Raw genomic sequence first — 72,089 nt, 5'->3', positions numbered from 1 at the left:
AGTACTCCTGAAACAGGAGTTGTGGGAGTACGTGATAGAATGTAAGAAAGTAAATTCCCGATTAATATGGGTAAAACTGAAAGTTGATGGAGAGAGATGGGTGATTATTGGTGCATATGCACCTAGGCATGAGAAGAAAGATCATGAGAGGCAAGTGTTTTGGGAGCAGCTGAATGAGTGTGTTAGTGGTTTTGATGCGCGAGACCGGGTTATAGTGATGGGTGATTTGAATGCAAAGGTGAGTAATGTGGCAGTTGAGGGAATAATTGGTGTACATGGGGTGTTCAGTGTTGTAAATGGAAATGGTGAAGAGCTTGTAGATTTATGTGCTGAAAAAGGACTGATGATTGGGAATACCTGGTTTAAAAAGCGAGATATACATAAGTATACTTATGTAAGTAGGAGAGATGGCCAGAGAGCGTTATTGGATTACGTGTTAATTGACAGGCGCGCGAAAGAGAGACTTTTGGATGTTAATGTGGTGAGAGGTGCAACTGGAGGGATGTCTGATCATTATCTTGTGGAGGCTAAGGTGAAGATTTGTATGGGTTTTCAGAAAAGAAGAGTGAATGTTGGGGTGAAGAGGGTGGTGAGAGTAAGTGAGCTTGGGAAGGAGACTTGTGTGAGGAAGTACCAGGAGAGACTGAGTACAGAATGGAAAAAGGTGAGAACAATGGAAGTAAGGGGAGTGGGGGAGGAATGGGATGTATTTAGGGAATCAGTGATGGATTGCGCAAAAGATGCTTGTGGCATGAGAAGAGTGGGAGGTGGGTTGATTAGAAAGGGTAGTGAGTGGTGGGATGAAGAAGTAAGAGTATTAGTGAAAGAGAAGAGAGAGGCATTTGGACGATTTTTGCAGGGAAAAAATGCAGTTGAGTGGGAGACGTATAAAAGAAAGAGACAGGAGGTCAAGAGAAAGGTGCAAGAGGTGAAAAAAAGGGCAAATGAGAGTTGGGGTGAGAGAGTATCATTAAATTTTAGGGAGAATAAAAAGATGTTCTGGAAGGAGGTAAATAAAGTGCGTAAGACAAGGGAGCAAATGGGAACTTCAGTGAAGGGCGCAAATGGGGAGGTGATAACAAGTAGTGGTGATGTGAGAAGGAGATGGAGTGAGTATTTTGAAGGTCTGTTGAATGTGTTTGATGATAGAGTGGCAGATATAGGGTGTTTTGGTCGAGGTGGTGTGCAAAGTGAGAGGGTTAGGGAAAATGATTTGGTAAACAGAGAAGAGGTAGTAAAAGCTTTGCGGAAGATGAAAGCCGGCAAGGCAGCAGGTTTGGATGGTATTGCAGTGGAATTTATTAAAAAAGGGGGTGACTGTATTATTGACTGGTTGGTAAGGTTATTTAATGTATGTATGGCTCATGGTGAGGTGCCTGAAGATTGGCGGAATGCGTGCATAGTGCCTTTGTACAAAGGCAAAGGGGATAAGAGTGAGTGCTCAAATTACAGAGGTATAAGTTTGTTGAGTATTCCTGGTAAATTATATGGGAGGGTATTGATTGAGAGGGTGAAGGCATGTACAGAGCATCAGATTGGGGAAGAGCAGTGTGGTTTCAGAAGTGGTAGAGGATGTGTGGATCAGGTGTTTGCTTTGAAGAATGTATGTGAGAAATACTTAGAAAAGCAAATGGATTTGTATGTAGCATTTATGGATCTGGAGAAGGCATATGATAGAGTTGATAGAGATGCTCTGTGGAAGGTATTAAGAATATATGGTGTGGGAGGCAAGTTGTTAGAAGCAGTGAAAAGTTTTTATCGAGGATGTAAGGCATGTGTACGTGTAGGAAGAGAGGAAAGTGATTGGATCTCAGTGAATGTAGGTTTGCAGCAGGGGTGTGTGATGTCGCCATGGTTGTTTAATTTGTTTATGGATGGGGTTGTTAGGGAGGTGAATGCAAGAGTTTTGGAAAGAGGGGCAAGTATGAAGTCTGTTGGGGATGAGAGAGCTTGGGAAGTGAGTCAGTGGTTGTTCGCTGATGATACAGCGCTGGTGGCTGATTCATGTGAGAAACTGCAGAAGCTGGTGACTGAGTTTGGTAAAGTGTGTGAAAGAAGAAAGTTAAGAGTAAATGTGAATAAGAGCAAGGTAATTAGGTACAGTAGGGTTGAGGGTCAAGTCAATTGGGAGGTGAGTTTGAATGGAGAAAAACTGGAGGAAGTAAAGTGTTTTAGATATCTGGGAGTGGATCTGGCAGCGGATGGAACCATGGAAGCGGAAGTGGATCATAGGGTGGAGGAGGGGGCGAAAATCCTGGGAGCCTTGAAGAATGTGTGGAAGTCGAGAACATTATCTCGGAAAGCAAAAATGGGTATGTTTGAAGGAATAGTGGTTCCAACAATGTTGTATGGTTGCGAGGCGTGGGCTATGGATAGAGTTGTGCGCAGGAGGATGGATGTGCTGGAAATGAGATGTTTGAGGACAATGTGTGGTGTGAGGTGGTTTGATCGAGTAAGTAACGTAAGGGTAAGAGAGATGTGTGGAAATAAAAAGAGCGTGGTTGAGAGAGCAGAAGAGGGTGTTCTGAAATGGTTTGGGCACATGGAGAGAATGAGTGAGGAAAGATTGACCAAGAGGATATATGTGTCGGAGGTGGAGGGAACGAGAAGTGGGAGACCAAATTGGAGGTGGAAAGATGGAGTGAAAAAGATTTTGTGTGATCGAGGCCTGAACATGCAGGAGGGTGAAAGGAGGGCAAGGAATAGAGTGAATTGGATCGATGTGGAATACCGGGGTTGACGTGCTGTCAGTGGATTGAATCAGGGCATGTGTAGCATCTGGGGTAAACCATGGAAAGCTGTGTAGGTATGTATATTTGCGTGTGTGGATGTATGTACATACATGTGTATGGGGGTGGGTTGGGCCATTTCTTTCGTCTGTTTCCTTGCGCTACCTCGCAAACGCGGGAGACAGCGACAAAGCAAAAAAAAAAAAAAAAAAAAAAAAAATATATATATATATATATATATATATATATATATATATATATATATATATATATATATATATATATATATATATATATATATATATCCTTCCTTCTCTGTTCCTTCTCTTTTTGGAAAGTAAGAGGAACAGAGAAGGGGGCCAAGTGAGGATATTTTCTCTAAGGCTCAGTCCTCTGTTTGTATTAAGAACAGATAGCATTTTACCTGTTGGGAAGTGACCGGTGTAGACCCCGTTGCTCTCCAATGTGAAACGAAAGGTATTCAAGTACATAGTATTCGAATAGTTATTTCCTATTAGCCAGGCCCATAGCCTAGCGGTAGCATTCCCGCCAGTGGCACAGGGGTCCCGGGCTCGATCCTGGCTGTTGGAGGTTTGTATGTTCTATGAAGGTGCGCGTTCATATGCACTTTATTCATATATATATATATATATATATATATATATATATATATATATATATATATGAGGGAGCGGGGGGCTGGAAATCCTCCCCTCTCGTTTTTTTTTAATTTTCCAAAAGAAGGAACAGAGAATTGGGCCAGGTGAGGGTATTCCCTCAAAGGCCCAGTTCTTAACGCTACCTCGCTAATGCGGAAATGGCGAATAGTTTGAAAGAAAGAAAAATATATATTTATATATATATATATATATATATATATATATATATATATATATATATATATATATATATATATATATATATATATATAATATGGGATGAGAATGATTTCGTAGACAATTATTAGTGTTCACCTCACTAGCTTAGCTTCAATAACGAGTGTTACTTGAATAAAGATAATACAAAGTTGGTGAGGCAGTTGATAAGGCCCTGGAGAAAGTCTGGCCTTGGAAAAAGCGAGGAAACGCATCATGTGCATAGCGAAGCTAAAGAAGAACACTCACATTTCGACATGGGACTCGCAGTAGACCTTGCCTAGTGCTGCCAAACTCGTGCGTGCGGATCACACCTCAGTGGCTCGCCAGTCGTTGGCGTCATCGTCCATCGGCCATCGTCCGTGACCGTTGCAGTGGCAACAGGACGCATTTGATCACGTACCTTTAGGAATAATAAATTTGAAATATGGAAGGTTTAGTGACGTACATATATTCTTCCGAGTCCTACGCATCTATACAGGAAAGTTGAATTATTACTGGATAACAGTATTGGAAACATAGTAAGGCAGTTGTTTTTGTTTTCACACTGAACACAGCTTTTCCCACATCATATTGACGAATATACGACGTTTAGAAATTCTAACGGTACCTGGTCTTGGACATTTAAAAAGCTTCCCAGTCTGCGTCAGGCCAGCGTCCTGAGCTAAATTTGGTGTCATCATGAGCCGCGACTCGCTTCCCCGGGTGTACACCTGTTCTCGTGTGAGATGTACGCAACGGCTGGCCAGACCACGGCCTCTCTCCCTCCCCCACACCTGTTGGCCACTCTCCACACACCCGGTCACCTTCTACACACACACACACACACACACACACACACACACACACGTGTATATATGTTTTCACTTCGCTGTTTCCCGCTTAAGCGAAGTAGCGCCAAAGATAAACAAAGAAAGGCAGCATTCGCTCACATCCATTATCTAGCTGTCATATCTGATGCACCGAAACCACAGCTGCCTTTCCATTACCAGGCCTCACAGACTTTCTATGGTTTCCCCTGGACGCTTCAAATGCAATGGCTCAGTCCACTGATAGCACGTTGACCCCTGTATACCACGTCGTTCCAATTCGCTCTAATCCATGCACGCCTTTCACCCTCCTGCATGTTCAGGCCCCGATCACATCTCTCCTTTCTTCCATCCCCATTTTGGTCTCCCCCCTTCTTGTACCCTCCACTTCTGATGCATATATCCTGTTGAACAAATTCTCGTTACTCTATCTATCTGTCTGTCTATCTATATATCTATCTCTGATGCCCATTCCCTCCGGGAACTCCCATCTACGGGGTGGTTACGGCTAAAGTGTTAACTTAACCTTATCCTTACATGCCTCCCTCACATACACCATTCCACGCATTTTTCCATCATTCGTCTCCCTTCAGTACTCTTCCACTCTGTTTGCCCATGTCACACGTGGTCTTCCTCTCACACCAAACCTTTTGATTGTGCTATCATACACTCTCCTTGTAAACTCCCAGTCTTGCATTCTTTCCACATGCATTAACCTCCTCGTCACCCGTTCCACGATTAATTCTTTTCGCATTCCCAGCCATACCACATCTAACATACTCCCCTTCATTTCGTTCTTCATTCCACATGTTCCTCTCACATAGCCCTTTTCCACAGCCTGGATTCTTGGCTTCTGTGACTCATTCCATGTTTAGGCTTTGACTGCATAGGTCAGGTTCTGGAGAACTGAATCCTCTCTTAACTTCCATACTGACACCTCTACCCTTCACTATTCTTTTAAGAGACCCAATGACTCTTCTACCCCGTACTGCTCTCTCTCCCTTATCTCTCCTTCGATATCACCACACTTACCCAAGACAGCTCCTACATACTTAGATTCTGTGACCCTTTCAGTCGTTCTCCCTCACTCCCCATATCTATAACACAGTTTAGTTCACTTTCTTCTTTTGCTCAATAAGATATATCAAAATATTATGCTTTCACTCAGTTTCCTTTCAAACCCCATTCATTCACTTTTACACTCATTTACCTTCAGTCGGCTACGTTTTTACACATCATAAAACACACTTACAACCCTCTGCAACTCCACTTCACTCTCAGCAAACAACACAGTATCATCCGCAAGTAGGCTTGTCACCTAGCCACCATACCTCACCAACACACTCCATCTCCGTAACTCCCTTCCCTAGTTTTGCTTTCATCTCTCTTATCACTCCATCCATATATATATATATATATATATATATATATATATATATATATATACATATATATATATATATATATATATATATATATATATATATCCCCACGGTGGCATCACACAGCCCTGCCTTACACCCACATGTATGTCGAAACTTTCGCTCTGCTCTCCCTCCACCTTTACACATGCAATTGCTCCTCTGTAGAAGACTTTCACACCAGCCTGCAGTTGGGCCCTAACCCCATACATCCTTAACACACCCCATAAAGCGTCCCTCTTAACTTTTTCATACGCTTTCTCCGGAGCCATAAAAGCTGCATACAACTTCTTACCGTTCTCTAGATATATTTCCAGTCATATTCACCATAAGAATTTGATCCACAGATTTCTTACCCTTCTTAAAACCCCACTTGCTCCTTACTAAGTTTGCATTAAGTCACTTCCATCACTTTATCAATCAACTTTCTTGCATAATCTTTTCTTGGTATTCGTAACAGACTTATTCTCATGCATACATACATACATTCATACATCCTTGGTACCTTTCCATTGAATAATGGGACATTAATAGTTTTGACCCAATCCTCAGGCACAACCTTCTGTTTCCATGCTAAACTAGATGCATCCACTCTATCACACACTTTCTTCTCATACTTCAGAATTTCAACCGTATTTCCATCCCTACCAGGTGCCTTTCCAGCCTACAACCTCATTATTGCCCTTTTTACCTCCCTTATTTTCTCCATATGTCCAAACCATTTCAGCACACTCTCTTCTACCCTCTCAACCACACTTTTTTTTTTTTTTTATAACCACACATCTCTCTGGTGTTTATTACTTACTCGATCAAACCACCTCACACCACATGTTGTTCTCAAACATTTAATTTCCAACACATCCACCCTCCTCCGCGCTCTCATGCCTTGCAACCATACAACTTCGTTAGGACTACTGTACCTTCAAACATACCCATTTTCGACTCCCTAGATAATGACCTTTATTTCCACACCTTCCTCGATGCTCCCAGAGCCTTCGCCCTTTCACTGCCTTCCGATTCCATAGTTCCATTTGTTGCCATATCCACTCCCAGATAAAAACCACTTCGCTTTCTCCTGATTTTCTCCATTCAAACTCACACCCCAAACTAACCTGTCCCTCTTCCCTGATCAGGAAAGTCTTGACAAACCTAGACTAATCCCCCAGAAAGGGTTACCCACCCACCCCTCACTCCCAGTGATTTAAGTAAAGCAATTAAAATCTTAAATATTTAACTCTTCTGCAGCAGGCGTGACAACAACTTAAACTTTCAAACAGAACGCTTTGGCTCAGTTGCAATCCAAGCACTTACTGACATCTTCAACTACTACTGCTACACAACAAAATTCCTGCCATCTGAAACTTGCCTACATAATGCCACTCCTAAGACCCTCTAAACCGCCCAAATCCTCCTCTTCTTACTGCCCTAAACCACTACACTACACACTGACTGCACACAATATATAAAGGGCTTTAACAAACCACAATCCCCGTCCCGCGCAATGCTTGTCTTAATAGACACAAACAAAACAATTGAAACTCCCCCAAAACAAATACACACACAAAAAAAATGAGATGGACCAGTTTCATAGCTGGCTACCATGCCACAGTCATTTACATCGTCTTTACCGCTAAAACCTTTAAACTCTACAATCGAGTTTCCCAAGAACAGTTCTTTCCCCAGCTCTCTTTAGTCCCTTCTTACACAACCTCCCATTCTATTGATCAAACAACAACACGAAAGTCCTGTCACATGAAGACGACCTCACAATCGTATGACAACACCCTGGCACGACAGTAGCAACAATAAACTTTCAGCATTACATTACATAATTGGAACAGTGGCTCACCTGGAAGAGAATTACTTTGAACAGTCAGTCCCAGTGGACAACACGCCAACCATTTTCGTCATAAACACTGTACACACACGACACTCACTCGCCACACCAAAAACATCAAAAAAAAAAAGCAATACACAAACTAAATGCTCTAAGAACACTAACTGGCATCATATTGGGACGTGAAGAAGAATCTCTTACTATCTTCTATACAATCAAATCATTAGTTCCACCCTAAAGTACGCCTCACCTGCCAGATCTTCCACCCTCTCAAAAGCAAATCTAACAAAGCTACAAATCACCCAAAACAGAAAACAACAGTCGCTGGTTGCCTTACAACCACAAACATTCAAAGCCTGCAGGTATTAAGGATACACACTTTCATATAAGTAAATCAAATGGAAATATGCGCACGCAGGATCGAAAATACTTAAGCACAAACACACTGAGAAGCAGACATACTCATGGGAAAGCGCTTAGGAACTGACATTTAGTAAGATAAACCGAGGGATAAAGAATCAGGGTCAGACACTCAGGAACACACGTGTATATATTCCCATGATAAGATACCTGATTAGGTCGTATTCGGTGGCGAGATACCCAGGGACTGACATTCAGAAATGACAGACACTTTAGAGACGACACAATCTATGGTAATCGCTCAGACACAAATTAACACAAATCCAAACGCATTTACCCTCAGAAATCACTAACGACTACCTAGCAATGTCATGTTGATATTCCAAACTCGCATCAAACATACAGTGTGTGGCGGATGTAATCAGTCGGCATGGCGACTACTGCAGTCTGCTACGAATAACGCATTGTCTGTGTAAGTGTCTATTTGGTGAGAGCGTGTATGGTCTTTGAGCTATCCTAGACAACTGTAGGCGTTTTCGATTGATGTGAACAGCCTTACGTTGACGGTCTTGCCGACCCCGGTAAGTTGTAACTGGAAAGCACAAATAAGCAACCTAGGGAGGCGAGGGGCGCGGGTGAGAGCGGGAGACGGTTGGCCATACCTGCCCGCGCCACGGCCTTATCTCAGCCGCACGCCTCCACCTGGGGCATGGACTTACGTAAGGACCCGCGCTCATCCTCCTGTGAATAGAATTCAAGCACAACCTTCAGCAGTTGCCTTAGCATTCAAACAGCCATATCAGATACTTGTGGATGACAACCAGTCTTTCCAGAATACAGTTTTAGAATTGAAAAGAAAATAATAGAATTACAATATAGCCATTTGGTCACCAGCCCCGTCATGTGTTGAGGAAGGAGCCCGAACGCAGGCATGCCTTATGTAACCCCAGATCACGCGTTGCCTGTATGGGAGGGGAGAAGCAGCGGACGTTGCACCACTTCCCGAACCATTGTCTTCCCTTCCTCCTTTTCATTTATCGGTCTTTCGTTAGTATTTATGTTCGTATATATTTAGGGATTATTATGGTTCCGTATTGAGACGTTGTCTAAATGTTTGCCTGAAGTTTGAGACATCGGGGTCTGTGGTGAGTGGGTCATGAGATGCTCGACCCACACTTGTCAACAAAGACCCGGCCGGCTTGGCGGATCTGTTCGAGGGTTGTCTACTCTCTCTCTCTCTCTCTCTCTCTCTCTCTCTCTCTCTCTCTCTCTCTCTCTCTCTCTCTCTCTCTCTCTCCTATGGCATTCTCCCTTTCCATTCTGTTCCGCTTCCCTCCCTGCCATCGTCTGTGTCTCTCCCTACATACACGCCCATCCTATTATTTTTTGTGTGGTTAGAAAGGGGAAAAGGGAAAGGGGCCAGATAGAAATGAGGGTGGGTCGCGAAAAAGGAATATATAGTGTACAGGTTTTACTGCAGTGTGTGGATGCCTTGCTGGATGCGAACATTGGTGCATTATATATAGACACAGTAGAATGGTTGTGTGTGTGTATAGTGGTTATTTTTTCATTTAGTGACCGAGGTGGCTCGAGCAACCCATGTTCCAGTCAGGGTCATCTTGAGTGGCAAGAAAAATAGAGTGAGGGATAACTAATGATGTTAAGCAAGGCTGCGCAAGTTCATGTAGACCTTAAGGAGAGGGTGGGTATAGGAGGAGGGAAAGACTGAGGAAGGAAGAGAAATTCACAGTAGTACCAGCTACAACTGGCTTTACAAGTTCTATGTAAGAATACTACAGTGCACAATGGACAGATTTTATTTTGTTTATGTTGGAAGCTCCACTCATGGGCAAAAGTCTACATCAAGGCCAAGTCTTGATAGAAATATAAAGTGGATTATGAAAAGGGACAAAAAAAGGACAAGGGAAAGCATTTATGAATTTTGGAGTAAGCGAAAAACTTGTCTTTTCAAAGGTTCCAGGTCATAGTTATTGGGAAAGACAGCAGAAGATAGAAAGTTCCAAAGCTTCGACGTGTAAGGTAAGATGCAGTTATCAAAACGGCCCACCTGTAAGTTGCTAGTTGATATATTCTTGAATATAGCGTCCTCATAAGTTAACAGCAGATCTAGAATATAGAAAAAAGGGAAAGGATTACTGAAATTTTATATGTATTTTTTTTCATACGTATTCGTCATTTTTCGCGTTAGCGAAGTAGCGTTAAGAACAAAGGACCGAGCCTTAGAGGGAATATCCTCACTTGGCTATCTTCTCTGTTCCTTCTTTTGGAAAATTAAAAACTGGAGGGGAGGATTTCCAGCCCCCCCACTCCCTCCCCTTTTAGTCGCCTTCTACGACACGCATGGAATTCTTTCTCCCCTATATATATATATATATATATATATATATATATATATATATATATATATATATATATATATATATATTTATATATATATTTGTTGGAAAGGATCACAATTTTCGGGTGATCAAGATATTCCTATTGGTCCACGGGGAAAATGAAACACGAAAAGTTCCCAAGTGCACTTTCGGGTAATAATCACATCATCAGGGGAGACACAAGAGAGAAATATAACAGTCAGTTGATATACATCGAAGAGACGAAGCTAGGACGCCATTTGGTAAACATGTGATTGTCCAAAACATATTTCTCTCTTGTGTCTCCCCTGATGATGTGATTATTACACGAAAGTGCACTCGGGAACTTTTCGTGTTTCATTTTCCCCGTGGACTCATAGGAATATATATATATATATATATATATATATATATATATATATATATATATATATATATATATATATATATATATATATATATATATAAGATCAGATCGTCCAATGCACCCAGCTGGTTACAGCAGAGCCTTTCCGTATTTCGAGATCCCTCGTGTATTTCATGTCTTGGTAGATCGTGTTGGAGCTCACAAGCTACAACTCGCTCTTCCATGTGAGTCTCCCGCGTTAGCCGTCGGGTCACCTCACTGTCAAGAGGCACGTCACCTCACGTATCGATAACCAGAATTTCCTTGTGTGTGTGCAGCTCGCCACACCACCATCCTCCTGCGGCTTGCAGCTCACCACACCACCGTCCTTCTGTTGTTCTTGCGGCTTGCTGCTCACCACACCACTCTCCTGTTATGTCTGTGCCTGGCCAGAGGTGTTCCTGGGAAGAACAGAAAGTCTTTTTCATAAAGCGACTTCGTAACTTTATTGACCGTGTCGTCGGGTTCCTGGCGAGACTGCTGAGGTGGTCCACTCCATGACGCCCTCCAGTCCTTCTGGGACACCCGACAGCCACCGAGTATTGTGAGTCCCTCCACAGTTGAGACAGCTGGAGACAGGAGGAGGAGGAGGAGGAGGAACCTTCCCCTTGAACAATCTCCCGTTTGCATGGCGTCCACTGCAGACACCACACCTGGCGTCAGAGCTACCCTGCCAAGCTCTGTGGCCTCTACTTTGACGTTCCCCACAGAAGGCCAGGAACAGCCAGAATTGTAGAGCTTCTCCTGTAACTGCCCCTCACAGAGAGGTGTACTTTAATTCCTCTCCCAACCATCGACCACATTCCTCACTGCTCAAGTGAGCGGCGCGGTAACCTGAGCGAGGTGTAACCGAGAAATATACTGGAAGGTTCTTAATGATGACCCTCGTCTTCACCACATCCTCGAGTAACTGGAGTTCGACAAGCTCTCCCTGGTGGAGGTGTCTAGCCTGGGCGGCCATTGATACCATAGCCAGGTTCCTCGTGAGATCGATGCTCTAGATCCTTGTGTTCCATAGAGAAATCAGCGATCCAAGCCCACTGGTCACCTGGTGTCTGGGGATCAGTAACTTACACCAGCCAGAATGAGGTAGGTTTGGGTCACCTGCTTATGTCGTCAGTTCTCGGAAGGTTGAGAAGTGTAGCTAACCTCCAGCTACATGACTCGTTCTTCTTCATCCTATGTGACATGTGTGACGCCTCCAGTTCGTCAACAGGACCGCCTATTTCAGGAGTAGACCGTCCTTTGTCTGAAGAAGGGGACCCGAAACAGCTCATTGGAGCAGTTGATCACCTGTAGAACATGGTCATCACGGCAGAGAGAAAGGGATGGTTGGAGGGGAGTGATACCAGGGCTATTACTGAGACGGAGGGCTTTCGATTCCACCTTGGTCCATAGAGAAACGGAGGAAGAACCGCCATGTGTATGTGAGCAGTATTCCAAACTTGAGTGAATAGATCCCACATGAATATGAAATAGTTGCTTACAAGGAAAATTCTGACGGCACGTATGCACTACTCCCAGCTTTTGAGAAGCAGACTTTATGATGTTGATTATGTGGGGTTTCTAGAACAGAGAGGAGGATATGATCCCCTACATGTTTGTTTTATTACAGGGTTAACTTGAGGTGTTTTCAAATTGAACAGAGGGGAACATATGACCCTCAGATACAGAGAGAAACTGCGTCTTAGCACAATCGTGTTTAACAAGGCTGTTGTTTTCCCATTCTGAGATGCTGCTCAGGTCTGAACTGGGAGAGAAAATATGTTCAGTACCAGAAAGAGAACGAGTACTAGAAGGAAGGGAGAGGAAAGTGAGCTGAAGTGCAATCATCATCGTGAGTGAATAGGGTTAGAAGTAGACGAGAGATCATATATCGAGAGAAGAAAGACAGTAGGTGTTAGGATAGAACCCTGAGGAACACCACTGCTGATAGCAATAGGATGTGGAAGTTGCTTCATCGATGACTACTGGGATGGGACGGCCTGAGAGGAATGTTGACATTAGCTAACAGTGAAGAAGAAAAACCAAAGAAAGGGAGTTAAAAAAAAAAGCCAAACCTATTGCAAAATGCTTTGGAGATGTCGAAGGCTTCGACAATATTTTCTGGAAAATCTCTGAGAGAGGAGGACCAGAGGTGAGTCACATAGGAAAGATCAGCAGTAGACCTAGCACTGCAAAAGCCACATTGGTGATCAACAAGAAGGGAATGGGATTCTAAGTGCTTAAGAAAGTGGAAGATTCGAAGACACTGGAGGTAGCGGAAGTGATGGCAATGGAGAATCTTTAAAGAGTAAGAACTGTCACCCTTCACAATGATAGTTTGCGCCAAGGAGAGCCTCCAAGCTGAGGCAGATAGGAGTCTTTAGACAGAAATGAAATAGACGGGCAAGAATCGGAGCTAGCTTGGTGACACGTTCCTTTAGGACATGAGGAGGTGGGTCATCTAGCCTATACGCCGTGCCTACTAGAAGCTGGAAGAGACTTTGGAAGATCTCGCATAAGGAAAGTAAAAGCGAAGAAATAGTTTTACTACGAGGAAGTGGAGAGGAGGAGTAGATGTGGAATCATCCAAACTGGAGAGGAAAATGAAATGCCGAAAGGATCGGCTTTATCAGTTGGAGAGATAGCTGTAGACTGATCAGGAAGAAAGGTTGAATTGCAAAAGGTTTTGGAGATACTTTTGATAAGGAGCAGAAAGACTTATCAGTTGAAGAGGAAATCATGACTGTGCATTTCATTTTTATGAAAGCGCAGGTGTTTCTACGAGTGACAGCTTTGCAATTGTTCTAGAAGAAATGAAGGCGGAGTGAGATTCGGGAGATCAAAGTATAATGGCTGGGTATCTTCAGTCCCTGATGCAACAAACATCAGAACAAGAACCATCAAACTATGATAGAGGATATGACGATTTGGTTGAGGAATGGACATAGCACTCTCTGTTACACCGAAGATAACCTCTGATATGTGGTTAGCGCAGCTTAAGCCAACCTGGACGGCCATTCAATACTTGTCCAAAGGAAAGTCGGTGTAAGAGCTGAGCAAGGAAAACCAATGAGCACATCCGATGTACCAAAGCTGGTGTCTTGAAAACGGGATAGGGTAGGGACGTACCTAGCTGGAAATGAGTAGAAACAAGGTCGTGATCAGAGGACCATAAATAGGCTAAACCACCGCAATGATATATATTTTCATGTTGAAGGCTCCAGTCACGGACAAACGTCCACATAAAGGCCTGGCCTTAATTGAAATATGGAGAGAAAAATGAAAGGGAAAAGTAAAGACAAGGGAAAGTATTTACGAATTTTGGAGGACGTGAAAGACCCGTCTATAAAAATGTGCTAGGTCATAGTTACTGAGAAAGACATGACAAAGTAATGAGTTCCAAAGCTTAGACGTGTAGGGAAAGAAACATTTATCAAAACGGCCCACCCTTCCGTTGCCGATGGCCACACAATCATTATGTGGCAGCAGCAGCTTGCCGAGTATTGCGTGGTGATGGTGATGAGAAACTCGCGTTTGTGCGTTTGATTGGCGTAAAGGATGGGAAAAGGGAAAAATCCTTAGGACCAATTCTATCTCTCTAGTATTAAGATCCCCCTCACATAACATTTCAGTGCGTGGACGTGAAGAAAACGTGCGCTTTATGACAAGAAATCATATCGTCAGAGCGTTCAGCATGGGTGGAGGACTTGTGGGAAAGATAAACGAAACATCAAAACAAAATCTTGGGAAATAGAGATTTTGAACCAGATGGCATCGGAGCTTGGATATTCAAGATTCATAAGGCGCGCAGTATGTGTAACTAATGTTCTCTGAGTCTACGGGGATATGAGACATGATAAGTTCCCAAGTGCTCTTTCGTGTAATAATCACATCATCAGGGAGATACAAGAAAAAAATATGACAGTTGATATACAACGAAGAGACGTAACTAGGACGCCATTTGGTAAACAAGTGAATGTTCGAATGTTTACTAAATGCCATCCTAGCTACATCTCTTCGTTGTATATCAACTGACTGTTATATTCCTTTCTTGTATCTCCCCTGATGATGTGATTATTACACGAAAATGCACTTGGGAACTTATCGTGTTTTATTTCCCCGTGAACAAGTCAATTGTGATCCTTTCCAGTGTGTAACAGTAAGTATTGGAGCGGAGACCATGGTAGAGATTAAAGTTACTTAACTTTTATGCTGATGGTTGAAGTATCATTCTTGATGCGGATCACGAGAGACAAATAATATCCGTGGTGTCGTGGGTGCCGCTGCTTATTATGAGCCACGCACAGGCTCGCCCGGGTTTGACTCCTCAAAGGGGCAGTCGGTTCGCACCCAACCCAGGTATTCATCCTCTCGGGGTGGGTCGATAAATGGGTACCTGGCTTAGGCTATAAATCTAAACACACACACACACACACACACACACACACACATATATATATATATATATATATATATATATATATATATATATATATATATATATATATATATATATATACATATATATTCATTTATTATACTTTGTCGCTGTCTCCCGCGTTAGCGAGGTAGCGCAAGGAAATAGACTAGGGATGATTCAACCCACCCACATACACATGTATTTACATAAACGCCCATTCACGCACATATACATAGTTACATTTTAACGTATACATACATATACATACACAGACATATACATATATACACATGTACATATTCATACTTGCTGCCTTCATCCATTCTCGCCGCCTCCCTGCCACACATGAAATAGCATCCACCCTCCAGCGAGGTAGCGCCAGGAAAAGACAAAAAAGGCCACATTCGTTCACACTCAGTCTCTAGCTGTCATGTGTAATGCATCGAAACCACAGCTCCCTTTCTACATCCAGGCCCCACAGACCTGTCCATGGTTTACCCCAGACGCTTCACTTGCCCTGGTTCAATCCATCGACAGCACGTCGACCCCGGTATACCACATCATTCCAGTTCACTCTATTCCTTGCACGCCTTTCACCCTCCTGCATGTTCAGGCCCCGATTGCTCAAACTCTCTTTCACTCCATTCTTCCACCTCCAGTTTGGTCTCCCGTTTCTCCTTGTTCCCTCCACCTCTGACACATATATCCTCTTTGTCAATCTTTCCTCACTCACTCTTTCCATGTGTCCAAATCAAAGGATTGATCCGTCCTTGTATGGAGTACTGCTGCCACATCTAGGGCGATATTAGCTCTGAATCCTTACTTTACAAAGCTGAGTCAGAAGCGATCCAACTTATCACCTCCCCGGGCTAACTTAGAAAACTTGATCCCCTTGCCCTACGCCGCAGTGTTGGTTCACTTTCCCGCTTCTTCCTTTGGTTTTTGCTCCCGAGAGCTGGCTGCTTGTGTGCCCACACCACTAGCTATACCACGCAGTACTCGGCAAGCTGCTGCGTCACATGATTCCTGTGTGGCCGTTGGCAACTCAAGGACAGGCCGTTTTGATAACTGTTTCCCTACACCTCAAAGCTTTGGAACTCTCTGCTACCCCATGTCTTTCCCAATAACTATAACTCGACACTTTGTAAGAGACGGATTTTACACTTTTTCAAAAATTCGTAAATACTTTTCTTCGTCTCTTCTTTCTCCCGTTCGTTAATATCTTTATATTTCAATTAAGTGCCAAGTATGGAAAAGAATTATGCGTATATAAGATGGCTATCATAAGCGCATTATGTAGCCAGAAATGAGGTCAGCACTAGGTCCCCTCACAGTAGCTGGTGTAGGTCATAAACTATACAGACTGGGAGTCGTGGGTAGACATGTATATGGTGCCTTCCTTCACTGCTATTACATATCGTGCTACGCAAGATGCATTTTTTCTACTTCTATCGAATTGCATTTAAAAACAATTGTCATCCCACTGTATGACATCGTATATTAAAAGTTAAAAAAAACTCGCATTTTTTTTATTGTTTGTTATCCAAAACTACGGCTTAAGTAGACTCATTTGTTATGCAAGACAGGCTGGTCTCTCGGTGAAAATATTGGGCATTCGTTTTGTTGTTAGGCCGACCATGGTGCTAAAAATATCAGATCTTTATGGAATGATATTTATATGTACTCCAGGTGACTGTTTGATAGGTCACGTCCACCATGAAAAAGAATGAATGTGTGTTTAGCTTGATAATGTTGGCATTGCGAATGATGTATATGTTTTTTTATTTCTAGATATGATCATGTAGTGATTTAAGGCGCGAATATCCTAGGTGATTATAACATTATAATTCGGCTAAGGTCAAATGTTGACGAGTGATAATTCATCTAAGGTCTCTGGTTTTGTACACTGCGTTAGCAGTGTACAAGTTATAATTCATTTATGGTTTCTGATTTTGTACACTACGTTCAGCTGAACCTTTCTAGTACTGTTTGAAGGATTCATCGCTACATTTTTAGGGACAAAAGTACTTATATAATCTTCCACAGCTATGACGGCATAATGAGATCCCACAGGGCCGAGTGGAGAAATATTTGCGTCTGTTACTGGCCGTGACAAACAAAACCCGACGCTACATTTCGACGTTTCGTTACGTCATGCAGTGTGGGTTTAACCCCGACTGAAGGCAGCCCTGACGGTCATTGGCCTCTCGTATCACGCATGCACATTTCCCTATAGCTGTAATGACGTTACTTGTATATGAAAAGTGCTATATCTGTAACGTGGGCTTCATTGTCCTCAAGGACGACCCGGTCAAGGCTTCACCAGCGTAGCGAAGGCCTTCACCCAGTGATGCTGTTGCCATAACCTCATTATGAGATATTAAGGATAGTGTGTGTGTGTGTGTGTGTGTGTGTGTGTGTGTGTGTATGATTATTTTTTGTGACCACTATTGTGTCACAGGAGGAGTGTTTTACACGAGTGTTGCTCCCTTTGCATGTATGTATCATGTCTACTCCTGCTCATGTATGCACTAATCCGGTGTGTGTGTGTGTGTGTGTGTGTGTGTGTGTGTGTGTGTGTGTGTATTTGTTCTACACGGGGAGGGAGTTGTAAAATCGTGTATATACGTACATAGTGGTAAAGACATAGTACACACTAGTATATGCAAAGGTTAAAAGACGAGGCAACACCAGTAGAAAGGCTCTTTTTCAGTGTTGAGTAAAATGATATTGAACGAGGGTATTGTGCATCGGAACATAACAAATATTGTAGCTATATATACTTATGGACATTGAAAGTATTAGCCAAGGTTTTGTTATATAAAACAGTTCATCACAGTATACCACAAAAATTATTAATACTGACATTTTATCATTCACATGACAGAAATCTTTATAATCTACTGACATATTCGGTTCATTATACATGCTGTTCTTTATTCGAGTTGGTTTGATCTAGCTTAATCGCAGAGACATTACGGCCGTCATCAACTTATATTCTCGTCAGAAAATCTTGAACACCTCTTTCAGGTAGTAAGATTATTCCTAGACATCAATACTCGCTCCCAATGCATGTGACCCGTTTTCATTCATACAACACCTGGGGCTTTAAAGGTACAATGACTCGATATCGTAGTAGACTTATATATAAATGACAAGACGTATGTGTGCGTCATGTATCATTCGTATTTTCTTAGTTGAATAATGAATTTAATGAGAAACACTGCGCTGTATCACAAAATGGTGCGTCGTACTTTCGTTTAGCTTCATACCATTTGTTCTGGTTTGGTCAAAGTATTTTGATAACGTTTGGAATTATCTTGCGAATGGCGTTGTTTCTTGTTGTTACGTGTGTCGTACATTGTTAGAAAAGTGTCATGCAGAAAGGGGGGTGAATAAGACAATTCTCGTATTTTGTGTGTAAATCATTATCCTGTTATTCTTTTTGTAGTGTTTAAATCGTAAACATTTACTATGTTATTAATGGAATCTAGTCACTTAAAAAATGATTTAACAATTAGAAAACGTCCATTTAGTAATACTATTATTTTTTTCTGATCATTGGTCTTGAAAATATCCATTCCTACTATTTGGATCAACTGCTTTCATCACCCTCAAAGAAAAAAAAAACTTTTTCATGTATCGATAATCTTTTATAAGTTGGGCTTTAATTGTAGAAACCTGCCATTTCATAGTTTAAGGAAGGATTATCGTTTGCTTACGGACGTCATCGTAACTCTGAACCTCGCGGTTCTGTGTTTTGGTGGTACGTCATGGCCATGACGTCATATCGCGTGATGGTGAAGCTGGGCTGTGATTGGTGATGAGGGAGTGGGGTGTGCATCCTGATTGGATGCCTAAGTGAGGCAACATCGCGCGATGATCAGTCTTGACTCTATCGTGAAGCGTAAAGCATTGTGTAGGGGCGTTCTCTCGACCTGTTAATATTTCTCATCAACAAGGTCATTTCCTAGGGGTACCAGGCAGGATGGAGGAGGACGTCATGATCCCAGACGACTTTGTAGAGGAAGGTAGGGGCTCGCTATAACCATTGGTACTAACATTGCTTACTGGAGTGACAGGTAACAAACCTTTGTTGCATCATGGTTGCAAGTTATTACCTTGGTCATGAAAAAGGTGTGTTGCATGTATATTTGGTAGGTGATCGTTGCACTATAGTACTTTTGCAAATTACTTCGTTACTTCGATACTGGCTCAAGTACTGACCATGGTGCTCTACACGGGTCCAAAGTTCCTCATAGCCTTTTGGTTACTCATGTGGTGAGGGGTTGTACCCTGACAGGCCAGTAGTGTGTCATCTGATGTAGGCAACTTAAAATTGCTTATATATATATATATATATATATATATATATATATATATATATATATATATATATATATATATATATATATATATATATATATATATGATTGTGAAACCGCAGTTCAGTATAGTTCAGATAATTTTATTTAGCATATAATTTTTCTATATATGCAGCACATGTTCAATAGAATGATCTGAGCTGTTACGGAAATGTGATTTCCCCTTGGTCATCTTAGTTGCTATTGGAGTAACGGAGATGTTTTGTGGAACTATTATGTAAATGTATACTTTGGGACATTTAACCCCGTAAATGACAATAAACAGGAGATAGTAAAGTTGACGAAATCTTTGGGGATTATTGATCAGTGCCAACACTGATGAGATGGTTTATAAGTAGTTGCGATGAAGTTTCAAGAGTGGGACTCTATGCGTGTAGAGCTTAATAATCATTTTGAGCATAAATTTACAGCTGCTTATATTTTATTAATCATTTATGTGATAGCAGGGAGCAACACACACGATACATTTTGGAAGTGGTTAATGCAAAATTAGGTAAAACATTTGCAAAATATGAATAGATCCAATGAAAAACACACACAACCTCAGAGCCGTAGCTGAAATGAATAGTTGAATTAACTAACGTTTAATTGAACTGCTGCTTGGGATTGCATAGCTGCTTGATCTCTTGTTCTTCCTAAACAGTGAATACCTTCGAATTCCTCATAGTGTCATCATAACATTGTATACACACCTTCAGAAGTAATAGGTTATAGAGATATGAGACATCAGTAGCAGGTGCAGTTTGTGTCGACATATAAAGGACTAGGTTCTTCCTGGCAAACCTTGTCAAAAGAAGACAGTGTAGCACTAATAGTTATCTTAAATGTATGGTATTACTGGAAATTTGTTGCTTTGGGGTGGAATTACTTGGCAAGATACACGGTGTATGTATATGATATTGGTGAGGAGAGAATGCAACATAACGTAAAACATGTTTCCTTGTTTATGTTTCCTGTATGATATTTTATGCCATGGGAGAATGATTATATTTTGCTTGAAAGGTGCCCATTTTTCAGATTTTAGGAAGTATGGCATTACATCATACAGATGGAGTTCATGAAAGTCATTGTTCATTTCCTTGTTCTGCATGTATGCCTGGAGTCATTCTTATTATGTGTGCCTGGAGTCATTCTTAGTACTATTTAAAAGCTGTGTATGGTATGACCACACTTGGATTACACAGTTCATGCATAGTCTTTTAATTGGGGAAAGAAATTGATGCTTTAGAGAAAGTCCAGAGAAAACCTTTTTTTTCTTTTATGTTGAAGGCTCCAGTCATGGACAAAAGTCCACATCAAGGCTGGGCCTTAATTGAAATATAAAGATTTATGAAATGGAAAAAGAAAAGATACGGGAAAGTATTTATGAATTTTTGAGAAAGTGAAAACCTTCCTCTTGAAATGTGATTGGTCATAGTTATTGGGAAAAACATGTGAGGGTAGAGTTCCAGAGCTTCAACATATAGGGAAAGAAGCAGATATCAAAACGGCCTACCCTTAAGTTGCTGATGGCCACACAGTAATCGTGTGACACAGCAGCATGCTGAGTATTGGGCGATCTAGGTAGTGGTGTGAGCACACTAGCAGCCAGCTCTTGGGAGCAAAAACCAAAGTATACCTATAGAAGAGGGAAAGTGAACCAACTTTGCAGCATAGGGCAAGGGGGTCATGTTTGAAAATTAGCCTGGGACAGTTTATAAGGAGGATCGCTTTCGACTCTGTCAAGTAAGGATGCAGAGCTAGAACCCCCCCACAAGAGAGAGTAGTACTCCATACAAGGACGAATAAGTCCCATTTATAAACAGAGCAACTTTTCAGAAGAGAAGTTTCGACATCTAAACAGGACACCCAATTTCTTACAGGCAGACTTAGCTATTCCTGTAATGTTGGTTTTCCAAGAAAGTGCGATTGTTACAGTAATGCCAAGTATGTTCATTGAATCAAGAGGTGGAATTACAGAACTATCAGATGAGAAACGTGAGTTGTTAAATGAAATGCTCTGTTAGAATTATTTTAAAAAGAGACCAGTTTAGAGGTGATAATTAAAAGCACCTTTTATTGCATACTAGTCTTGCATATTTATACTGATAAGTTATAAATTTCGTATGTTGACTGTGTCTTCTGCAGCAGTATAGGTGTATTTCACTGACTCTGCTGCAAGAGTCTTGAATTTTGGTAGGTTAATGTCTTTTGGTTGTCTGTTTGTTGACGTTTGGGAACAGTTGAGACTGAGTAGAGATGCCATGCATCACAGGCAGCTGCAGGTAGCACCTTACAAGGTGATGTGGTTTGTGCTCCACATCAATAAGTAGCAAATTAATGATTGTCTTTGAATCTCTTAAGTAATGGTGGTGGTTGAGAAGAGATGAAGACGTATGATCATTTTGAATTTTTATAAACCTCATTGCTGGGGACCCTCATATTTCCAGGATTGGCTCTTTAATGATTGATCAGAGTCAAAATCTGTATTATGATCAGGAGTGCTGGTGACCATGGCATAGTCACTTCATGGTGTAAAAGTCATGAAGGCCATGGAGGCAGAGCATGCAGTAGCTCCAATGTATTCTTAATGGTTTTCCTGCAGGCAACTGGTGGACTGTTTTAAGGCAAAATAGAGATGAGTAATCCATAATTTAGAGACTTTAGTGTATGGTGGTGATGCAAGATTTATGGGCACTAGGATATAATAGTGATTGTAATGTCCATTTTCTAATCAATAGGTTTTGATAAAGGTGGTACCACTGGAATCCTTATGGTCTTTAAACTTGATAGAGAGAATGGGATTTTTGGGTGTAGCATCTCCTACTTTAAAAAGTTAATTGCTCAAAGCTTGCAGGGTTTTGAAGTAGAGGGTAATTCTGGGATAAAAGCACCTCAAATCAACAGTTGTGAGAGTAGAATCCATTGGTACCCCTTTTGTTAAGATCTATAAACTAGAACTTCTTGCTAGGCAGTAATTTTGTTTCACATCGCACATATTACCACCTCACCACAGGATTTCGAGAGGCATGTCAAGAGCGTTTGTTTGCACTTTTTCCCATGACTGAAGTCCTGGAACTTGTGCCTCATTAAAGAGTGCTTAGCCCCTTTTGCTCAATTGAGTACTCAAAGCCTAGATTCTGATATAGTCCCTCAAGAGTTTGAAACAGACTCTCAACACCTCCCCTCTTAAAGTTGGAACCAGAACAATCTCAAAAACTCTGAACTGATTGCACCAGCGCTGGAAATTATTTAGATCTCGAGGGAGTCCCAAGAGGGAAGCTGACTGAACTTATGGAACTGAGCTGTTCTTACCCCAGGATGAAATGGTTTTATGGCAAGATCTTTCCTTTCTCAGTTGCTTGACCAGTGTGATAAAATCGTTTAGGTTCTGAAGAATAGACAGAAACTGCAAGAGCATTTGAAAAATGTGACCATGGTATCATAGCACATGAAATGTATAAGGTGGGAAAAACCAGAAAGAATTGGGAGATGGGTAACTTTTTAACAGCTCCCAACATGTCCTAGAGAAGGCCAATTCCAGTGCTCCACGGTTAAAAGCTCAGTTCTCGCAAGAAACTGTAGTTTAACCCCTCTTGTTTCTCATTCTTGTATTTGACATTGATATGACATGAGAGAATTTCATATCCTTTGGAGATAATATGAGAATAAGTATGAAAATCACATTTAAGGTTGTCCAAAGATTACAAAGAGATACGGACAAAGTTTTCCAATGGGACACCAAGAACAGCATGCTTTTCAGTGGGAATAAATTTCAACTCGTTGAGTATGGGGAAATGAAGAAATCAAAAGTGATTGAGAATACTGGACTGATACAAACACTGTTATAGACAAATTGAATAGTATGAAAGACCTTGAATGACTTAACCTTCAACGAACACAATAAAACAACAGTGACATCCTTCTTAAGGATGGTAGGATATATCCTGTGGACTTTAAAGATAAGGAAAGAAAACCCATTGATGAGGCACTAATTCACTGACAAATAGAATACTGCTGTGTTCTAACATCAACCATCAAGGCAGGTTAAATTGCTGAATCAGAAAGTGTTTAGAGCTCTTGAATGTAGTTAAGGAAGTAATTTACTTGAAACTGCTGAAAGCACAAACGTTGTAGTCCCAGGAGTGCAGACAGGAGAGGTGCATCATCATTTACACCTGTAAAATACTAGAAGCCATGTGAATATAACATTCTACTATGCCGGCACGACAAGCATGGAACACTAGAATACTACATCAGAAATCACAAGGTGTAATATGCGCATTAAAAAGACTTCCCTTGTCTGCAATCATAGAAAGCACTATGGGAAGCAGTGTGGAGAAGTATAGGTCCCCTGGACAAGTACCTACAAAGAGTACCAGAATGGACAGTGCTGTGGAGGCTATGTTGACCTGTGGGCTGTGACTTCCAACAGCTTGGTTTACCATCGACCAAACCTAGCAACCTGGGCAGTGGAGGTAGAGGACTTCTGAAGACTACACTAGTTACTTAATAGGGAGAACACTAGATCCACTGGTTATCATTCCTGACATATCTAGGGTTTTTGTCTCATCTCTAAGCTCCCCTCCCTCACTTTGCTTCTCAATATCTAGCTTCCTTTCAGGCAGTTCTGTCTCTGTTGTTGTTTATGGATCAGCCTTCCCCCTTTTCTCCATCAGCATCGGTGTCCCTCAAGTTTCTGTCCTGCCCCCTACACCTTTTCTCCTTTTTCCAATGATTTCCTCTTCTCAACAAATAACCCCATGCACTCATATGCTGACGACTTAACACTGCATTCAACCACATCCTTCAATTCTGCTCCCTCTTTTCACACTCGATCTGCACCTGGTCTTGACACAGCTTCCTCAGTAAACTCATACTTGGACAGGATATCTCAGTGGGGTACACAAAATCTCGTTAGATTTAATGCCTCCAAGACCCAATTTCTACCCATCTCTATCAAAAACTCCTGAAACCCTTGTCTCTTCTTTGACGGTTCTGTAATTCCACCTTTTGACTCAATGAACATACTTGATATTACCATAACATCCACTTTTTCTTTGAAATCCCACATTATGGGAATATATAAGTTTGCCTCTAAGAAACTGGGTGTCCTGTTTAGATGTCGAAACTTCACCTCTGAACAATTGCCCCTTTTATACAAGGGATTGATTCATCTCACATTTGGGGTTGTTTTAACTCTGTATCTTTACTTGACAGAATTAATTCATCTCACATTTGGGGTGGTTTTAACTCTGTATCTTTACTTGACAGAATTAAGTCGAAAGCAGTCCAACTTATAAACAGTCTCAGGCTAATTTCCAAACTTTACCCCTTGCCTTACGCTGCATGTTTGTTCACTTTCCATCTTCTATAGGTATTACTTTGGTTTTTGCTTCCGAGAACTGGCTGTGTGTGTGCCCTAACCACTACTAGCTAGACCATGCAATACTTGGCAAGCTGCTTCATTACATGATTATTGTGTGGCCATCAGCAACTCAAAGGTGGTTGGTTTCGATACCTGCTTCTTTACCTACATGTCAAAGCTTTGGAACTCTCTACCTTCTAATGTCTTTCCCAATAACCATGACCTGGCACATTTCAAAAGACGAGTCTTTAACTTTCTCAAAAATTCATAAATACTTTCCCTAGTCTTTTCTTTTTCCATTTCATAATTCTCTATATTTCAATAAAGGCCTGGCTTTGATGTGGACTTTTTTCCATAACTGGAGTTTTCATCACAAAAAAAATTACTGGAGAGAAGTGTACAGTGTCCTGATGTCATTTTTGAACGTTGTCTTACTATATGTGAGGACATTTGAAAAATGGCTGTCCTGTGGACAGCTGACATCAGAGCTCCTGCAATTTGTTCAGATTTTAGAGCTTTTTCTGTTTGTAAAGTGATTTGTAAACCAGATTAAGAGGTAATGCAAGAAAACCTGCCTGTGATTTTAAGGGCTGCCATGCACGATAATGTTTGAATACAACTGAATCTTGTTATGCATATATTTTGCCCGAGTTCAGATGTCTATAAAGATACAGTGATCAAATATTGCATGTGATCTTTTCATCATAGGGTCAGATTTGAATATTGTAATAAACATCAGACTCACTGTTTACTTTTCATACTAAGAGATGCCAGATAATGTCAAGAACATACATGTCATCTGTAGTGCTAAAACAGGCAAGGTATCTTTGTGTTTTTAGTTATATTGTATTGGCATTTTATATTTTTTGTTTAATCTAACCCCCACATTTTCCCTCTCCCTCATAACCCTCCCACAAAAATTATTCAGGATTGAAAGATAAATTAGATAAGTTAAAAATCCTGTTTCTTAAGTTTTTCTTCAGAGTGGCAATAACGATTCCATAATGTTAGAGCAGATTATAAACCTAGAATATGTGCTTCCTTTTTCTGTACATATTACGAGACACTATATTGAAAGCAAGTTTCAATTTGAGATTGTTAATCCATTGATTTTGTGCAAAGTCTGCCCTCCCAGTAGTGCAGATTTCCTGTTATGTACATACTGGTAGGTATGAGGCTTATTGTGTATTTTTAAGTTTTCAGTTGTTCATTACACATTCATTTTGCACTCATGTTTAAACCTTTGTGAATGGTTGATTAATATTTATCTTTAACATTAGCAGTGGATTTTTTCCTACCAAGTATTCTTCATGTCCTGGTATTTGATTGTTGTACTTGCTTGCTTTTATTATAGTGTCTGGAGGATAAGGTAAATATGGGACTAGTCCATTATGATTTTATTATTTTCTATGCATTTCATTCTATATGGTTCATCTTGTATATAATTCTGTTTTGGTGAATTTTTTATTCATTAAAATACAATTCAGTATGCAAAAAAATATAGGATTTGATTGTTTTATGTAATGAAAGTAAATTTTGTTACAGATCTTTTGAATCAAATGAACTGGCCAGACCTAGATCTGGAGGACATCAAGGACTTGGGTCTAGTGGATTGGAATGAGAGTGATGTCCTATCCCATGGAATTGGAAATGGAGGTGGGAACCAGGTGACGGCATCAACGCCCAGCAGTACCTCTACTCCCACTCATGTCGGTAGCTTCAGTGCAACACCAGATGGAAGCATCAGCAGCTCGGGCTATCTGAATAGCAGTGACAGTTTTTTTAACAGTAATGCCTTCCAGGTAAATGTGATTATGCTGTATAAAGATGGATCTTAAAGGCTATGGGTGTGTACACAATGAATAAAGGTATTGGTTATTTGCATCCCACTGGGGTTTCATAGAAATTTTGTAATTTTGATGATTTTTGTTGTGGATTTTAAAACAAATCTTAGTGTTTCATAGCTTAATGTTGATAATATTTTCATAGAAGTTTAATTGGTCTGTGCATTAAATAAAGTCATTAAGCCTCTCAATGATTTGCAGATTGCAAAGGCATCACCTCAGAAACAGCCTATTCAGCAGCAGCAACAGCAACAACAACAACAACAGCAGCAGCAACAACAACAGCAACAACAACAACAACAACAGCAACAACAACAGCAAGTAGTTGTTACATCTACAGGTGTTACACAAGCACGGCAGGTGGCACATGTTGTTCCCCGTGTGGAGCAGACATCTGTAGTGAACATTCCTCAGTCTTTGGTGACCAGTAGTGGACTTACTCAAGCTTCTCAGCTACAACAATTACTTAGTCATCAACAGATTAACATTCAGCAGCAGCCAAACACTGTAACACAGATTCAGCCTCAAACTGTACAGGTGCAACCTCACATTCAGCAAGTTACCACCATACCACCCCACACTGTGAAAAGGGTGGTCACTACTGGTGTTTCACAAGTTGTGCAGCAACCATCACTAATACAACAGCTAGTGATACCTAAAACAGAGACAATAACAACCTCGTCATCTGGGCAGTGTATAACAGTACCTCACACTGTTCTGTATAAAGCATCACCCACAATTGCAACTATCACAACACCCATTCAAACTCTTGATACAGCCACAGTTGTTACAGGCATTCCTGTTGTGTTGGACTCTGACCGTCTACCTGTAGCACGAGTAGTTGGTTCAGGAATGAAACCAATGGTTGTGCCACAGAAAGGTGAAAAAAGGAATTCTCATAATGCCATAGAAAAACGATACAGGTGCTCCATTAATGACAAGATTGTGGAGCTCAAGAACCTTGTTGCTGGAGAAGAAGCAAAGGTGTGTGTTAATGCTTATGATTTTGCTGTAATTTATTTTATGCAAATTTACTTGATAAACCTAAGACAATATGTAATTTAATGTTTTGTTTTATTAGTTAAGAGGTGTAGATGATTAAATGTGTCAGTAGCTACTATGGAAAGGGAGGGGGAGTAACCTATTTGGCTGTTGTTCAAGCAGCTGGTGGTTATATTCACTTGGTTTAGTGCCAAGGCCACAACTGACGTGCTTTACCTGCTACTGTTTTTAGTGGGTTTTTATAAACACTTTTGGCAAAGCTGTTAATTTTATTTTTTGTTTGTCTTCATGCTTATAGAAATTTGAATAAGTTTTAGTATAGGGTGTAGAGATTTCATTTTGATTTACTGCATTGAGGTGCTCTTATAAAGTGATATATTTCACCAGTTTCAGTTTTGGTGAGTGTGGTTGGAATAGCTTTATAGTTAAAAAAAAAAAAATCAGAAAAGCTTAATTAGTTTGAATTTCTATCTATGTCTGATGCCCGTTCCCTTTGGAAGTTCCTTTATGGGGGTGGCCACAACAAAAGGATATCCATAATTGTTGTACTTTGGTGCCACTTCCTAGCCTTAAGTGCCTCACCATAACAAGCCGCTGGCAGAGGGGCAACTCTAGTGTAGTGTTGTCAAAGACTCCTGCGGGATGTTCCTACCAGTTATTTCTACCTAATGTTTCTGCTTAATGTTCCAACTTACTACTATTACATAATGCTTCCAGCTAATGTTTCTACCTAATGTACCTACCTACTACTACTATCTGTTGCTCCTACCATTTTGCCAAAAGACAGAGCTAGTACACAGTGATCCCCACAGGAAAATCTATAGAGTTATGGAGGATGAGTTGGGTGACTTAAGTGTTGTCAAGTGTTATGTGTGACAAGGAGAGACTGTATGTTTGTGGACAGAATGCCTGCAGGCCACATGTGGTTGAGGCAGAAAGAAAAGACATTACCTTGGCCAAAGGAGTGCAATGTGACAACCTCTGAAGTGCTGGCTCACTTTGCAGCTGTCACTAACCCTCCCAATGACCAGGTAGGTAGTACAGTTAATATACCTCCCTGGTCAGTGGCTGCATACTAACTTCTACCTATTGTGAAAATTTGTAAAGATTTGATGGTATGGTTGGGGGTTAGGAAATGGAACAGAAAGAAGTATGCTTTTGCTGAGTTAGATATTGGTTTGGAGTATTTTTGATGAAGATGCAGAAGTTTTGTTAATCTTTTTGGGTGCTTTGGTGAAAATGATTGCTGAAAGAAAATAATTTTTTGTTGTTGTTGATCATTAACTCTTTGAATATGATTGATGTGTCCTCTGGTTAGGTTCAGGGACATCACACAGCCCTGCCTCATGCTCATATGTATACCAAAACTTTCACTCAACTTGCTGTCCACTTTTACACATGCATTATTGAATATCCTTACCAACCAGTCAACAACACTAACAATTACTTTTTCATCCCACCACTCACTACCCTTTCTAACCTGCCCACCTCCCACCTTTCTCATGTAGCAGGCATCTTTTGTGCAAGCCATCACTGCTTCCCCAGATACGTCCCATTCCTCCCCCACTCCCCGTACGTTATTTGCTGAGTGAGTGTTCAAATTACAGAGGTATTCCTGGGAAATTATATGGGAGGGTATTGATTGAGAGGGTAAAGCATGTACAAAGCATCAGATTGGGGAAGAGCAGTATGGTTTGAGAAGTGGTAGAGAATGTGTGGATCAGGTGTTTGCTTTGAAGAATGTATGTGAGAAATACTTAGAAAAACAGATGGATTTGTATGTAGAATTTATGGATCTGGAGGAGGCATATGATAGAGTTGATAGAAATGATCTGTGGAAGGTATTTAGGGTATATGGTGCAGGAGGTAAGTTGCTAGAAGCTGTGAAAAGTTTTTATATATGATAGAGTTGATAGAAATGATCTGTGGAAGGTATTTAGGGTATATGGTGCAGGAGGTAAGTTGCTAGAAGTAGTGAAAAGTTTTTATTAAGGATGTAAGGCATGTTTACGAGTAGGAAGAGAGGAAAGTGATTGATTCTCAGTGAATGTTGGTTAGCGGCAGGGGTGTGTGATGTCTCCATGGTTGTTTAATTTGATTATGGATGGGGTTGTTAGGGGTGTGAATGCAAAAGTTTTGGAGAGAGGGGTGAGTATGCAGTCTGTTGTGGATAGGGGGCTTGGGAAGTAAGTCACCTGTTGTTTGCTGATGATATAGCACTGGTGGCTGATTCAGATGAGTAACTGCAGAAGCTGGTGACTGAGTTTGGTAAAGTGTGTGAAAGAAGAATGCTTAGAGTAAATGTGAATAAGAGTAAGGTTATTAGGTACAGTAAGGTTGAGGGACAAGTTAATTTTGAGGTTTTGAATAAAGAAAAACTGGAGGAAGTGAAGTGTTTTTGATATCTGGGAGTGGATTTAGCAGCAGATAGAATTGTGGAAGCGGAAGTGAGTCACAGGGTGGGGCAGGGGGCGAAGGTTCTGGGAGTGTTGAAGAATGTGTGGAAGGTGAGAACGTTATCTCGGAGAGCAAAAATGGGTATGTGTGAAGGAATAGTGGTTCCAACAATGGTATATGGTTGTGAGGCATGGGCTGTAGATAGGGTTGTGCGGAGGAGGGTAGATGTGTTAGAAATGAAATGTTTGATGACAATATGTGGTGTGAGGTGATTTGATTGAGTAAGTAATGAAAGGTTAAGAGAGATATGTGGTAATAGAAATATGGTTAAGGGAGCAGGAGAGGGTGTATTGAAATGGTTTGGTTACATGGAGAGAATGAGTGACGAAAGATTGACAAAGAGGATATATGTGTCAGATTTGAAGGGAATGATAAGTGGGATACCAAATTGGAGATGGAAGGTTGGAGTGAAAAAGATTTTGAGTGATCGGGGCCTGAACATACAGGAGGGTGAAAGGCATGCAAGGAATAGAGTGAATTGGAACCTTGTGGTATACCAGGGTTGACGTGCTGTCAGTGGACTGAACCAGGGCATGTGAAGTGTCTGGGGTGAACCATGGAAAGTTTTGTGGGGCCTGGGTGTGGAAAGGGAGCTGTGGTTTCTGTGCATTACACTTGACAGCTAGAGACTCAGTGTGAAAAAATGTGGTCTTTGTTGTCTTTTCTTAGTGCTACCTCGTGTGTGCGTGGGGGGAGGTGGGGTGCCATTTCATGTGTGGCGGGGTGGCATTGGGAATGGATGAAGGCAGCAAGTATGAATATGTACATGGAGTGAAAAAGATTCTGTGTGATCGGGGCCTGAACATGCAGGAGGGTGAAAGGAGGGCAAGGAATAGAGTGAATTGGAGCGATGTGGTATACCGGGGTTGACGTGCTGTCAGTGGATTGAATCAAGGCATGTGAAGCGTCTGGGGTAAACCATGGAAAGCTGTGTAGGTATGTATATTTGCGTGTGGGGACGTATGTATATACATGTGTATGGGGGTGGGTTGGGCCATTTCTTTCGTCTGTTTCCTTGCGCTACCTCGCAAACGCGGGAGACAGCGACAAAGCAAAAAAAAAAAAAAAAAAAATGTATGTAAATGTTGAAATGTATAGGTATGTATATATGTGCATGTGTGGACGTTTATGTATATACATGTGTATGTGGGTGGGTTGGGCCATTCTTTTGTCCGTTTCCTTGCGCTACCTCGTTAACGTGGGAGACAGTGACTAAGTATATTAATAAAAGGAAGATAATAGCTTCTACCCAATCCAATTCTGAAATGTACATATGGAGAAAATAAGCAAAGGAAGACTCGGATATGATTTATGTGTTAGAATTGGAAGGAGTCTGCTCTCATAGACTGAGGAGATAGAAAGGAAGGGTGAGATCGAGTTGTTTTGAACTTAACATTAGGATTGTGAGAAGTGTGTTTGGGATAAAAGGAATTGGAGTGTGTACTTAGCTACATTAGGTAATAGTCGTCTTTAGCAACATTAGGTAGGAGCCTATATAAACACTGCACAAGGGTTGCCTTCTCCCTGTGGCCTGTTAAGAGTGAGGCACTAAGGGGCTAGAAGTGACACTGGAGTTTACCTTATATGGAGACCTTTTTGCCATGACCACCCCTTTAGGGAGTTCTAGAAAGGAACAAGCATCAGAATTGTAAGCACTGATATCCAGAGCTCTGATGGTCCATATTGGTTATATGTAAAGATTATGAGAATATAGGAATAGAAATTGAGGCAGATACAGTTAGGAACAGGCATTAGAAATACAGATATATAGTGCTAGAAAGAGGAATATAAAGCAGAAAGCACCTCCCTTCCCACCTCTCCCTTTGGCTTAACTGTCTGATGGAAAAAGAAAACGGGAAGAAAAACACCATGTATTATAGTGATAAGATGCTGCCATGGAAATTTTTGGGAAAATATGAAGTAGATAAGGTTCTCATCAGTTTGATATCTGCTTTGCTGCTGGAATCTGAAGAAATTAGACATTACTAGTGGTAATCTTTTCTTTCACTTTTATCAATTTTTTTTGTTGTTGATATCAGTAAAGTTATGGTTTAGCCTTAATTTGAAAGTATTTGTAGTCTTTGTATTTACTACTTTGTGAGTTAGTTCATTCCATTGTATTTAATGAATTCACTTGGGTTCTCTTTTTGACAGAGAAATTCTTTTTCAAAGTTTTTCATGTAAATCTGATTTTTGTCCTGCTCTTGTAGAAATTATTTTTGCAGCTTCATTTAGATACACTGTAAGCCCCTTCTTTGGATGTTTGTCACCTATTTCCCATAATGTTCTCTTTGAAATCAAACCATCAGTTTACAGTGATTCTAACATTATTTTGATTGCCATTTTCTAGCTTTTTTGCGGATCACACAGGTGCTAATAAGTCCTGTTTGTGGGTATTACTTTAGCTAATATATTACTGCCCCTTGTTTGTTTTTGGACCATTTTATTAAGGGAACAGCCTTCTATAAAATAGTTGACCTTTATTCCTCATAGTCACTAGTCATAAGGTCCCATTTGATGTTAGGATTTGTTCAAATCTCCAACAATTACTACTATGTCATTTAGTGAGGCTTTGATTTCCTCATACGAGGAAGCTCTTTCATGTTCTTCACAAATTTATCTCAAAGAACCATGCATACCACACCATCAGGCACATCTTCACCAGTTAGATCTCCTTTCAGATTCTTCTCTGCCTCCATCACCAAGAGCAATCAAATCAGCCTATTCTTATATGTCTAGTATTCCCAATTGCCATTCCTTTTTTAGCACAGATCATGCTGTTGTCCGTTTGTAATTACAGCATGTACCCCCCTTGCCCTCAGTTATTCCCCCAGCTGCCACATCACTCTTGCATGCAGATCCCTTACCACCAGGATAAGATCCTTGCATCAGATTTACCAAAGCACTGTATTGCTCTCCCCAAAGTATACTTTTCTTCTAAACTTCTCCTGCTACAGTATGTAAAGGCATGGTCAAATGAGTACAGTATGTATATGTATTTAGGAGGATTAACTGTACTATTTGTTCATGTAGTTTTGTCCCAAGGGAAAAGTTACTTTCGAGTAGGTTGTATAATTGTCAGAGGATGAAAAGGAGTGCTATCATATTGAACTTCTCCCTCCAAAGGAGTCAGCCACTTCCCAGCTGTTGGATGCAACACAGGCTTGAAGCTGCAGGAGCTCAAAAATAAGGGTCTGGGGATTATGTGTAATGATATGTGTGTAGTATTATGTATTAATATAGTTTTCTTCTTCCAGCTTCACAAGTCTCAGATTCTGAAAAGAGCCATAGACTACATTAGGTACCTGAAGACTCAGAATAGCAGATTAAGAACAGAGCTCAATGCATACCGAATGCGTGATGGTAACCAGAAAATCTCAGATCTACTCGTAGGACCATGCACACCTCCTCCATCAGACACATCTTCACCAGTTAGATCTCCTCTTTCAGATTCTTCTCTGCCTCCATCACCAAGAGCAGTGAAATCAGAAGTAAAAGAAGAGGTAATTTAAGAATTATTTTTTTCATATTTAGTACAGTTGCTCATTTTCATATAGTGTCAGTAGAAGCTTGCATGTTTCTGTTAGATAGTTGTAGTTGTGAAAAAAAATATCACAAGTAGCTTTGTTTTGTAATATTCTTAACAAGCACCTGATCAGCTTCACGGTGGTAAAGGATTTATTGGAAAGTGCAAATTTTCTAACAGTAATGTTATAATTTAGCAGATGGTGTCCCCTGGAAGTAGTCCACCGTATATGACGATGGCCCGGTCAATGGCAGATAGTTCACGTATGCTGCTGTGTATGATGATGTTAACTGTGCTTGCTTTCAACCCCACAAACCTTCTTACCAAACGTCTTGCACAAAGCCATTCTTGGTCTTATGGTGAAGTTCCTGGAAGAAGTATTCTTGAGGATGTACAACCTGTTGAAGGCATGTTATGCATCTTGTTATGGAGTTGGTTTTCTGTTTTTGAAGTGATGAAAAAAATTTGGGTTTATTTTAATGGGTGTTCAAGTGATTAATGAATGATAAATTTCAGGTATCACCTCGCTCCACAACATTGTGTATTCCTCCTTCATGGTGTGGATGGTTAATTTTGTAATCATCGCAGTATTTCTTGTGAAGATATTTGTTTATGGAGAACCAGTGGTGAGGAGAAAGTCGAGCACAGCAGAAACTTTTTGGCGTCACCGAAAGCAGGCTGATCTTGATTTGGCTAAGGTATGTATGGCTGTGCAGTGAGTCAGCATTATAGTGGTTGTCAAGTTGCACTCCTTTGACCAGTGGTTGTCAAGTTGCATTCCTTTGATCCATGTAGCTGTTGTTTCTTTGCTTCATCCATATGTGGACTGCTGGTATTCTGTCCACAAACATACAATCTGTCCTTGTCACAAGTAACACTTGATAACGCTTACTCTTCGCAACTCTAGATTTTCCTGTGTAGGGCAATTTTGTTGGCCCTCCCTTTTGGCAAAATGGTAGGAGTAATAGATAGAAGTTGTAGGTAGGAACATTAGATAGTGAGCTTTAGATAGAAGTGGTAGGAAGGAGCTTTAGCTGGGAGCATTAGGTAGGAACGTAGGTCTATGGCTTTTGTGGATTTAGAAAACGGAAGTGATGAACAGGAAAGGAGATTATTTGGAGTCCTTGGTGTGCATGGATGTCTTATAAAAGCTATAAAGAGGTTTTTAGTGAAAGTGGTCCTTTTTTGTTTTTAGATAGATGGTTTGAATTCAATGTAGAAGTGCTGTAGTGCTTTGAAATGTCATCAAAATATACTTTTTTAGTAGTTGAGGTATATTGTGATTCGAGATTGAGGTTGGGATATTTGTAGTGTATCACTGAACCATGTTGGACCAGGATGTGTTACCATATTGTTATTATGCAGATGATGCTTTTTAAGCTGAATCAGATGAGAAGATAGTTGATGCCATTATGTTTGATGGAGAAAGATGTAAGCTAAAGTTTCTTGTTTCTGAAAGAAACTGGCAATCATAGACCAATTGTCTTTGAGAATTAGTTGTTAACAAGTGTAGGTGTTTGTAACTGATATCTTGTGAAGAATGGTGGGAATGCTGAAGTTGAGATTATGCAAAAGAAGGAATTAAGGTGCACTAAAAGCTGTGGTGAATGAAAAAAATTGAAGTTTAGGGTGCATAAAGCACTTGTCCCAGTTCTGTTGTATGGATGGAAAACCTTTCTTCCATGATTCAGACACAAGAATAAATAAAAACACTAGAGAAAGATGTCGTACATAATTGTTGGAATTAGAATAATGAACATGAGAAAGATGTGTGGTGTGAAGGTCACTAGAAAGGCACATTAGTTTTTGGCCTATGTAGGGTTTGAAGTAAATGATAGTGATGAATTATAGTATTGTTGATGGTAAAAGGAGAAGAGAGGGACAGATGCAGCAAGTGAAGTTTCATATTAGGATGTCAGGAGTTAATTTGTTTTCGTGAATGTTAGTCATCTTATATGTGAAGTGTGATGGTATGTATGAAAATGTTAGCATTATCTGACTAATCAACTTGTATGCATCTTTGAATATTAAGAAGTGCTTATACATCCTACCTTAGCACTGCATGGTTTTGCTCATTCATGTTTTACTTTTGACACCAGTTTCAAAATATATCGACTAAGCTTCACTCAAGCATGGGAAGTACCTGTGAAGTTGTGTTGGTTAATGCCCATGGCATGGGAGCAACATCTTAGGCTTGATGTAACATTTGTTTCTCATCATATCTCAGGGAGTTAATGAAAAGCATTATGGTAGAATGGAGATATTTTGACTCCAGAATTTATATTGGTTCCCACCTCCTACCATTCACATGCTTGTGGTATGTAGATGGTTGGAGGTAAGATTAGAAAGGGGTAGTAAGTTGTGGGATGAAGAAGTAAAGTTGCTTTTGATAGAAAAGAGGCATTTTGGGTGGTACTTGTAGGAAAGGAGTGCAAATGATTATGAGACATAAAGAAGAAATAAGCAGGTCAAGAAGAAAGTGAAGGGGTTGAAAAAGGGCAAATGAAGTCAGTGAGCTAGTATCAGCAAACTTTAGGGAGAATAAATCGTTTTAGAGGGAGGTTCATGAGTGAAAAACAAGAGAATGAATAGGAACATTGGTGAAGGGGACAAAGAGAGAAGTGGTAGCAGGTAGTGATTGAGGAGTTTAAGTGAGTATGTTGAAGTACTTGTTGAATGTGTTTGTTGATAGGATGGCAGATTTAGGGTTATTGGGTTGAGGCATTATACAAAGTGAGAATCTTGAAGAGTGGTGTGATGAAGAGAGATTTGATGAAAGCCTTTTGAAAGATGAAATGTTGCAAGGTGGATGGAGTGAATGGTATTGCTATTGAATTTCTTGAGAAGGGTTTACCATGTTGTTTATTGGTTAATTATATTCAGTTTATGCATTGATCATGGTGAGGTGACTAGGATTGGCAGAGTGTTCAGACTACAGAGGAACAAGTTTGAGTATACCTAGTAAATTGTATGGATGAGTAGTAAGAGAGAGGTGTGGTATTAAGTAACAAGAATGTGGTTGAGCTGAAAGAGATATGCTGAAAAGGTGGAAAGATTAACAGAGATGGTATTTATGTTAGAAGGAACATGGAGAATAGGGAGACTGACCTGGAGATGGAAGGATGGAGCTAAACATTTTTTTTGAGTGATTTGGATCAGAACATGTTGGAGAGTGAAAGGCATGCATGTGACGAAGAATTGGAATGATCTATTATATATATGTAGGGGTCGATGTGCTGTCAGTGGACTGAATCGGCATGTGAAGTGGAAATTTGCAGTCAGGTATGGTAAGGAAATAAATTTTTTTTTCATTTTCTACTCACTGAGGTCAGTGAAGTGATATATATGCTGCTTTTGTACAAATGAGTGACCAATATGATTTAGGTACTAAAGGATAATTTCTCTTTAGGGTAATTACAGCAGTGCATCTCACCAGTATGGGTTATCCTTAATGGTAGTTGGACGGCCATTACCAAGTACCTTAGTGGAGAAGGTGTTTTCTGTCTTTTGGCAAGGAATTCGTCAGATTCTTCAGCGTCTTTATGTGGGACGATGGCTGGCAAAACATGCTGGTGGACTTTTCCTTGAACAGTAAGTTCAAATCTTTATGACTAAAAAGATGGATATTTCAAGTGTATCTTGGCATATTTTTTTTTTAATAAGCAAAGTTAAATGAAACTTTGAAAAGGTCTCTGACTTCATGACTGTGTTACTATGTTGTTCTTGGCTTATATATGGCAAAATTTTGCTTGCTGAGGAAACTACTTAAAGAAATAAGTATTATTGGTGACATAACTACAGATTTATGTTTTAGTGTAAAATACAGGTTCATTAATTTTTTCTCTTCAGATCAGTTCGTGATGAGATCCATGAGAGTATGTGTGAGTGTGCATATGTATATCACAGATTACATAAATTGCATCTCATGGGACATACACAGGATTCATCACATCTCCTTGGCCTCTACCTAGCTATGACCACAATCAACTTAGCTGAATGTGGCAGTGTTGCAGGTAAATGAGTTTTTTTTTTTTTTTAGAAATCAAGATTTGCCTTTTACATTATTTTATTCTGTCAGTATGTATGTCTTCCAGCAATGCCTGTTGCACTTATTCCATATACATAAGAATCATCTGCTCAAGTTTCCCCAGGGTAATAGCCCTTTTTCCTTACTTTTCTCATGATCAGATGCATAAGCACTGACATTCACTGAACTTGTGTAGTGTACTCTCAATCCCTTCCAATTTGGTCTGGAATTCTATTCTTGGCACTTTATCGAATTGCCATTACTATTTCAGCAGAATTGCCACCCCTCCATTTGTTCTTGCCCTTGCACCAACCCTTGGACATTCCCAGACAATTCTTTCCACTACCACTATAGTTAAACATCCAAACCATTCTTCTCACTTTCCCTTGAGCTTTTTTCCAAGCTAAAGGCAGGTTCATTTGCAGTAGGAGTACACTCTGGATGCTGAGGCTAAGTGGTTACTTGTCCAAGTGGATAGAAGTGTAGAAATATATGAGTGGCACCCTCATTCTTTGAATGCTAGTAGAGAACTGACTTGGGCAGAATGGCATGCATAGCATTGGCACCCCACAGTGTGTGGCCAGCTGGACTTGCATAGTATTGCAGTGATTCATTTTATAACAAAAGAATGGGAATAATTTAGGTGCTTGGTCAATAAGATCATTACGTCAAACCATGCTATATCACAGCACTACTGTATAACCACAGAACCCCATTTCCAGGGGTTCCTGCAGCTTTGAGGCTGCATTACTTCCCATTTGATCATATGTCGACATGCCTGGCACCTTACACATATTACCTAAACAACTTCATAACCAACCAATAACCCCAGAGGAGAAATTAAGAGCTCGCCCCTCCTTCACACTCCAGCAACCTGTGCCTGTAATTCCCTCACCCCAAACACACACACACACATCATTTGACATAAATATATTCACATTGTAATGACTCATCAAGTATTGAACAACAAATAATTGCATCCAGTACTCCACCAGACGTATATGCATCTGAAACTACACAACCTAGGTGTGTACAAGATGCACTTATTTATATTTTGGACATCAACTATCTCCAGAATTTCAGACAACTATTCAGCATCTCAAAACCAGTCATGCCCAAGATTTTTTTTTTTTTTTTTTTTTTTATACTTTGTCGCTGTCTCCCGCGTTTGCGAGGTAGCGCAAGGAAACAGATGAAAGAAATGGCCCAACCCACCCCCATACACATGTATATACATACGTCCACACATGCAAATATACATACCTACACAGCTTTCCATGGTTTACCCCAGACGCTTCACATGCCTTGATTCAATCCACTGACAGCACGTCAACCCCGGTATACCACATCGCTCCAATTCACTCTATTCCTTGCCCTCCTTTCACCCTCCTGCATGTTCAGGCCCCGATCACACAAAATCTTTTTCACTCCATCTTTCCACCTCCAATTTGGTCTCCCTCTTCTCCTTGCTCCCTCCACCTCCGACACATATATCCTCTTGGTCAATCTTTCCTCACTCATCCTCTCCATGTGCCCAAACCACTTCAAAACACCCTCTTCTGCTCTCTCAACCACGCTCTTTTTATTTCCACACATCTCTCTTACCCTTACGTTACTCACTCGATCAAACCACCTCACACCACACATTGTCCTTATACATCTCATTTCCAGCACATCCATCCTCCTGCGCACAACTCTATCCATAGCCCACGCCTCGCAACCATACAACATTGTTGGAACCACTATTCCTTCAAACATATCCATTCTTGCTTTCCGAGATAATGTTCTCGACTTCCACACATTCTTCAAGGCCCCCAGAATTTTCGCCCCCTCCTCCACCCTATGATCCACTTCCGCTTCCATGGTTCCATCCGCTGCCAGATCCACTCCCAGATATCTAAAACACTTCACTTCCTCCAGTTTTTCTCCGTTCAAACTCACCTCCCAATTGACTTGACCCTCAACCCTACTGTACCTAATAACCCAAGATGTAGCTTCCACATTAAATGTTACAAAGACATGAACATTTCATTCACTACTCTTCTTAACCTTTGGCCCAGCCCAATGGATGTGGCTGGTATGCAGAGTGCTCTGGGAGTCTTGTAGATGGGGTCTTGGGAGGAAGATGACATATCTTATCTTTGTAAGGCATATGCATCTGCTTCATAAGTGAAGTACAGTGATTGATTTCAAGATTGTTATAAAGAATGGATTATTTTCTTAGGAATGGTGTTGGACATCCCTTATAGAATTTAGAAAAAACATTTAGCTTTTTTTTCATAATGAAAGGAACCCTGTTGTAGATGATATTTTATTCATAATTCCAGGTGGAGACATGGCAGAAATGTTAGTGTCCTGTGCCCTCAGAACTAAGGAATCTCTTCCAGAGCGATGGCGGATCCTTTCTCGCTTATTGTTAGGTCAAGCTAAACTTAAAATTTCCAAGACTGATCAAACAAGCCTTTTGGCAATCCACTGGCTTTTTACACCATCTGGCAAGCGGTTCTTTGTTTCACACAAATGGTCTTACGATGCTCATCGAGAATCAATGTTTAGCCAACTCACAGACAAGGCTGATCCATTAGCTTATCTGTCACTTCTCTACAGGTTGGTTGTATGTCCAGATTGCAACTTGTTTAAATTTTAGAAATAACATAGTGAAGCCTGTCAGTCCTTGTTTTGAATTCGTCGGGCAGGAATTCATAGTTTTTATTTGATGTGAAATGTTTTTTCTAAGTCTCGCTGTTATATATAACTAGTGGAGTATTCTATATTGTTACTGTATTGATGGCTAAGCTGTCCTGAATATACATCGTATTTGCTGTCTTGCTCACTGTTTTGGTTAAAAGTTCATTTATGCTTTGTTCCTTTATAGGGAACATTTACTTGAGCGAGCAATTGCCACACTGGTGAACCCGGGCAACAAAGCTGAAGATGCTTGTGAGGAAAATGCTCACCGTCGCACCAAAACCTCAGATGTTCTTGATTATATCCAACAACTAAATGAGACTTACAATGGATCTGGTACATCACTTAGTGTCTCGCGTCGTGATGAGGTAGGTAATGTTCAAGCATACATACATGATGTTCTTGCGTCATGATGAGGTAGGTAATGCTCAAGCATACATACATGACGTTCATCACTATATTAGTAAATATAGTGGTAACTTGTGGAAGAAAAAGGATATTTTTTGCTAATTTAGTGTCGTACCCATTCACTAAGGCTGTTTGTATGTGACAGATAAGTTGTATGACTGGCGGTGCCTGCAGCTCTTAAAATCTGATAGCTCATGAAGTTCATAAGTTAGGTTTTTACAGTGATATTGTATTGTTTTGTAATTGTAATGGTTATATTTAGTGGTATTACTGAAAAATTTACAAATAAAACTTTAAAAGTTCTGCAGAGGGGTAACCACAGGTTTTAACACTGATGCATTGAATAGGCCAATAGAATGACAGTTTTGGATTGAAGAGGGATTTGTATTTTCTTTTGTGTATTTAGTTACTTTCACCTCATTACTGGTGTCTTTGAAATGTGAAAACTAAGGAAGGAGTATCATTAATGCCAAAGGAGAAGTTATAGGAATGTGAAAGAGTGTAAGGAAGCGAGTCCCAGAGATGTAGGTAAAATGGAAGTGGGTAAGAGATTGTTGATTGTTAGTGCTTATGCACATGGTGTGAAGAAGGATGATGAAAAGGCAAGTGTTGTGGGAGCAGCTGAGTGAGTGTGGGTAATGTGGGAGTTGGGGTATCATTAGGGGGCATAGGGGATTTTCAGTGAGGTGAATGGAAATGGTGAACAGCATATGGAGTTGTATGCTGAAGAAGGATTGATGATTGGCAATAACTGGTTTAAAAAGAGGGACTTACATGAGTACTTACTTGTGATGAGAAACAGTTAGTGGGAGATGCGCTAGAGAATGTGGTATGAGATCGAGAGGAAAATGCAGGGGCTGGAAAAGGAGAGGAGGAAGGAAGTTAATAGTGTGAGGAAAATCAAGAGAGCAAATGGGAACATTAGTGAAGGGGACAAATGGGAAAGTGGTAACAGGCAGTGATAAGGTCAAGAGGAGATAGTGAATAATTTGAAGGTTTGTTCAATGTGTTTTATGGTATGCTGGCAGATGTGGGGTATTTGGATCAAGGAAGTAAGCAAAGATGAGTCAAGGCAAGTAACTTGTAAGAGAAGAGGTGTGTAAGAAGTAATAATGGCAAGGCAGTTGGAGTGGTTGGTATTGAAGAAAATTTCTTAAGAAAGGTTGTGTTACTTGGCTGGTTAGGATTTTCAGCTTATGTATGGATCATGTTGAGGTGCTTGAGGATTGATGGAATTCCTGTATAGTGCTGTAGTATGAAGGCAGTAAGGTTGAGTGTTCGAGTTACAGAAGTATAAGTTTGTTGAGTGGTGATTAAGAGTGTGATGGCATGCACAAAGCATCCAAGTAGGGAGGAACCACATAGTTTCAGGGGTGGTAGAGGATGTGTGGATCAGATATATGCTATGAACAATGCATGTGAGAAATACTGATAGAAACAGTAGGATTCTCATTTGGCATTTATGGATCTGGAGAAAACTTATGATAGATTTGAGAGAGGGGCTTTTTGTTACTGATGAATGGTAAGGAAAGAAAAAATTAGCAGTGAGGAGTTATAGAGTAAGGCATATGTGTGTGAGTAGGTAGAGGAGGGTGAGTTGTTCCAAGTGAAAGTGGGTGTTGTCACCATGGTTGTTTGATTTGTTGATTGATGGGTTAGTGAGGGAGATGAATGCAAGGGTCTTGGAGAAAGGAATAGGTTGAATGCAAGGATCCTGGTGAGAGGAATAGGTTGTATGCAAAGGTCTTGGAGAGAGAAGGTTTTCAGTCATTTAAGGGTTGGGGTGCTTAGGTGGTGAGTCAGTTGATTACTGATTACACGGTGCTCATGGCAGATCTGAGTGAGAATGAGAGTGGTCTGAGTTTGAGAGGTTTGTAAAAGAAAGTTGAGAGTAAATGTGAATAAAAACAGGGTTATTAGGTTTAGCTGTGAAAAAGAGAGGTTATTTGGAGTGTGAGTTGGCATGAAGAAAACTTTGAGGGAGTGGAATGTTTGAAATTCTTCGGAGTGGGTGTGGCAGTGAATGGAATCATGAGAGCTGAAGTGAGCCATAGGGTGGTTGAAGGGGTGCTGGGAGTGCTTGAAAAGAAAGGTTACTGTCTATAAGGGCAAAGATAGGTTTGTTTAAGTTATTGAAGTCCTGTCAGTGTAAAGAGTAGGGTGAATGTGTTGGAAATAAAATATTTGATGACAATATTGATGTCAGGAGGATTGAATGAGAAATGATGATGCAGGAGAGAGGTGTAGTAGTAACATTATGTATGAGAGAGCTGAATAGGATGTGCTGAAATGGTTAGGACATATGGAAAAGATGAGTGAGGAGAGGATGAAAGGGTATATATGTCAGAAGTGGAGGGAATAAGGAAAAGTGGGAAAACTAAAGAGGAGATGAAAAGGTGGCGTGAAAGATGCATTGACAGTTTGGAGCCTGAACATGCAGGAGAGTGAGACGTGTAAGGGATAGAGCTGATTGGAGCAATGTGGCTTAAAGGGAGGACATGCTGTCAATGGCCCCAATCCAGGGTCTTTGAAGGAGTCAGGGGTAACTATGGAAAGGTCTGTAGGGCCCTGGTTGTGGACAAGGGGCTCTGGTTTTGGTGTATTTTGCATGACGTTGATAGAATGGATGTACGTTAATGACATTTATAGAGTGGATGTACGTTAATGACAGTTATAGAGTGGATGTACGTTAATGACAGTTATAGAGTGGATGTACGTTAATGACAGTTATAGAGTGGATGTACATTAATGAGGCCATAAGCTTCATCTGTTTGTGGCACTAACTTACTGATACAGGAAATGGTGAATATTTATGAAAAATATTAATTTTAGACGAAAGTTTAGTGCATTATGTATGGTCCTAAAGTCTGTGGTAATTTTGCTGCCAGTGCTTTTGGATGGCCAGTGCATTACTAGGTAACACAGGTGAGCCTAATGAAAAATTTGTGTGAGAGGGAAACCAGAAATGAGGGAACAAAGTACAATTTTAGTCTTAACTTGAACAGTATATCCAGTGATGATAAATAAAATGAAATAATAGCATTAAGATGGTCCAACTTGAACTAAGTATAGATGGACTTAGACTGTCCTCTGGCTTTGTAGTAGACCAGAAATTAGGTTGCCTCTTGGCTATTGTGTATAGTAGGAACTAGATGGTTCTGAGCATTTTAGTGACATGATCTGGATTGTCATCATTTTTTCTTAGATACAGCCCTTGGAATAGTGGAGGATAATTCTACCATTGTAACTTTTGCATGTTGTAGTTGACTAAAAGGGATAGGAGTTGGGGAGCTCAAAATCCTCTCTCCTTTATTATCCCTTTAAAAGGCTCAGTTCCTGATGCTATCTCCTTACAGTGGAAAGAGTAAGTTCCTATAAAAAATGTAAAGAACACCTATCCATATCATTTGTACTTAAGATTTATATTTCTTTGAGATAGTACATGCATGTGTTATGATAAATCATCATCATAGGTGTGTTGCTGGTGGGGCGCATTGTGTGGAGTTGTTGCTCATTGGCTGCTGGGCGAAGATGATCAAGCAGAGGCATTGTACTCAACACTTGAGAATGTTCCTGAGGTCCTGAAAGCTTATGAAGATCCTCTGCCAATGGCAGTGTTGAATGCAGTCAGGTGGGTAAAAGTTATTCCCTTTTAATGGCAAGATGGTTAAACCAGTTTGTAGAATTCTTAGGCATTTGTTTATTGTGTGTGTCTTTGCTGGTAGTTCTTCTGTGTGTGAATGTGACTTTGGTAAATTTTTGGAATTCTGTTTGTAACATCTCTCAGGGAACTCCCATCAAGGGGATTGGCCATGGGAAAAGAGTTTTTACTTATCCCTGTTTATGCATGCTTCTTTTGCATACAGTGATGGCATGCACAAGAGATACATGTGGCATGCAAAAGGTGGATGGTGGGCAGATTAAGATGGATAGTGAGTGGTGAGATGAAGTAAAGTTGCTTGTGAAAGAGAGAATAGAGGCATTTGGGCAGGATTTACAAGGGAGGAGTGCAAATGATTGGGAGATATATAAGAGAAGGCAGCAGGAGGTCAAGAGGAAGGTGCAAGAGTTGAAGAAAGATCAAATGAGAGTTGTGGTGAGAGAGTATTATTAAACTTTAGGGAGAGTAAAAAGATGTATTGGAAGGAAGTAAATAATATGCGAAAGAAATTTATGAAGGGGACAAAAGGGGAAGTGATAACAGGTAGTGATGGAGTGAGTATTTTGAAGGATTGTTAAATGTGTTTTATAAGAGTGGTAGATGTAGTGTATAGGCTAGGGTGGTATGCAAGGTGAGAGAGTCAGGGTAGAGTAGTTTGGTGACAAGAGAAGAGGTGGTGAAAGCCTTGTGGAAGATGAAATCTGGCAAGGTTGTGGGATTCGATGGTATTGCAGTTGAATTAACAAAGGTGGTTGCTGTGTTGTCACTTGGTTGATAAGGATATTCTGTGTATGTGTGGATCATGGTGAAGTGCCTGAGCATTGGAGGAATGCCGACTTCTACCTAACGTTTACCAAATGTTCCAACCAAGTTCTTCTACCTAATGCTTTGACCTAAGATTCATACCAATTACTACCTAATGCTCCTGTCTAATATTTATACCTACTACTTGTATCTGTTGCTCCTACCATTTCGTCAAAGGGCAGGGCTGGTGCATAGTGCTCTCTGCATAAAAATCTAGTGTTACATGAAATGAATTGTGTTAGTCAAGTTTTGTCAGTTGTTATGAATGACAAGGAGAGATTGTATGTTTGTGGACAGAATGCCAGCAGTCCACGTGTAGACGAAGCGGATAGAAAAGACAGCTATCCGAGTCAAAGGAGTGCAACTTGACAACCATTGAAGTGCCAGCTCTACACAGACATCAGTAACCCTCCCATTACCCCGGCAGGTAGTACTAGTAATATACCTCATGGTCTGTGGCTGTCTACCATCTAAAACTTATTTGATACTCTTATTTATTTCTAGAGCTGTTGCTCCCCTCACACAGATATATGTCTAGAGAAGTTAAGGGGCCATTGGGCTTCATTCTTATGTAGATATAACTCTTTTTTTTATTAGTTTCATAGTAATGGATCCATACATAATGATATCGAAGGATTATACTTCAATGATGTTGTTTGAATCATGTCCACAGAGCTCGACGTCAGCTGGGCCATAGTTCTCCATCATCTGTTCTCCGCCTTTGTGACCGTGCTGGATCTTCTTTGAGTGATTCAATACACCAGGCTTCATATAAGCAACCCAACTCAATGGTTCAGGTATGTTTAGTACCCTCTTAATTAATGAAAAGATTTCAAATGTTTTCTTCACCTCAACTTTTTCTGCCTTAACAAGGTAGCACCAGGAAAATATGAATGAGCCTGTGTTCCATATTTAGCTGCTCTAATATTATCTTAAACAAGAAAGTGATCAGTGACTTGATAAGTGTTTTCACCTTTGGAGGAATCTTGGAGCCTCTTTTTATCAGGGCAGTTATACAGTAGTATGATTATATAATTTTTACAAGCAACACTTGTATGTCTACAAAACCACAGGTGTCAGCCATTGGATGTGTGGTTTCTTTGAAATACTAATATATTTTTATTATAATTGATCGCTGTTTCCTGTGTTGGCAAGGTAGCACCAGGAAACACGAAGAAAGACCTGACCACACATACATGCATATGTACATGCAAGTACATATACATATCAACATACATACGCATACGTATATACCCATCCATGTTCCTGTTCATACTTCCTTGCCTTCATCTATTCCTGGCACCACCCCACCCCACATGAAGCAGCATTGTCACCCCCTATGTCATCAAGGTAGCACCAGGAAAACAGAAAAAAAAAAGGCCACATTCATTTACATTGGTCTTTAGCTGTCATGTGTAATGCACCGAAACCACAGCTCTAAATCCAGTCCCCACAGACCTTTCCATGGTTTACCCCAGATGTTTCCCATGCGCTGATTAAGTCCTTTGGCAGCATGTCGACCCTGGTATACCACATCGTTCCAATTCACTCTATTCCTTGCATGCCTCTCACCCTCCTACATGTTCAGGCTCTGATCACTCAAAATCTTTTTCACTCCATCCTTCCACCTTCAATTTGGTCTCCTGCTTCTTGTTTCCTCCACCTCTGACATATATCCTCTTTGACAATGTTTCCTCACTCATTCTCTCAATATGTCCTAACCATTTCAGCGCACCCTCTTCTGCTCTCTCAACCACACACTTTTCATCTCCGCACATCTCTCTTACCCATTTGTTAGTTACTCGATCAAACCTCCTCACACCTCATATTGTCCTCAAACATTTCATTTCCACCACATCCATCCTCTGCTATACAACCCTATCTGTAGACCATGCCATGCATCCATAGAATATTGTTGGAACCACTTCCTTCAAACATACCCATATTTGCTTTCCAAGGTAATGTCCTCTCTTTCCACACATTCTTTTTCCCAAGACCTTCTCTGCCTCCCCCACCCTATGACTTGGTTCCATTCGCTGCTAAATCCACTCCCAAATATCTGAAACATTGTACTTCCTCCAGTTTTTCTCCATTTGAACTCGCATCCCAACTAAGATGTTCCTCAACCCTGCTGAACCTTGCTCTTATTCACATTTACTAACAATATTGTCCTTTGGCACACTTTTTGAAATTCAGTCATCAGCTTCTGCAGTTTCTCACTCGAATCACCCACTAGTGCTGTGTCTTCGGCAAACAACAACTGACTCACTTCCCAGGCCCTTTATCCCCAGCATACTGCATACTCACCCCTCACTCAAAACTCTTGCATTTACCTTCCTAACCACCCCATCCATAAACAAATTAAACGACTGTGGAGACATCACACACCCCTGCTGCAGACTGGGAACCAGTCACTCTCCTCTCTTCCTAAATCACTGTCCTCTCTTCTCACTCGTACACATGCCTTACACCATTGATAAAATCTTCTCAGTGCTTCTAGCAACTTTCCTCCCACACCATATACTTTTAAGACCCTCTGCAAAGCATCTCTATCAACCCTGTCTTATATCTTCTTCACATCCAGATCCATAAAAGCTACATACGAATCCTTTTTTTTTTTTTTTTTTCTAAGTATTTCTCTCACAGTCTTCAAAGCAAACACCTGATCCACACCTCCTGTACCACTTCTGTAACCTGAAATGTTAATCACACTGTAATTAGTTGTACATTTGGACTGTTAGTTTTGAATTAAACGTTAACCATATCACACACCAAATATATGAAAAGTGGTCAAACTTTTGTTCCTTGTATGTTTGCTTTGGTCTGTATTACTTTGGAATTAATGTACTCTGCAAGATTATAAAAAATAAGGTAAGGGACTGTTTTGTTCTAGAGCGGGAAAGTAATTTAGATTGTAGAAGATTGTACTTTAATTTGAAATGATGACATGCAGAAAGGAGAAAGAACATATGTTTCCTGTGAACATCTCTACTTATCAATTTTACAAACAGAGTAATTATCCTATTCATCCATTTATCTAGGAATCACAAGTGGTGCTTTGTTTTCTTTGGATTGCATAGGTATATATTCATGCAGTGATATGTGTGAGCTGAGATGAGCTGGACGTGGTTAGTGTGGTGCATGCAACTCCAGGGACAAGGGATATTATGACATTGGCAGAGATGGTGCAGCAACTTCTCCCTGAATTGTTGTATGAGGTTAAGATGATGATAGTTGATCATAGAAGGGTCAGCACATTGAGTGATTTCTCTACCTTTTTCGGTAGTCCTGTTGTTTGATGAGTTTGAGAATAGTGAAAACTATGTAGATGTTCTTGAGTTAAGGGGCAAGGAGATCAAGTGTTCCTTCGAGCTTAGTTTATTATCCTAAGTGACAACAAGAAGCTTTGTGGGAACATCTTGTTTGAGGGGACTGGAGCCTAGGAGACATTAGGTGTGCATCGGAAGCGAGACTGCATTATGCATGGTTTCTCTTTTCTCAGAAACTTTTCATCGTCTGCAATATATTTAGATTGAATTCCATCCCTTCATGCAGGTCATTTGTAAAGATCAAGAAGAGTAATGGTCCCAAAACAGGACCCTTTGGCATTCTGCTGTTCACCGCAACTCGTTTGGAGAAGGCTCCTCTAATATGTGTCCTCTGTTCCCTCTTACTAAGATAATCTTTAATCCATTGAAGGGGTTTCCCTACATATTCCAGGCTAGTGATCCAGCCACTGACTCTGCATCATATGCAGTAAAATGTCAAATGCTCTCTACAGCCCAGATACATACATTCTCCTTTTCCAAAAGCTGTTTGTCTCACTTAGATTGCTTTGCTTGTGTGTGTGTGTGTGCAGTTTTTTTATTTTGGAAAAAGCATTCATTCAATCACATACTTTCTCTAGATTAATAAATGCCACATACAAATCCATCTTTTCATCTAAGTGTTTCTTGTGGCAGGGGTGTGTGATGTCTCCATGGTTGTTTAATTTTTTTATGGATGGGGTTGTTAGGGAGGTGAATGCAAAGAGTTTTGGAGAGAGGGACAAGTATGCATTCTGTTGTGGATGAGAGGGCTTGGGAAGTGAGTCAGTTGTTGTTCGCTGATATTACAGCACTGGTGGCTGATTCGAGTGAGAAACTGCAGAAGTTGGTGACTGAGTTTGGTAAAGTGTGCGAAAGAAGAAAGCTGAGAGTAACTGTGAATAAGAGCAAGGTTATTAGGTTCAGTAGGGTGGAGGGACAAGTAAATTGTAAGGTAAGTTTGAATGGAGAAAAACTAGTGGAAGTGAAGTGTTTTAGATATCTGGGAGTGGATTTAGCAGCGGATCAAATCATGGAAACGGAAGTGAGTCACAGGGTGGGGGAGGGGGCAAAGTTCTGGGAGCGTAATAGAATGTGTGGAAGGTGATAATGTTATCTCGGAGAGCAAAAAATGGGTATGTTTGAAGGAATAGTGGTTCCAACAATGTTATGTGGTTGCTAGGCATGGGCTATAGATAGGGTTGTGCAGAGGAGGGTGGATGTTCGAGGACAATATGTGGTGTGAAGTGGTTTGATTGAGTAAGTAATGAAAGGATGTGGTAATAAAAAGATGTGTGATTGAGAGAGCAAAAGAGGATGTAATGAAATGGTTTGGTCACGGAGAGAATGAGTGAGGAAAGATTGATAGAGGAGATATGTGTCTGAGGTGGAGGGAATGTGGAGAGGTTGGAGACCAAATTGGAGATGGAAGGATGGAGTGAAAAAGATTTTGAGCGATCGGGGCCTGAACGTACAGGAGGGTGAAAGGCTTGCAAGAAATAGAGTGAATTGGAACGATGTGGTATACCGGGGTCGACGTGCTGTCAATGGATTGAACCAGGGCATGTGAAGCGTCTGGGGTAAACCATGGAAAGTTTTGTAGGGCCTGGATGTGGAAGGGGAGCTGTGGTTTCAGTGCATTGCACATGACAGCTAGAGACTGAGTGTGAACGAATGCGGCCTTTGTTGTCATTTCCTAGTGCTACCTTGTGCACACGGGGGGGAGGGGGTTATTTCATGTGTGGCGGGATGGCAGTGGGAATGGACGAAGGCAGCAAGTATGAATGTGTACATGTGTATATATGTAAATGTCTTGTATGTATACGTTGAAATGTATAGGTGTGTATATGTGCGTGTGTGGGCATTTATGTATATACATGTGTATGTGGGTGGGTTGGGCCATTCGTTTGTCTGTTTCCCTGCGCTACCTCGCTAACGTGGGAGACAGCGACTAAGTATAATAAGTAAATAAATATTATACTTTAAAGCGAATGCTTGATCCACACATCTCCCACTTGTGAAATCACACTGCCCCTCCTCAGTCAGATGCTCTGTACATGCCTTAAACCTCTCAGTCAATACCCTTCCATGCAACTTTACCAGGCACACTGAACAAACGTATACCTCTGTAGTTTGAACACTCACCTGTATCTCCCTTGCCTTTATACAAGGGCACTGTACATGTATTCCACTAATTCCCTGGCATCTCACCATGGTCCATACAATTATAGAAAGTCTTAACTGACGAGTCAACACAATCATCCCCTTTCTTTATAAATTCAACTATAATACTGTCCACTCCAGCTGTCTTGTCACATTTCACATTATGTAAGGCCTTTATCACTTGTTCTCTCTTCACTAAACCACTCTATATGACTGTGTCACTTTGCATTCCACCTTGACTCAAACACCCTTCATCTGCCACCCTAGTCATCAAACACATTCAAGTCAGTAGTCAGCAGGAACATTTGGTAGGAGCGTCTTCAAACAACGTGCTAGAGTTGCCTTCAGCCAGTGACCTAAGGGTGAGGCACTAAAGGCTAAGAAGTGGCACTAGAGGTTACTAGTTATGGAGGCTCTCTCTCTTCCCCTCCCACGTGTGGTCCCAGGTGGGAGTAGGTGTCAGAGATATAGGGAGATAGCATGATAAGCTAGAGAAGGGATGTTTGCAAAATGTTAGTGTTTCAGACACTACCTCGCTAAGGGGGAAGAGGTAATTATCTGTTAAGAAAATCGTACATGAAGACTGCGGAAAGTTTGACTTTACTTTGCTTGGAAGACTTATGTCATAAAGGGATGGTACAGTGAAACAGTTGCTTAAATGGCAAGTGAGAGGTTAATGTGGTTGTGTGCCAGGGCAGTGTAATGCCATTGTGCTCGTTTTTGGATGGGATAGTTTGAAAAGAGGCTGATTGCAAGGTACAGCAAAACATTGGTAGAACAGAGTAAGTTACCATAGTTATTGTATGCATATAATGCTGTTCTGTAGCGTAGTTAAAGGAGTTGGGTGGAAGGAAGACTGAAAGTAAATGAGTAAGAGTAATGTTCTTGTTTTTGAGAGATCTGCAGTAACATCATATTACTCTGAAAGAGGGAGATAAAGAAAATGCTAAGTTCAGTTATTTGGGAGTTGTGATCAACGAAGATGGTAGTTGAAAAGTTTACATAGGTGGAGACTTTTGGTGTGGCCATCCCCTTAGGAATTCCTAGAAGTGCACTTTTTCATCGCCATTTTCCTCATTAGCGAGGTAGCACTTGGAGCAGACAAACAAATGTTGGGTATCCAACAAGTTTCATGGCCATGTATGGCTGATTTTTTGTTCTTTTTTAAAGACCTGGAAAATGTGGATGAATGTACAAGAAGAACTAAGTGCAGGGGTAAATGAAAAGATATAGAGAGGTTTTAGGGTCAGAGTTATTAAATATGGGTATATTAGGTGAATGATTTTTGTGCAGTCGATGCAATTTGTGTGTTGGCATTTTGAATAGAGACATGGTTAAAAGAACTATGATAGTTTAAATACTAAAGTTTATTTTAACACACTAGACATAAGCTCAGTATGTTGAGTGACCTTACACTGTATATGCACTTGGTAATGCCCATTTGAATGGGAATAGGTATTAGTTAATATAATGCTTTCCATTAAAGGTTTGATGTGCTTTTTTGTATTCAGATAGGAAATAACACTCTTTTCATTTAGGCATTAGATTGGAAATGAAACTCTTATTTCACAAGAAATGTATATACTGCAATAAGATTAATATGTTAGTACAAAATAAAAGATGTTTGACACTGCATAACACAGAACTTGACAGCATGAGACTTGCCTCTGGCAAGGATGCATTGTAGTTGCATTGCAGAAAAATTACATTGCAGTGCTTCTGCATTGCTTTCCTTGAGAGTTGGCACCAGCAGCAGCTGCAGTTTTTGATTACTGGAGACATTGCATGTAACCTGAGTTTTCATCGGTAACTTGTGTTGAAGACGATTTGGGAACTCAGAGGCTTTATTATAGTACATTGTTATATTAGTCAAAGATCGGGGGTGTAAATTCTTATCAAACTGGGATTTATTTTAGTTGATAAAACAGTCCTGGTTTTTAATGCCAGCTCTGATCATACATTATTGTTAGTTTCGTTAGCATGGCTATCCTATATAAATGTGTTTCTTTGTTTTATTATAGTATATTCAATTGTTTTTCTTGCTGTGGCGAGGTTATGTTGGTAACAAACAAACAACAGTAACACTTGCACTCATCCACTCTCTCAGTCTCATGATTAATGTACTTGAGCCTACCATCGACAGCCAAGCCCCTACAGTAAATTCCATGGTTTACCTTTACTGCTTCATATGACTGGTTCAGTCCACAGACAACACACTGCTTCCCATACATAATATCAATCCAGTTCCTTCCATCTCGGGCATGCTTTAAACCTCCTTTGCAATATCCTTCCATCCTCTTGGTATCCTCCTTCCACTTCATTCCTTCAACTCTGATACATAGATATTTGTAAGCATTTCTTCTTTTATCCATTCCTTGTCTTTGATCAGTTTCAGTACAGACAAATACACTCACATTGTTATTCTTGTTTTGAACAGTTTCAGTACAGACAAATACTCTCGCATTGTTATTCTTATTTTTATTCTAATTAATATTTTTTCAAGCTCGCTTGCTGTTTTCTGCATTAGTGAGCTAGCATGAGGACCAGTAGCTGAAGAAAAGTCTTCATTCACTCGCATCCATTCTTGAGCTGTCATGTATGATGCACCAAAACTATAACCCCCTATCCACAACTAGACCCAAAGACCTTTCTGTGGCTCCCTTGGCTGGTTCATATGCCATGGTTCAGTCCATTAACATCATGCTGCCCCCTGTATAGCCTATTGCTCCAATTCACTCTATCCTATGCACTATGCATACCTTTGACCCTTTTGCCTTGATCACTCGAAATCATTTTACTACATCCTTCCCATTTCCAATTTTGTCATCCTATCCTCACTCATTCTTTCCATGTGTCCAGACCATTTTAACACACCCTCTTCAGCCATCTTAGCTGTAATTTTTGTATTACCAAAACCCATTTCATATTCTTAATATTGCTCAATCAGTCCTTTTCATGCCACATTCTCGAAAATTTCTTTTCTAACATGTCCACCCTTCTCCATACATTCTCAGCTGTAGGTCATGCCTTAAGTCTACACATATGCCCTGGTTCAGTCCATTTGCAGCATGCTGCCCCCTTATATACCTTATCGCTCCAATTAACTCTCCTGTGTGCACATCTTTGACTCTCGCATGTTCAGGCCTTGATCACTCAAAACCGTTTTACTACGTCCATCCCATTTTCAATTGTCCTATTCCCCTAGACACATCCACTTCTGAAACATCTTTTCTTTGTCAGCCTATCCTCGCTCATTCTTTCCATGTGTCCAGGACCATTTCAACACCCTCTTCAGTTATCTTAGTCATACTTTTTGTATTACCACACTCCTTTCATATTCTTATTATTACTTACTCTTATTTAGCAATTTCACTAGCCTTGTAGGGTAATGCAGGAACACAACAATATTCAGTTCATGAAAGAGTTAACACTTGAATGATATTATTGAGTATTCTTCCCTCATCTTGAAGGTCCATAAGATTCAGTCTGCTGTCTTATTGCATGAAGCAACTTTTGTTTTGCTGTGTTTGCTGAATGTTAGGTTATTAGACATTTTTAGTTAAAGGTTTGCCACATTATTCAACTGGTTTATAGTATCGTATGTGTGTCTGGTATTCTGTGTTTGATTTCTTCATTTTCTCCATACTGGATGAGCTGAAACTTATCTACATTTAAAAGCATGTTGTTCTTGGTTGCACAGTCATAGACTTTGTTTATGCCTCTTTGTAGCCTTTCAGCATCAAATGATGTGATTTTTATACTTATTCTTATATCATGTGCAAAGGATCACCTTTAAGGGATGATATGAAATGGTGGCTGATGTTTGTGTCAGTATCAGATATAAGAATGAGGAACAGGAGGGTTAAAGTACAGTTCCTTGGGTGACTGCTTTTTACCATGGAGGTACTGGAGATGGCATCGTTTACAACTGTGTTGTGATCTTAGATAAAAAGTTTTATATACATCTCCCAATTTTTTTGGTCATTCCCATCTTCAGCATTTTATGTATACCATGGTCAGATTTGTCAAATGCTTTTGAAAAAGTGTGGAAATCACATCAATGTTTTTTGTTTTCCAGTTTCAAGTCTTATGTTGGTTAAGCAACTAAGAAAGGCAAGATCTTCCTGCCCTGAAACCTTGTTGCCCTTGGTTAAGTAGATGTTTCAGTTCTATAAATTCAGTCAGCTTTTCTTTTAGGACTGTCAAAAAAGATTTGTTTAATGGTACCAGTTAATAGTTTTTTTTTGGACTATTTTGCTTCCTCCTTTTTGGAACAGGGCATTGTGGGTCAGTTTGACTCGAGAACAGGACTATTCAATTGGTGGCCCATGGGCCAAATCTGGTCCTGGAGTGGTTTTTCATTGGCTGCCTAGCAACTGCAAACACTTAACATTTTCACAGTTGACTACAAAAAAATGCCCCTTACTCTCCGTCACCCAGTTTGGCTTTAGATCCAAACACTTCATAACCATAGTATGTGCAGACTTTAGTAACACACAGGATGACTTCATCTAGCTAAAAACTCTCTCCCAGACAGTATACCTGTTGCAGTAGATTTCAGAATGGCAGTTGACACTCCCCAGATGTTGATTTACACAAATGATGTTCAGCTCTACCTTCAATGATAAATGAAAAAATGATTGGCCAACTCTGTAGGTGGTTGCCACACTAGATTTACCCACAAAGACAGCACATCCAGAACACTCGTTGTTCTACACTGGATTCCGTAATGGCACTTTTGCTTGTCTTTTCCTGCATGACCTCCCTTGGCCTTACCTTGCTGCAAACACACTTCTGTGCAGACAGCCTTATAAGAGGCTGTATGCAACCCATTGCTACAATGCAATAATGATTTTTATGTTAGATGAGATGGAAAGGGCAACTGAGGGCCTAATCAAGGCCATCTCATTAGCATGTTATTTTTTCATACTTGATTGTTATTTCCTTCAGTAATGCCATGAAACGGACAAAGAAAGACTCATCCACTAACGTACACATATAGATACATTTACATGTATATTCATATACGCACATATACATGAATGTACATACATACATAGACATATATATTCATATACACACATGTACATTCATGCTTGCCTTGAACCATATCTGATGCCACTCTGCCCTACAGGAAACAGCATCACCACACCGTGTGTCAGTGAGATAGCACCAGGAAACAGCCAAACAAAGGCCACATCTGCTCACATCCATTCATGAGCTGTCATATATAATGCACCAAAACCACAACTCCCTATCTACATCTAGGCACCAGAGACCTTTCCATGGTTTACCCCTGGTTCAATCCAAGTTGACCCCAGTATACCACATAATTCCAATTCACTCTATTCTGTGTATGCCTTTCACCCTCCTGCATTTTCAGGCCCTGATTGCTCAAAATCTATTTCAGTCCATCCTTCCACCTCCAGTTTGGACTCCTGTGGATAGGGGAAAAGAATACTGCCCATGTATTCTTTGCTTGTCATAGAAAGTGACTAAAGAGGGGGCAGCCTAGAAATCCTCTCCTCCTGTTATATTACTTTCCAAAAGAAGGAACAGAGAAGGGGGGCCAAATGATGAATTTTCCCTCTAAGTCTCAGTCATATGTTCTTGAAGTTACCTCGCTAATGTGGGAAATGGCGAATGTAAAAAATTTATATATATATGCCATAGCCTGAGGCAGGTACTCTTTTTTATCAACCATTTCCAGGATATTCAATGTATCATGGTGAAGTGCCTGAGGATTGGCGGAATGCTTGCATAGTGCCCTTGTACAAAGGCAAGGGATAAAAGTGAGTGTTCAAATTACAGAGGTATAAGTTTGTTGAGTATTCCTGGTAAATTATATGGGAGGGTATTGATTGAGAGGGTGAAACATGTACAGAGCATCAGATTGAGGAAGAGCAGTGTGGTTTCAGAAGTTATAGAGGATGTGTGGATCAGGTGTTTGCCTTGAAGAATGTATGTGAGAAATACTTAGAAAAACAAATGGATTTGTATGTAGCATTTATGGATCTGGAGAAGGCATATGATAGAGTTGATAGAGATGCTCTGTGGAAGGTATGAAGAATATATGGTGTGAGGCAAGTTGCTAGAAGCAGTGAAAAGTTTTTATCGAGGATGTAAGGCATGTGTACGATTAGGAAGAGAAGAAAGTGATTGGTTCTCAGTGAATGTCAGTTTGCAGCAGGGGTGCGTGATGTCTCCATGGTTGTTTATGGATGGGGTTGTTAGGGAGGTGAATGCAAGAGTTTTGGAGAGAGGGGCAAGTATGAAGTCTGTTGTGGATGAGAGGGCTTGGTGGCTGATTTGGGTGAGAAACTGGAGAAGCTGGTGACTGAGTTTGGTAAAGTGTGTGAAAGAAGAAAGCTGAGAGTAAGTGTGAATAAGAGCAAGGTTATTAGGTATAGTATGGTTGAGGGACAAGTCAGCTGGGAGGTAAATTTGAATGGAGAAAAACTGGAGGAAGTGAAGTGTTTTAGATATCTGGGAGTGGATTTGGTAGTGGATGGAACCATGGAAGTGGAAATGAGTCATAGGGTGGGGGAGGGCGAAAGTTCTGGGAGCATTGAAAAATGTGTGGAAGGCGAGAACATTATCTCAGAAAGCAAAAATGGGTATATTTGAAGGAATAGTGGTTCCAACAATGTTATATGGTTGCAAGGTGTGGGCTATGGGTAGGGTCGTGCGGAGGAGGGTAAATGTGTTGGAAATGAGATGTTTGAGGACAATATGTGGTGTGAGGTGGATTGATCAAGTAAGTAATGAAAAGGTTAGAGATATGTGTGGTAATAAAAAGAGTGTGGTTGAGAGAGCAAAAGAGGGTGTATTGAAATGGTTTGGTCACATGGAGAGAATGAGTGAGGAAAGATTGACAAAGAGGATATGTGTGTCAGAGGTGGAGGCAACAAGAAGTAGGAGACCAAATTGGAGGTGGAAGGATGGAGTGAAAAAGATTTTGAGCGATCAGGGCCTGAACATGCAGGAGGGTGAAAGGCGTGCAAGGAATAGTGTGAATTGGAACGATGTGGTATACCAGGGTCAACGTGCTGTCAGTGGATTGAACCAGGGCATGTGAAGTGTCTGGGGTAAACCATGGAAAGTTTTGTGGGGCCTGGATGTGGAAAGGGAGCTGTGGTTTTGTTGCATTATGCATGACAGCTAGAGACTGAGTGTGAATGAATGTGGCCTTTGGCCTTTGTTGTCTTTTCCTAGCACTACCTTTCGCACATGTGGGGGGAGGGGGTTGTCATTTCAAGTGAGGTGGGGATGGCGACGTGAATGAATAAAGGCAGCAATTATGAATTATGTACATGTGTATGTATGTATGTGTATATATGAATATTTTGAAATGTATAGGTATGTATATGTGTGTGTGTGTGGACGTGTGTGATTATACATGTGTATGTGGGTGGGTTGGGCCATTCTTTCATCTGTTTCCTTGAGTTAGCTCGCTAATGCTGGAGACAGCGATAAAGTATAATAATGATAATAGTAATTCCAGGATAAACAACCAGGTTGAATGCAGACTGCCTGTAGCAACCAGGATTTGAACCTATGTGCCCAGCCCTGTGTGGCTTGTTTATGCATCACAGTTAGGAACTCTAACTGCTACACTGTGAAAGTCCATATTCCATGCTGTAACAAGCATTTAAAACTCACACAACTTAGCAACTACATCCACACTGAAATCCATGATGCTCTGATGCTTATACTTTGGACAGACATGAATCCACATGGCATCCCTACATTACCTTGAACGATGAACTGCCACTCGACAATACACGGCTCCCCTACATTACCGTGAATGATGAACTGTCACTCAACAGTACACCAACCACACTAAGCATCACACATAACACATTCCCTTCTAAATTTCAGACATCAACATAGTTCAAAAAGAAACTAGATGATTTTAGAACATCTCACTGGTATGAACTTTGGACTGGACAAAAGAAGCCTTCAACAGCCATTACAAATTTTTTTTACAATTTTAAGCTGTGCCTATATATATAACCTTGTTACCCACTCTTTCTAAAGCAAGCATAACAGAGCTTCAACTCGACAGAAATAGAGCACTCAGAACAACCACACTGAATAGGAACCACCACAGTTTTGACAACTACACAATATAACAAAATTCTTTCTAATACCTTACAATTGCTTTTTGACAATTGGGGTTTTAATTTTGTGTATTGGCATTGTCCCACTCCCATCCATGCATTTTCTTAACCACCCTCCAACCTCCCCATTGAAATATAAAGCTCACCCCAGCCTCATGTGCTCTCAGACACCTCCTTACCCCTCCCAGCAGTCACCACTTTGTCAAAACAGTTACCTACACTGAAACGACCTGACAAACACTCAACATCTGCACCCCAGTGCAGTCTTGAACTTCATCTCATTGGCACTTGTGTGCAGCCACCAAACAACATGTCACTTTTGCATTCTTGCACTTTAGGACACCACTTATCTCTTTGGTAGATCTCATCATGTACAATATCCAGTTTCATATTCAATGATTTTTAAAATGATGTAACTTTTCTGTTGATTTCTAGGTCAGAATAAATAGAGAAAATGCAACATGTACAGTCTGTACCAAGTTAGGTTGGGAGCTGTAGAAGAGAAATTTCTTTATGGTCAGTGGCCATAAAAAAGAAACTTAATTAACATTTCCAACATGAATGATACTTTGTTGCATTCCCCTTTCTCTTGATGCAGTTATGTATCATGCTGCTAGCAAGATTCTTGAAAACGTGGGGGAAAAACTGCCCCATACCTGCTTAGTTGCTGCCTCAAATTTTGGTACAGAAGACTTATCCATATCATATAGTCTTCGCTTCACAACGGACCATGGGTTTTTAATTAGGTTTAGGTTATGGATGTTTCCTGGCTTGACCTTGATTATTTCACCTCTATCTATATATCCAGTGCCTCTTGCTTCTGGGAACCTCAAGTGAGTGGCCATGGTAAAAGTCTCCATAATTATGAACTCTAGTGCCACTTTTTAGCCTTCAGTGTCTCGCCCTTAACAGGTCATTGGCAGAGGACAACTGTAGCACAGTGTTTTCAGAGGCTCCCACTTAATGTTCCTATCTATTATTTTCACTAATGTTTCTTTCATACCACAACTTTTTGTTGCTCCTTCCCTTTTGCCAAAAGGCAAGACTGTTGCAAAGTACTCATCACAGGAAAAGTCTAGAGTTATGAAGAATGAGTCGTGTGAATTAGGTATTGTCAAGTGTTACTTGTGATGCAGAAAGAAGTGACAGCTACCTGGGTCAGAGGAGTACAACTTGACAACCATGAAGTGCTGGCTTACTATGCAGCCGTCACTAACCCTCTTGATACCTAGGTGGGTAATGATGGTAATATACCTCCCGGGTTGGTGTCTGCCTACCCAGTAGGAGTGTGGTAGAGAGCCTCATTCTGCACAAAATATTTTGCCCATGCACTTTTAAATGAATCAGGTAAATAGTTGTTGATTAAATTTAAGTACATCACCTTTTCACTTTCACATTCTCGGGAAAGATTATCAAACAGCCCCAAATCATAAGAGAAGGTCTTATAGCATTTTCTATATACTGTGACAGGTGTGGGTCCGAGAGGGGAGGCCCGTTCACCCTCCCTCTGGTGTTCCTTGTTACAGTAAATATTGACTTGTCACTTCACAAAACTATTCTCTATGTTTCCAGATCATAGACACTGTATTTCTTGCAAAATTTCACTTGTTTTCCCTTCTGGGTGGCAGTCACTTGAGGTTTACACCAGTATGAAATACGAAATCCCAACTCTTTATGAGGAACCTTTGGAAAATTTTTAGTGAGACATTGGAGCAACTTAAGGTTCTGCTTGATTTCTCATGCTGTCAGGAATGGGCAGGCCTTAACTTGTCTTGCAGTCACTTTATGGGTCCTATGAGACATTAATATTGGCGTTTGAGGCTTGGGAAAAGGATGTGGTGAATTGGGCTCCTCATTCCTAAACTGCTTCACCAACCTTTGGACAGTCCACAGGCAGACACCTGTTTGCTCAGTGACATATTTCAAATTATGCTTTGCCTGTATATGGCTATCACTGCTGCAACATCCTATTTCAGTGTAACTCCTGGACATAATAGGATGACATCAAAGCTAGGTAATCAAAGACAAATGTGGAGAAAAAAATCCCAACTCACTGAGGTACTTAAAGACATGGGCCTCATGGCTGCTAAACACAAACTGATTGCTATGACACATTATCACATCGTAGCTGAATGTATGATCAGTGTTATTGATGCACGACTTAACGTATTACATTTGCCAGGGTCTCTGTAAGATGCATCACATGATTTCACAATAATTAAAGTCAGCAGCCCTCTTGTGCCATGACTTCTGTCACAGACTGAATTTAGCACTTACTCACATTTGAAGTTTAAGGTATCTTTTGATGAAGTGGCATCTCTGAGGGAAGGTTGAAGGTTTCACAGTTATACTTTTGATTGTTAGAAACTGGAAATCAGAAACAAAATATTTTTTTTTTCCCTGTTGGGAAGTTGTTCCATATCATTGTAAAAATTCCCTTGTGAACTTTATATATAATTGAAATACTTTATTGACTAACCCAGAAAGTTAGCCAACTCAGAAATTAGAAGGGATTCTGCAGTATTTTTAAAAGCTAGAGTTTTTATGACATGTTACTGGCCCCATGATTATGGTGTAACTTCAAATTTAAAAATATTACAATATGGTGAATACCATGTACAACCCATATAGATGTTTATCAGTGATTGCAGAAGTTGCTTTACCAATTTCTTTTTCTTTCCAGAGTATCCAGTTAATAGTAGTGGACTGGCTCCTAGGAGTGCGAACAGTTGTGTGGGAGGAAGAGGCTACCACAGATTGTGATACACTGTCTGTGGCCCCTGCTTATATGCTTCAAGGTTTCCAGCATGATTTGGCTTTGCTGCGGAAACTTGTTCAGCACATTCCTGTAAGATATGGATTTTACAGCTCATTTTGAAATATATTTTTGTGTATACAGAAATGTCTTTGTATATGCTGGTTATGCAGCTTTTGCTTACAATATGTGCTGCATTTGATTATGAAATGGACAGTTGGCAAACTCACTGTGGTGCATAATGGCTTTATCTTGATAGGGGGTGTTAGCACGGGTATTCTTGCATGAAGCAACACTTCGTATGATGGCTGGAGCTTCACCTGCCCGAACTCAGCAGTTACTGGACAGGTCACTTAGACATAGATACAGCAAACCATCTGTTATATGTGGAAAGGGTAAGTACATCATAAATACCTTTTGTCTTGTTTAGTTTTAAGATGAAATTTACTGTATGCCTTACCTTACCATATTTTCAAGTTTCCACAGCACTTGGGAAGCCGGCCATGTCAACCAGGTAGGACTCCGCCTTAAAATATAGTTTTGTTTTGTGTGTTGTCTTTGTGGGGTGAAAACAGGGTAGTGAGGAGTAATTGTTTTGTCTACAATGTGGCATGACATATGTTATGATACTTTGATAGAGTGTGTTACCTTGTAGAGACAAATGGATGTCCAGAACTTAGACAAGAAATGGTAACTTGTATGTATCTTGGTAGTGTCTGATCAGGTGGTTGCTTAAAGCTTGTTGGATTCTCTCAACGTGTACATGTTTTGTCATTGTTGTGGTTGCTGGGAGGGGAGGATCTGTAAGTGTGAAATAGGTCACTTTTTATTTCTACTTTGGCTATGGTGTGGTTGAGCTAAGAAAGGTTTAGAGTTGTTGCAAAGAACCGAGTTGAAAGCACACTGTGGTAAGATTGTTTTGAAAGTATTTTGGTTTCATTGTATGGATATTGGACATTTGTGGTTTCCATGAAGGTGGTGAATGTTGTGAATGCTTGGTTTTGTGTGGTTTTAAGCTTGATATTTTCAAGCAGGTGAAAGATAGTGTAAGATGGAGTGGATGAATTATCTATAGAGGTTTATTTCTTCAAATCAGGAACCAAATCTCGGATATTTTACATTGTATATTCTTCCCTACTCCTTGCTAAAATCCTTTCAAGCAATCTACCATATGCCTTTTTCATCTCTTCCAGAGCAATGCCAATCTCATGTCTACCATGCATTTCCTGTTTTATTCCTATATCTCACGACCTTGTATCCAACTACTAATTCTACAACCTTTAACAGTCAACTTATCTGCCACCTTTATGCTATAAAGTACTTCTTTACATCTTTTTTAGCGTCTTAATTTCATGGCCTCGGGTGATTTTCTGTTTCCTGGTGCTACCTTGCAATTTTGTATCAGTAGATTATGTAAATAACCTTCCTGAGAAATGTTCACTGTCTGCATCATTATTTTGGGTTGTAATCAAGTTCAATTCACTCTTCTCTTGTGGGGAAATTTCTGGCTTATTGTCTTTTCTTGTGACTCAGATCTAACTGTTACCATCTTAGTTGCCCTCCTCTAAACCTTCTGTGTTAGGTCTTTATTTAGGCGTGGTTATTAAGACTTGAGAAGCATATTTCACTTTTGGACTTATGTAGGGTATAAACAGCCTGCTTGAATGTTTACTTAACCGTTAAATATACTTGAAAGCTGTTTCAGTTTTTGACATCTGATAGTTTTGTCTACTAGTTTCTTAATTTGGGACTCTGGCAGTAGTTATGGGTGATGTCAGCTCCCAAGTCCATTTCACACACTTAGTCCTAAGCTTATTTCCTGCATTTTAATAATTTTGAAGACTTCTTTCACTGTGTTCCATCCACATTACATTTTCTTAAGTAGAATTTCACCATCCTTGTATCAGACCAACTTTGGAGTCTTTTAGGTCCTCTTTTAAGTTGGTGCAGGTGTTCTTGCTTTTCACATCCCTCATGACCTTTACATGTGCAAACATTCATGTAGGAGTCTGTATCATTGGCAAGTCCTTCACATAGATAAGGAAGTGTAACGCTATCAGAATAGAATCCTGCAGCACCCCATTGGTGACCCATCATTTTGAGAATGCTCCTGTGATGTGTCCTGTGTTCCACTCTAAGGGAATCTTCCATCCATCATAGGAGTGTCACCTTATTCTTGCCAGCTTATCTCTGCTTTCTTATCAGCCTCTTATGCAGTAATGTCAAAAGCTCTCCGACACTCCAGACACAGACAATCAACCAGCCTTCCCCTTTTGTCTATGGCAGAAATATGACCTTTTCCAGAAACCATTTAGTTATATAGGTAATCCCTCCTATGCAGAAAGTTGTCCATTTGCTTGACGATTATTTTTCCTTGTGTCTTACAGACCACTCTTGTAAGGGAGACTGTTTTGTAGTTTAATGCTTCTCTCTATTTCTGGTATCCTTTCATAATTTCCCTTTTCCACTCCCTTGGCACTTTGACTCTCCAATGACATCATGAACAGTATTCCAAATGCCATATTGTGTATCTTTGCATACATTCAGATTATATGGTGAAATATCAATAAGACCATGAGCCCTTTATAGGTCAAGAACACACAACAGTCTGATATTCTTTTGTGTTGTGGCTTTATACATAATTCTTCCTTAATGCCATGGGACTTCCTGAAAACCACAACTCGAGCAAAATCAGAAGTTATTTTTGGACCCCTCTGAGACTCGTTAGATTTAATGCCACCTCAGAAATGCACCTCCACAAACACAAGTAATTTTTTGATTACTTCACAGTTAGGTTTTATGTTTGAAACACAGTAAAATGTAGTTGAACTTTCAGTGGCTAAAGTAGGTTAAGTGCAACTGACCAACTCGAGCATCCATATACTGTCTTTCTCCTCAACATGTGAAGTCTAGGCTAACAGGCATTATTATATTACTTAGAAATAATGTACTGATGATACTTAGCTTTATTTAGTACAATAGTCAAGTTGTTTACAAGTAGCTAATGTATCCTAGTTTTACTGGTCGACTCGGCAAAGAAATCCGAACGAAATATGCCAATGGCAGGATCATACTTAATTCCCAAATCAATATGTTCTTGGATACCAAAACCAGTTACCATTCTGTGAGAAATTATCAGGATGCAGCTCATACTCATGGACCTTCAACCAAAGGAGTGTACAGTGTAACGAGCCTTGGAAAACGGGTTTCTAATCAGTCAGAGTCAGTTTGTCATCAAATTCTCCAATACAGATGTTCAAACACAGCTTACCGATGTGAACCTCTTGCATCAGATTTTTTGTTTGTCATGCATCTTTCACCCTGTCAAGACTGAGACTGAGACAGACAGAGAATCAAAAAAGTGTGGCCATAAGTGTTGTTACCTATCTGTAACACTTCTTGTTAATGTTTTGCACATTTATATTTAGAAAGGAGGTATTTTATACTCGAGTATCCTTTTATTTAATTGGTAACATTTTAGCCAACATTTAGAAGGTCACTATCTTAAATTTTTTGATATTCATAACACTGGTTATTGACGATACCAGTGTTTCTCTTTAAGCTGAAATCTCTAATGTTTTACTGTACCATCTTTGAGAAGTGCTTGTTTTAATAAAAAGGTTCATTCACCATCCTAAGTATTTCTTCATTGTTTTGGATTATGAGGATTTTTTGATGGATTATGGTACTTATGCACCTCTTTTGTTAGAGTTCCTCCCTGCATTATGTATTTCCTGTATGGGCTAACTTCTGTTGTTTCTGAGGGCCAAACCACTAACACTTTTGCCCTTATGTTCCTTCTTGCTATCATATACCTCTCTGGACAGAACACGAGATCATATCTCTTTTGCCAGCTTTGTTCCACAATTTCAACTCTATCAGTTGTGTTTTCCTTTATTGATCCTTGAATTCCATCTCTTACTGGTCCATCTACATTTGTGTATACATTAAATTGACATAACCATCATCATACATTCCTGCCCTCTGTGTAGTGCTGGTGGAGCTGCTGTGAGTGGCCATGACATTTGAGTGTGTGAGTTTGCATCAGAAATGTTAGGCAAGATCCTCCTTTGCCACTTGACTGCAGAAAAACGTTTGAGAAGTATCATTTCATACTTTTGTGATCCTATTTACATTATAGAAAGAAATCATTTATCCTTTTAATTCAATCTCTCTTGTTACCCTCTATATAATCATTCTGATGTGTATCTCCCTTCATATATTTTCTTTTTAAGGATATACTGTCTGCAGTTCAGACTTGTACTGCTTTAGTCTATTCTTTTTTCTTGCATAATTCCAGATTTTATAAATATTCATTCCTTTCTTGCAGACAAGAAGCTTGGGGGCTTCACAGGTGAGCGGGAACATGCAACTGCATTAATGTTGGCATGTCAGCACCTTCCCTCACAGCTACTATCTTCTCCTGGGGAGCGGGCAGGAATGCTGGCAGAAGCAGCAAAAACACTGGAAAAAATTGGTGATAAGAGAAGACTTCAAGACTGTTACACATTGATGAAGAGTCTGGGGACTGGAGTATCATCATATGGTTGATTGAAGGTTGTTACATATGTAACCTGCATTATATATATATATATCATATACTACATCATTCACTTCATGAATTGTGAAAACCTTCGATGATTTATCATTTTTTGTGTATCATGCATTTTAATTCAGCAGCACCTTCAGAATTTACCCCTTGGAAATTATAATCTCATCTGTAGTTTGTGGCCTTTGACTTCTTTTTGTGGAAAATTATTCCTTGCATCTTTGCATTGAAGGACCAAAGACATGATTATTGTTGATGGCTGTACCTGCTTTTCTTATTGTGGTAAAGAAATTTCCATGTATGTATATATGGTGGAAATTATTTTTGTTAGTCTAAAACTTGACTTTGATTATCCTTGATATGCAAACCTTACACACAAAAAAAATGCCTTGGTGGCTACTAGTTCTTTATGGCTTCAACAAACATGAGCATAGATACAGATATGCATTTTGGATGTACAGTTTTAGGTTAAGATAATAAGCGGTTAATAGAAATTACAAGACAAGAATGAATGTTGAGAATATATTTGGTAAAGATGCTAGTGTAAAGCTTGGGTCAAATGCAATGGAAGCATTTTGTCCATGGAGGTGGGATGAACAGAAATGTAGATAAATCAACTCTTGCAAAGTGGAAAAGTAAGAAACTAATAAACATGGAAATTCATGTTTTAACACACCAAACAATGGTTTCAGATATGTGTGAATGCTTGGAGGCTTTATGTTCCTCAACGGAGAAAGTGAGAATAAGAGTGAAAAGATGGAAGGATGGAGTGAAGGAGGCTTGTACTATCAGAGGCTCGTCATTCATAAGGATAGGATGTGGTATGAAGAGGTATGTCAATAGGCTGAGGCAAAGCATATGAAGTGGTCTATGGAACAGTCTGTAGGGCTTTAGTGCGGATAGTTGGCTGTATCGTTGAACTATAGAGTACATGTAAGCTATAGAGGCTACAGAGGATGTTTGCAACTAAGGCTATTGTTAGCCTGTTCCTGATGATATAACAAAAGCAAAGATATAAAAGAAAATAATTAGAAGTAAACCTGATAATGGGAGGAATACTAACCACATGTTTCCTGTGTGCCATAAAAGATGTTACTTGAAAGGCATCTACCCTGTATTATTATTTTCTGAAACACGGTATAGAGGAAGAAGCCAAATCAATGCATGTACTTTCTTGGGGTTCAGTAGTCTGTTACTAGTACTTCTGGTAAGACAGGAACTGGTAAACTGGTTTAAAATTCTATAAGTATACACGTACATCTGGGAGTGTGGTAATTGAGACATTGATGGTATACCCAAAGATTCAGACTAGGAAGGAACAAAGTGGCTCTTGAAGTGGTATAGGATATGTGGACCAGTGTGTGTACATTAAAAGACAGCATGACTTGAGGAACCACAGATGTTATCCTCAACATTTCATTTCCAACACATCCACCCTCTTCCTTACAACCATGATATTGTTGGAACTTCAATTCCTTCAAACACCCAAAAACATACCAAGTGTGTGTGCGAGAAGTACTAAGAGAAACTGATGGACATGTATGTGGCTTATAAAGATCTGTTGAAAGCACATGACAAGACTGACAGATGACATGTAGTCGTTATGAATGCATGATTTTTTTTTTTTTTCTTGCTTTGTCGCTGTCTCCTGTGTTTGCGAGGTAGCGCAAGGAAACAGACGAAAGAAATGGCCCAACCCACCCCCATACACACGTATATACATACGTCCACACACGCAAATATACATACCTACACAGCTTTCCATGGTTTACCCCAGACACTTCACATGCCCTAATTCAATCCACTGACAGCACGTCAACCCCGGTATACCACATCGATCCAATTCACTCTATTCCTTGCCCTCCTTTCACCCTCCTGCATGTTCAGGCCCCGATCACACAAAATCTTTTTCACTCCATCTTTCCACCTCCAATTTGGTCTCCCACTTCTCGTTCCCTCCACCTCCGACACATATATCCTCTTGGTCAATCTTTCCTCACTCATTCTCTCCATGTGCCCAAACCATTTCAAAACACCCTCTTCTGCTCTCTCAACCACGCTCTTTTTATTTCCACACATCTCTTTTACCCTTACGCTACTTACTCGATCAAACCACTTCACACCACACATTGTCCTCAGACATCTCATTTCCAGCACATCCATCCTCCTGCGCACAACTCTATCCACAGCCCACGCCTCGCAACCATACAACATTGTTGGAACCACTATTCCTTCAAACATACCCATTTTTGCTTTCCGAGATAATGTTCTCGACTTCCACACATTCTTCAAGGCTCCCAGGATTTTCACCCCCTCCCCCACCCTATGATCCACTTCTGCTTCCATGGTTCCATCCGCTGCCAGATCCACTCCCAGATATCTAAAACACTTTACTTCCTCCAGTTTTTCTCCATTCAAACTTACCTCCCAATTGACTTGATGTTGGGGGAAAAAACCAGCAGCAGTGAAGAGTTACTGTCAAGAGAATTGCATTCATGTAAGTAGGAAGAGTGTAGGGTGGGTCACTCTCGGTAAAGATGGGTTTGTGGTGGGGATGTGTGATGCCACCATGGTGAAAAAATAATGGTGTGGTAAGGGAGGTAAATGCAATGGTTTTGGAGAAGGGGGCAAGTATGCATTCTGTTGGGGATGAGAGTGCCTGGGAAGTGTCAGTTGTCTGCCAATGATACAGCTCTGGTGGCTGATTTGAGTGAGGAACTGCAAAAGTTGGTGACTGAGTTTGTAAAAGGAGAAAGTTGAGAGTAAATGTGAATGAGAATAAGGTCACTAAGGTTGAGGGACAAGTTAATTGGGATGTAAGTTCAAATGGAGAAAAACTGGAGGAAGTGAAATGATTTAGATATTTGAGAGTGGACTCAGCAGTGAATGAACCATGGAAGCAGAAGTGAATCAGGATGGGGAAGGAGATGAAGTTTCTGGGAATGATTAATGATGTGTGGGAGAGAAAATTATCCTGGAGAGGAAAAATGGGTATTTTTGAAGGAATATTAGTAACAACAATATCATATGGTTGTGAGGCAGAGGAGGGTGGATGTGTCGGAAATGAAATGTTTGAGGATAATATGTGTGTTTACTCTAGTCATGCTGTCATTTAATGTACACAGTCTGTGAACATACTTAAATATATTAATTCTAATAACTTTCACATACAATAATTTTGGACAAATAAATCGAGTTACAATAATGTACATTTAAAGAACTTTATGGCAATGCATTACTTTAACCATTACTTTGTGAGTGTAGTGCGAATAATGGGATTATCCAAGGCCTAAAACTATAAACATTCTTGTATCACCGCTTACCAAATGTAATGAGTGGAAAATGATTGTGGGAGTTTACCAGACATTTTACTTTAATGTAATCATGATCTTCAATTTTAAATAGGCATACATGCTATGATTTGAAAAAATCTTACAAGATCAGCTATAAAATTTCAAGAATACTCATTCAAATATTATGATTGCTGCCAAAATCTGGAAGTGGAATTAGCAGTGAATGAACCAAGGAAGTGATGAAGAATGTGTGGGAGAGAACATTATCTTGGAGAGGAAAAATGGGTATGTTTGAAGGAAAAGTAGTTCCAACGATATTATATGGTGGTGAGGCATGGGTTTTAGATAGGATTGTACGGAGGAGGGTGGATGTGTTTGAAATGAAGTGTCGTGAGTGTGGTTGAGAGAGCAGAAGAGGGTGTGTTGAAATGGTTTGGACATATGGAGAGAAAGTGAAGAAAGATTGACAAAGAGGAACAAGAAGTGGGAGACCAAATTGGTGGTGGAAGAATGGAGTGAAAAAGATTTTGAGCAATTTGGGCTGAACAGACAGGGGTGTGTGTGTGTGTGTGTGTGTAAAAGGTGTGCAAGGAAATAGAGTGAACTGGAATGATGTGGTATACTGGGATTGATGTGCAGTCAGTGGACTGAACCTAGGCATGTGAAATGTCTGGGGTAAACCATGAAAAGGTCTGTGGGGCCTGGATATGGAAAGGAAGCTGTGGTTTTGGTGAATTACACATGACAGCTAGAGACTGAGTGTAAACAAATGTGGCCTTTTTTGTTTGTTTTCTTGGAACTACTTCACTCAAGCAGGGAGAAGCAATGCTGTTTCCTGTGGGGCAGGGGAGTGCCAGGAATGGATGACAGCAAGCAAGTATGAATATGTACATGTGTATGCATGTGTATGGGTGTTTATGTATATGAGTGGATAGGCCATTCTTTATCTGTTTCCTGGTGCTTCCTTGCTGACACAGGAAAAGGCGATCAAGTATAATAAATAATATAATACTAGTATGATACTGCCATGAATATTTTATGGGAAAAACGTTGACTTGGAAAAGCTAATCAGTTTTGATAACACTCTCTTCACCTGGTTTCTGAAAAGCAAGAAAAATGTCATTAGTGGTTTCTGGCTTTCTTACAGATGGTTAAGTAATTGTTTGGCTTTGGTTTGAAGAAGTAGGTTTTTCATTTCCTGTACTGCTCTATAGGTGGAGAAAGTTTTGCTATCCACACTTATATAAGTACATTTTGATCTTCATACTACTGTTTCTGATCACTGAGCCTTTGTTCAAGATGAAGGAATTTCTGTTTAATTTTCTCAGTTCTTTTAGAACAATTTAAAGTTTGAGTCCTTTCATAAGGTATACTTTGAAGTAAAGGTTTGTCAAGTCCTTGAATTCCCTTCAGTTTTTCATCTTTTGATCAACATCCTCTAACTGAACAGTGTATTCCAAATGAGCTCTAACCATGGCATTGTGAAGCTGCCCTTACTGACAAAAAGTATGATTTCTCTTTTGTGTCAGCAAGTTATATGTTGTTTCTTTGAGTCAGCCACTTACGAACATTTTTTGTAAACCCTCCTATATGTATATATATATTTTTAATTTGATAGTGTTGGAAGGAGTAAATTTCCAAGATGAGAAATATTACAAAATTTCTTGAAATTCCACTAAAGATGATTAACACTGATTCTGTTTACAGTTTACATTAACAATGATCATGTTACATGTCAAGTAACAATTTCAGTTGCACTTTACATTAACAGTGATCATGATAAATGTTAAATATTACATTTGTTTACAATTAATAAAAGGCTAAGAAGTGGCACTGCAGTCTACCAGTTATGCCGAGGAGTAAAAGGGACAAGCAATTTAGGGTGATGGTGCTGAATGTAAATGGGATTACAGGTGAGAGTAAAAGTAAAAAGAGTAAAACATAAGAGAGTAAACTAGGGACTTGTGGAAAGCTTTAAAAGTTATAGTATGGATATTATTTCATTTCTTTTTATTATATTTAATCGCTGTTCCCCATGTCAGCAACAGTCCCTCCACTCATGCACACACACACACACACACACACACACACACACACATACACACAGACACACACACAGACACACACACACACACACATATATATATATATATATATATATATATATATATATATATATATATATATATATATATATATAAATATATTTATATTTATTTATTTTGCTTTGTCGCTGTCTCCTGCGCCTGCGAGGTAGCGCAAGGAAACAGACGAAAGAAATGGCCCAACCCACCCCCACACACATGCACACACACACACGTCCACACACGCAAACATACACACCCACACATTCCAACGTACACACATATATACACACACAGACACACCTATACACACATGCACATAATTCACACTGTCTGCCCCTACTCACCCCCATCGCCACCCCGCCACACACTGAATAACATCCCCCTCCCCCCTCATATGTGCGAGGCAGCGCCAGGAAAAGACAACAAAGGCCCCATTCGCTCACAC

General features: G+C 40.2%; 1 protein-coding gene across 2 annotated transcripts; it reads left to right on the top strand.

Moving 5' to 3' along the window:
• Positions 1 to 19,060: 19,060 nt before the first annotated feature.
• SREBP (Sterol regulatory element binding protein) lies at positions 19,061 to 66,602 on the top strand. 2 transcript variants are annotated; one of them, XM_071688822.1, is made up of 15 exons: positions 19,061 to 19,251; positions 26,498 to 26,754; positions 26,998 to 27,780; positions 33,513 to 33,758; positions 33,978 to 34,188; positions 34,298 to 34,479; positions 37,191 to 37,372; positions 37,631 to 37,794; positions 40,136 to 40,415; positions 40,684 to 40,864; positions 44,378 to 44,535; positions 46,043 to 46,166; positions 61,644 to 61,808; positions 61,975 to 62,110; positions 66,046 to 66,602. In XM_071688822.1, exons 1-15 carry the CDS (start codon positions 19,209 to 19,211, stop codon positions 66,264 to 66,266), a joined length of 3,333 nt encoding a protein of 1,110 aa, XP_071544923.1. In that variant the 5' UTR covers positions 19,061 to 19,208; the 3' UTR covers positions 66,267 to 66,602. The 2 variants fall into 2 exon arrangements, with proteins under 2 accessions (XP_071544923.1, XP_071544924.1); XM_071688823.1 differs by having other exon boundaries at positions 19,092 to 19,251; positions 33,981 to 34,188.
• The last annotated feature ends 5,487 nt before the right edge of the window (positions 66,603 to 72,089 follow it).

The sequence above is a fragment of the Panulirus ornatus genome, chromosome 46 (genome assembly GCF_036320965.1).
Source record: "Panulirus ornatus isolate Po-2019 chromosome 46, ASM3632096v1, whole genome shotgun sequence".
Taxonomy (NCBI): domain Eukaryota; kingdom Metazoa; phylum Arthropoda; class Malacostraca; order Decapoda; family Palinuridae; genus Panulirus; species Panulirus ornatus.
Note: the sequence above shows the minus strand (reverse complement) of the source record. Positions and strands in the feature narration are given on the sequence as shown.

Coding starts and splice junctions, on each gene's coding strand:
- SREBP (XM_071688822.1), top strand. CDS start 19,209: ATGGAGGAGGACGTCATGATCCCAGACGACTTTGTAGAGGAAG. Junction 19,252..26,497: donor AGACGACTTTGTAGAGGAAG/GTAGGGGCTCGC, acceptor ATTTTGTTACAG/ATCTTTTGAATCAAATGAAC. Junction 37,373..37,630: donor GGTGGACTTTTCCTTGAACA/GTAAGTTCAAAT, acceptor TTTTCTCTTCAG/ATCAGTTCGTGATGAGATCC.